The 71179-nt window shown below is 49.0% G+C and overlaps 1 protein-coding gene across 1 annotated transcript; it reads left to right on the forward strand.

Moving 5' to 3' along the window:
- Window positions 1–13181: 13181 nt before the first annotated feature.
- LOC139230634 (zinc-binding protein A33-like) lies at window positions 13182–54336 on the forward strand. The gene is made up of 6 exons (XM_070862448.1): window positions 13182–13592; window positions 13683–13778; window positions 13872–14105; window positions 15582–15604; window positions 30532–30647; window positions 49546–54336. Exons 1-6 carry the CDS (start codon window positions 13182–13184, stop codon window positions 50037–50039), a joined length of 1374 nt encoding a protein of 457 aa, XP_070718549.1. The 3' UTR covers window positions 50040–54336.
- The last annotated feature ends 16843 nt before the right edge of the window (window positions 54337–71179 follow it).

A 71179-nucleotide genomic window follows, 5' to 3' on the forward strand; every position in this document is an offset into this window, starting at 1 on the left:
GAGGCAGTGATCGGGAGAGGGAGGGCGCAGTGATCTGGAGAGGGGTGGCAGTGATGGGGAGAGGGAGGAGGCAGTGATGGGGAGAAGGAGGGGGCAGCGATCGGGAGAGGGAGGAGCAGTGATGGGGAGAGTGAGGGCGCAGTGATGGGGAGAGGGAGGGGCAGTGATGGGGAGAGGGAGGGGCAGTGATCGGGAGAGGGAGGGGGCAGTGATGGGGAAAGGGAGGGAGCAGTGATGGGGAGAGGGAGGGGGCAGTAATGAGGAGAGTGAGGGGGCAGCGATGGGGAGAGGGAGGGGCAGTGATCGGGAGAGGGCAATGATCGGGAGAGGGAGGGCGCAGTGATCTGGAGAGGGGTGGCAGTGATGGGGAGAGGGAGGAGGCAGTGATGGGGAGAGGGAGGGGCAGTGATCGGGAGAGGCAGTGATCGGGAGAGGGAGGGCGCAGTGATCTGGAGAGGGGTGGCAGTGATGGGGAGAGGGAGGAGGCAGTGATGGGGAGAAGGAGGGGGCAGCGATCGGGAGAGGGAGGAGCAGTGATGGGGAGAGTGAGGGCGCAGTGATGGGGAGAGGGAGGGGCAGTGATGGGGAGAGGGAGGGGCAGTGATCGGGAGAGGGAGGGGGCAGTGATGGGGAAAGGGAGGGAGCAGTGATGGGGAGAGGGAGGGGGCAGTAATGAGGAGAGTGAGGGGGCAGCGATGGGGAGAGGGAGGGGCAGTGATCGGGAGAGGGCAATGATCGGGAGAGGGAGGGCGCAGTGATCTGGAGAGGGGTGGCAGTGATGGGGAGAGGGAGGAGGCAGTGATGGGGAGAGGGAGGGGCAGTGATCGGGAGAGGCAGTGATCGGGAGAGGGAGGGCGCAGTGATCTGGAGAGGGGTGGCAGTGATGGGGAGAGGGAGGAGGCAGTGATGGGGAGAGGGAGGGGCAGTGATCGGGAGAGGGCAGTGATGGGGAGAGGGAGGAGGCAGTGATGGGGAGAAGGAGGGGGCAGCGATCGGGAGAGGGAGGAGCAGTGATGGGGAGAGGGAGGGGCAGTGATCGGGAGAGGGCAGTGATCGGGAGAGGGAGGGGCAGTGATCTGGAGAGGGAGGGGGCAGTGATAGGGGGAGGGAGGGGGCAGTGATGGGGAGAGGGAGGGGGCAGTGATCTGAAGAGGCAGGGGGCTGTGATTGGGAGAGGGATAGCAGTGATCGGGATAGGGAGGGGCAGTGATGGAAAGAGGGAGGGGACAGTGATGGGGAGAGCGAGAGGGCAGTGATGGAGAGAGGGAGGGGCCAGTGATGGGGGAGAGGGAGGGGCAGTGATCTGGAGAGGGAGGGGCAGTGATGGGGAAAGGGAGGGAGCAGTGATGGGGAGAGGGAGGGGCAGTGATTGGGAGATGGAGGGGCAGCGATTGGGAGATGGAGGAGGCAGCGATTGGGAGAGGGAGGGGGGCAGTGATGGGGAGAGGGAGGGGGCAGTAATGGGGAGAGGGAGGGGGGCAGTAATGGGGAGAGGGAGGGGGCAGTGATGGGGAGAGGGAGGGGGCAGTAATGAGGAGAGGGAGGGGTACTGATGGGGAGACGGATGGGGCAGTAATGGGGAGAGGGAGGGGGCAGTGATGGGGAGAGGGAGGGGCAGAGATGGGGAGACGGAGGGGGCAGTAATGAGGAGAGGGAGGGGGCAGTGATGGGGAGACAGAGGGGGCAGTGATCGGGAGAGGGAGGGACAGTGATGGGGAGAGGGAGGGGCAGTGATGGGGAGAGGGAGGAGGCAGTGATGGGGAGATGGAGGGGGCAGTGATCGGGAGAGGGAGGGACAGTGATGGGGAGAGGGAGGGGCAGTGATGGGGAGAGGGAGGGGGCAGTGAAGGGGGAGACGGAGGGGGCAGTGATGGGGAGATGGAGGGGGAAGTGATGGGGAGAGGGAGGGGGCAGTGATGGGGAGAGGGAGGGGGCAGTGATGGGGAGAGGGAGGGGCAGTGATGGTGAGATGGAGGGGCAGTGATGGTGAGACGGAGGGGCAGTGATGGGGAGACGGAGGGGCAGTGATGGGGAGAGAGAGGAGGCAGCGATTGGGAGAGGGAGGGACAATCAGTGACAGCTCGAGCTGGGCTGGTCAGGGTTTTCCAGCCCTGCACTGATGCTGGAAGGAACACTCCTGCATTTACCGATTGCACATACAGGTCGTTATTTGTTCGAAAAGCCTCATGATCCATATCGGTCTCCCTCTGAGGTAACCATCATCACAGAAGCCAGTCTTCAGCTAATTTGATTCACTCCACATGATATTAAGAAACGGCTGAATGCACTGGATACAGAAAAGGCTATGGGCTCCCACAACATCCTTTCTGCCGTGCTGAGGACTTGTGCTCCAGAACCTCTAGCTGAGCTGCATCAGTACAGCTACAACACTGGCATCTATCCGACAATGTGGAAAATTGGCCTGGTATGTCCTGTCCAAAAAAGCAGGACAAATCCAATCCGGCCAATTACCGGCCCATCAGTCTACTCTCAATTATCAGCAAAGTGATGTAAGGTGTCATCAACAGTGCTATCCAGTGACACTTGCTCACCAATAACTTGCTCACTGATGCCCAGTTTGGGTTCCGCCAGGACCACTCGACTCCAGACTTCATTACAGCCTTGGTCCAAACATGGACAAAAGAGCTGAATTCCAGAGGTAAGGTGAGAGTGACTGCCGTTGACATCAAGGCAGCATTTGACCAAGTGTGGCATCAAGGAGCCCTAGTAAAACTGGAGTCAATGGGAATCAGGGGGAAAACTTTCCACTGGCTGGAGTCATACCTAGCACAAAGGAAGATGGTAGTGGTGGTTGCAGGTCAATCATCACAGCCCCTGGACTTTGCTGCAGATGTTCCTCGGGGCAGTGTGCTAGGCTCAACCATCTTCAGTTGCTTCATCAATGATCATCCTTCCATCATAAGGTCAGAAGTGGAGATGTTCGCTGATGATTGCATAGTGGCATTCACAACTGCTCAGATAAGAACATAACAAATAGGAGCAGGAGTAGGCCATTTGACACCTCGAGCCTGCTCCGCCATTTAATAAGATCATGGCTGATCTGATTTTGGGCTCAGCTCCACTTCCCTGGCCACTCCCCATATCCCTTCACTCCCTCAGATAATGAAGTATTCCATTCCCGTATGCAGCAAGACCTGAACGACATTCAGGCTTGGGCTGATGAGTAAAGCAAATTACAGGAGGACATCAATAAACTTGCAGAATTTGCTTTGAAATTGGCAAATGAAATTCAACCCAGATAAATGTAAGGTATTACATTTTGGTAGGAAGAATAGAAAGGTCACTTATTACTTGGAGGGTGCGAGTCTGGGTGAGGAAAGTGGAACAAAAGAATCTCGGAGTACAAATACACAAATTGCTAAAAGTTGTGACACAGGTTAGCAGGGCCATAAGAAAGCAAACCAAGCACTCGAGTTTTTTTCTAGAGGTATAGAATTGAAAAGAAGGGAAGTTATGCTGAACCTGTATCGAACCTTGGTTAGACCACACGTAGAGTACTGTGTACAGGTCTGGTCGCCATATTATACAAAGGATAACAAGGCACTGGAGGGTGCAGAGAAGATTTACAAGGATTATACCAGAAATGCGAGGATATACATATCAGGAAAGGATGAACAGGCTGGGTCTCTTTTCTCTTGAAGAAAGAAGGCTAATGGGCTTTCTAATAGAGGTCTTTAAAATTATGAAAGGTTTTGTTGGAGTGGATACAGGGAGAATATTTCCACTTTGGGGAAGAGCATAACTAGAGACCAGCAATATAATATAGTCACCAAGAAATCCAATGGGGAATTCAGAAGAAAATTATTTCCCCAAAGAGTGGTGAGAATGTGGAACTCACTTCCATTGGGAATAATTGAAGTGAATACTATAAGGGGAGGTAGGACAAGCATATGAGGGAGAAGGGAATAGAGGGTTATGCTGATAGCCTTAGATGACCAAAGACGGGAGGAGGCTCGGGCGGAGCATAAACGCCCACATGGACTGGTTGGGTCGAAACGCCTGTTTCTATACCGTATATCATATGTAACCCTGTATAACATCCGCACCATACAAGTGTCAGACAATGACTGCCTCCAACTAGCGAGCATCTAACCACTGCCCCTTGACATTCAATGGCATTACCATCGGCAAATCACCCACCATCAATAGCCTGGGAGTCACCATTGACCAAAAACTTAACTGGACCAGCCACATAAATACTGTGGCTACAAGAGCAGGTTAGAGGCTGTATCTCGTGACGAGTGTCTCACCTTCTGACTCTCCAAAGTCTTTCCACCATCTACAAGGCACAAGTCAGGAGTGTGATAGAATACTCTCCACTTTCCTGGATGTGTGCAGATCCAACAACACTCAAGAAGCTCGACACCATCCAGGACAAAGCAGCCCGCTTGATCGGCACCCCACCCACCACCTTCAACATTCAGTCCCTCCACCGGCGCACCATGGCTGCAGTGTGTACCATCTACAACAGGATGGGAAATTATTTGGGCTGGAGGGCCACTTAGTAAGTTGTGGTGAGCTGTTGAGGGCCGCCCCCCCCCCCCCCCCTCAATGTTCAACCAATCACGCGATCCCCGGCTCCTGCCGCTGGAAGAGATATTGCGCATGTGCGGCTGCATCGTGGCCGGGCGTGCAGCAAATTTAAAGGGACCGTGTGCAAAATTAGAGGGAACATGGCATAACATGAACATTGCATGAACACAAACACGTATTGAATACTGCTTGTTAATGAATTAAAGATAAAAGTTGAAAGTGTTGTGGTATCTCCTGGTCTCTGTAACTCAGTGCTGTGAAATAGAACTGTTCCCTCTTTAGAGCCTGTGTCAGCATCAATTCCCCACCTCAGGCATCCTCATGTCCCGCTGCAAAGATGACTAATGCGGTCCCAATTGCTGCCAGATGAGAACTCCTCTGCCGTCGTACTCTGGATACCGGGAGAGGAAAGATGCAGCCCCGTCACTTTCTTCGATAAAAGATTTGCGGAGATGAGCAGCCATGACTCCACTCTAAATGGAATAGGGCATATTCCAGTAGGCAGTGCATTCTGGGTACGGACGTCCGCCATTTGGGCCGGAATTATGGAACGGATCTTTTTAAAATCGGACCAGGGAGAATCGCTTTTGCGAATTATTCATTTGAATCATGTATTACTATGTTTTTGCTTGGCTGCAGTTCCGTATGTATCTGACCCATGAGAAATGAATGTGACGAAATAAAAGCAGAACATGCTGAAAATCTCAGCATATGTGGAGAGAGAAACATAGTTAACGTTTTAGGTCGATGGCCCTTCGTCAGACGAATGTGCAGCTCGAGCTCTGGCTCACGTTCTATTTCTGTCCCATCAAATAGGCCGGAGAGAATGACTTGGCGGGCCGGATATGGCCAGCCCGCGGGCCATATTTTGCCCACCACTGATCGACACGATGCACTGCAGTAACTCGCCAAGGCTAGTTTGGCAGCACCCCCCAAACACACGACCTCTACCACCAAGAAGGGCAAGGGCAGCAGGCGCTCCACGTTCTCCTCCAAGTCACACACCATCCTGACTTGGAAATATATCGGAGTTCCTTCATCGTCGCTGGGTCAAAATCCTGGAACTCCCTTCCCAACAGCACTGTGGGATTACCTGCACCACACGGACTGCAGCGCTTCAAAAAGGCGGCTCACCACCTCCTTCTCAAGGACAACTGGGGATGGGCAATAAATGCTGGCATTGCCAGCCACGCCCACATCCCATGAACGAATAAAAAAACCTACTCTCTCAATATGTCCTGCCACCTTCAAAGATCTATGCACGTGAATCCCCAGATGCCTCTGTCCCTGCACACTCTTTAGAACTGTGCCACGTAGTCTATATTGCGTCTTTTTATCCCCTGTGCCAAAATGCATCAGCTCATACTTCTCTGTATTACATTCCATCTGCCACTTGTCTGCCCATTCTGCCAGTTTATGTCCTGTTGCAGTCGATTGGTATTATCCTCACTGTTGCCACACCTCCAAGTTTGGTATCATCAGCACATTTTGAAATTTTACTCCCTATTCCAATATCATAGTCATTTGTATATATATCAAAATAAGCAGCGGTCCTAGCACTAATCCCTGAGGAACACCACTGAGCACCATAACTCCACTCTGAAAAACAACCATTCACCATGTCTCGCTGTTTCCATTCCTTGAGCCAATTTCTTGTTTGTCAAAAGCCTTCCTAAAATCCATATAGACAACATCCACTGCATTCCCTTCATCAACCCTCTCTGTTACTTCATCAAAAAATCATTTGGATTAGTTAAACACGAATTGCCTTTTACAAATCCGTGCTGGCTCTCCTTAATTAACTTAAACCTATCCAAGTGCCTGCTAATTTTTCCCTGATTATTGTTTTTAAAACCATAGCCACCACTGATGTAAAACTGACCGGCCTGTAGTTACTCGGAATGTCCTTACATCCTTTCTTGAACAAGGGTGTCATATTTGTCACTTTCCAATCCCCTGGCACCTTCCCCACAACTAGGGAAGATTGGAAGATTATGGCAAGCCCTTTCACTATCTCCACCCATAGATAGATAGAAACATAGAAAATAGGTGCAGGAGTAGGCCATTCGGCCCTTCTAGCCTGCACCGCCATTCAATGAGTTCATGGCTGAACATTCAACTTCAGTACCCCATTCCTGCTTTCTCGCCATACCCCTTGATCCCCCTAGCAGTAAGGACCTCATCTAACTCCTTTTTGAATATATTTAGTGAATTGGCCTCAACAACTTTCTGTGGTAGAGAATTCCACAGGTTCACCACTCTCTGGGTGAAGAAGTTCCTCCGCATCTCGGTCCTAAATGGCTTACCCCTTATCCTTAGACTGTGACCCCTGGTTCTGGACTTCCCCAACATTGGGAACATTCTTCCTGCATCTAACCTGTCTAACCCCGTCAGAATTTTATATGTTTCTATGAGGTCCCCTCTCATTCTTCTGAACTCCAGTGAATACAAGCCCAGTTGATCCAGTCTTTCTTGATAGGTCAGTCCCGCCATCCCGGGAATCAGTCTGGTGAACCTTCGCTGCACTCCCTCAATAGCAAGAATGTCCTTCCTCAGGTTAGGAGACCAAAACTGTACACAATACTCCAGGTGTGGCCTCACCAATGCCCTGTACAACTGTAGCAACACCTCCCTGCCCCTGTACTCAAATCCCCTTGCTATGAAGGCCAACATGCCATTTGCTTTCTTAACCGCCTGCTGCACCTGCATGCCAACCTTCAATGACTGATGTACCATGACACCCAGGTCTCTTTGCACCTCCCCTTTTCCTAATCTGTCACCATTCAGATAATAGTCTGTCTCTCTGTTTTTACCACCAAAGTGGATAACCTCACATTTATCCACATTATACTTCATCTGCCATGCATTTGCCCACTCACCTAACCTATCCAAGTCGCTCTGCAGCCTCACAGCATCCTCCTCGCAGCTCACACTGCCACCCAACTTAGTGTCATCCGCAAATTTGGAGATACTACATTTAATTCCCTCATCTAAATCATTAATGTACAGTGTAAACAGCTGGGGCCCCAGCACAGAACCTTGCGGTACCCCACTAGTCACTGCCTGCCATTCTGAAAAGTACCCATTTACTCCTACTCTTTGCTTCCTGTCTGACAACCAGTTCTCAATCCATGTCAGTACACTACCCCCAATCCCATGTGCTCTAACTTTGCACATCAATCTCTTGTGTGGGACCTTGTCGAACGCCTTCTGAAAGTCCAAATATACCACATCAACTGGTTCTCCCTTATCCACTCTACTGGAAACATCCTCAAAAAATTCCAGAAGATTTGTCAAGCATGATTTCCCTTTCACAAATCCATGCTGACTTGGACCTATCATGTCACCTCTTTCCAAATGCACTGCTATGACATCCTTAATAATTGATTCCATCATTTTACCCACTACCGATGTCAGGCTGACCGGTCTATAATTCCCTGTTTTCTCTCTCCCTCCTTTTTTAAAAAGTGGGGTTACATTGGCTACCCTCCACTCCATAGGAACTGATCCAGAGTCAATGGAATGTTGGAAAATGACTGTCAACGCATCCACTATTCCCAAGGCCACCTCCTTAAGTACTCTGGGATGCAGTCCATCAGGCCCTGGGGATTTATCGGCCTTCAATCCCATCAATTTCCCCAACACAATTTCCCGGCTAATAAGGATTTCCCTCAGTTCCTCCTCCTTACTAGACCCCCCGACCCCTTTTATAACCGGAAGGTTGTTCGTGTCCTCCTTCGTGAATACCGAACCAAAGTACTTGTTCAATTGGTCCGCCATTTCTTTGTTCCCCGTTATGACTTCCCCTGATTCTGACTGCAGGGGACCTACATTTGTCTTTACTAACCTTTTTCTCTTTACATATCTATAGAAACTTTTGCAATCCGTCTTAATGTTCCCTGCAAGCTTCTTCTCATACTCCATTTTCCCTGCCCTAATCAAACCCTTTGTCCTCCTCTGCTGAGTTCTAAATTTCTCCCAGTCCCCAGGTTCGCTGCTATTTCTGGCCAATTTGTATGCCACTTCCTTGGCTTTAATACTATCCCTGATTTCCCTTGATAGCCACGGTTGAGCCACCTTCCCTTTTTTATTTCTATGCCAGACAGGAATGTACAATTGTTGTAGTTCATCCATGCGGTCTCTAAATGTCTGCCATTGCCCATCCACAGTCAACCCCTTAAGTATCATTCGCCAATCCATCTCAGCCAATTCACGCCTCATACCTTCAAAGTTAGCCTTCTTTAAGTTCTGGACCATGGTCTCTGAATTAACTGTTTCATTCTCCATCCTAATGCAGAATTCCACCATATTATGGTCACTCTTCCCCAAGGGGCCTCGCACAACGAGATTGCTAATTAATCCTTTCTCATTACATAACACCCAGTCTAAGATGGCCTCCCCCCTAGTTGGTTCCTCGACATATTGGTCTAAAAAACCATCCCTTATGCACTCCAGAAAATCCTCCTCCACCGTATTGCTTCCAGTTTGGTTAGCCCAATCTATGTGCATATTAAAGTCACCCATTATAACTGCTGCACCTTTATTGCACGCACCCCTAATTTCCTGTTTGATGCCCTCCCCAACATCACTACTACTGTTTGGAGGTCTGTACACAACTCCCACTAACGTTTTTTGCCCTTTGGTGTTCTGCAGCTCTACCCATATAGATTCCACATCATCCAAGCTAATGTCCTTCCTAACTATTGCCTTAATCTCCTCCTTAACCAGCAATGCTACCCCACCTCCTTTTCCTTTTATTCTATCCTTCCTGAATGTTGAATACCCCTGGATGTTGAGTTCCCAGCCCTGCTCATCCTGGAGCCACGTCTCCGTAATCCCAATCACATCATATTTGTTAACATCTATTTGCACAGTTAATTCATCCACCTTATTGCGGATACTCCTTGCATTAAGACACAAAGCCTTTAGGCTTGTTTTTTTAACACCCTCTGTCCTTTTAGAATTTTGCTGTACAATGGCCCTTTTTGTTCTTTGCCTTGGGTTTCTCTGCCCTCCACTTTTCCTCATCTCCTTTCTGTCTTTTGTTTTTGCCTCTATCTCCCTGCATTGGTTCCCATCCCCCTGCCATATTAGTTTAACTCCTCCCCAACAGCACTAGCAAACACTCCCCCGAGGACATTGGTTCCGATTCTGCCCAGGTGCAGACCGTCCGGATTGTACTGGTCCCACCTCCCCCAGAACCGGTTCCAATGCCCCAGGAATTTGAATCCCTCCCTGCTGCACCATTGCTCAAGCCACGTATTCATCTGAGCTATCCTGCGATTCCTACTCTGACTAGCACGTGGCACTGGTAGCAATCCCGAGATTACTACTTTTGAGGTCCTACTTTTTAATTTAGCTCCTAGCTCCTTAAATTCATTTCGTAGGAACTCATCCCTTTTTTTACCTATGTCATTGGTACCAACGTGCACCACGACAACTGGCTGTTCTCCCTCCCTTTTTAGAATGTCCTCCACCCGCTCCGAGACATCCTTGACCCTTGCACCAGGGAGGCAACATACCATCCTGGAGTCTCGGTTGCGGCCGCAGAAACGCCTATCTATTCCCCTTACAATTGAATCCCCTATCACTATCGCTCTTCCACTCTTTTTCCTGCCCTCCTGTGCAACAGAGCCAGCCACGGTGCCATGAACTTGGCTGCTGCTGCCCTCCCCTGATGAGTCATCCCCCTCAACAGTACTCAAAGCGGTGTATCTGTTTTGCAGGGGGATGACCACAGGGGACCCCTGCACTACCTTCCTTGCACTACTCTTCCTGCTGGTCTTCCATTCCCTCGCTGGCTGTGGACCCTTCTCCTGCAGTAAGACCAACTCGCTACACGTGATACTCACGTCATTCTCAGCATCGTGGATGCTCCAGAGTGAATCCACCTTCAGCTCCAACTCCGCAACGCGGACCGTCAGTAGCCGGAGGTGGACACACTTCCCGCACATGTAGTCGTCAGGGACACTGGTGTTGTCCCCGTGTTCCCACATGGTACAGGAGGAGCATATCACGTGACCGAGCTGTCCTGCCATGACTTAACCCTTAGATACACTTAAATTGCCGACAACAATGTTAAAAGTTACTGACTAATAAAGAAAAAGAAAAACTACTCACCAATCAGCAGCCAATCACTTACCACGTTGGCTGTGACGTCACCTTTTGATTTCTTTCTACTTCTTTTTTGACTTCTCTCAGCTGGAGCTGCACCGGTACCCAGACTGCTGAGCCTTTTATAGGCCGCTGCCTCTCTCAACTCCCGCCTCTCTCGACGCTCCCCGGACTGCTGAGCCTTTTATAGGCCGCTGCCTCTCTCAACTCCCGCCTCTCTCGACGCTCCCCGGACTGCTGAGCCTTTTATAAGCCGCTGCCTCTCTCGACTCCCGCCTCTCTCGATGCTCCCCGGACTTCCCTTAGCAACCTGGGATGCAAGCAATCCGGACCAGGTGATTTATCTACTCTGAGCATATCCAGCCTTTTCAATACATCCTGCCGTACACCTTTCACCCCATCCATTACCTCTACTATCTCCGCTTCTACCGATATTTTATCAGCATTCTCTTCCTTAGTAAACACCGATACAAAGTAATCATTAAGTATTTCAGGCTTGCCCTTCGCCTCTAAGCCTATATCACCTTCTTTGTCCCGAATAGGCCCCACCTCGCCTCTTAATAATCACATTATTTACATGCTGGTGGAAGATTTTTGAGTTCTCTTTTATTTTAACCGCCATTCTATTCTGATATTCTCTCTTTGTCAGTCTTATTTCCCTCTTCACTTCACCTCTCAACGTATTGTACTTGGCCTGTATCTATGTAATTAGTTTTATTTAAACTTAAGACTCTAGTTTCGAACTTAGGCAAGTCACTTTCAATTACACTAATGTGTAATTCTGTCATATTATGGTCCCTCTGCCCTAGATAATCCTTTACTGTGAGATTGCTAATTAACCCTGTCTCATTGCACTACAACATCTAAAATAGCCCGTTCCCTGGTTGGTTCCATGACGTATTGTTCTAGGAAACTGTCCTGAATGCACTCCATGAACTCATCCTCCAGACTACCTTTGCCAATTTGATTTTTCCATTCTATAAGTTTAAATCCCCCACGATTATTGCATTACCTTTGTTACAAGCTCGAACTATTTCTTGATTAATATTCTGTCCAAAGATGTAGCTACTGTTAGGGGGCTTATATACTACTCATGCCAATGTTTTCTGCCCCTTATTATTCCTTAACTCCACCCATACTGAGCCAGGATGCTTTCTCTCTACTGGCCTTATGTCATCCTTTATTATCAGGGCTACTCCTTCCTTTTCCATTCTGCTTGTCTTTTTGAAACGTCAAGTACCCTGGAACATTTAGTTCCCAATCTTGGTCACCTTGCAACCTCATCTTTGTAATGAAATTAAATCAAACCATTTACTTCTATTTCTGCCACTAGTTCGACTATCTTGTTACGAATGCTTCGTGCATCCAGCTAAAGAATCTTTCATTTTTTTACCATTATTCCCTGCTTTGACTTTATTCTATGCTGCACTGCTACAGTTAAACCCTCTGTCCCTTCCTATTGCACTCTGCTTATTTTTACCCAAATCGCTACACTGCTCTATTGCCTTAACATTTCTCTTTACATTTCCAATTTTTCCCTCACATGACCCTCCCCCCACTTTTTTTTATTTTAAAGCCCTATCTACAGCACGAGTTATTCGATTCACCAGGATGCTGGGCCCAGCCCGGTTTAAGTGGAGCCCATCCCGATGGTACAGCTCCCTTTTTCCCCAGTGCTGGGGCCAGTGCCCCATGAATTGAAACCCCTTCTTCTCACACCACTCTTTGAGCCATGCATTTAACTCAATGGTCTGCTTGATCCGATGCCATTTTACGCGTGGCTCAGGTATTAATCCAGAGATTATTACATTCGAGGTTCTGCTTATTAATTTAGATTCTAGCTCCTCAAACTCCCGCGGCAGAACTTCATTCTTAGTTCTATCTATTTCTTTGGTTCCTACGAAACCTGTGGACCACGACAACTTGATCCTCCCCCTCCAACCCAAGTTCTTTTCCAGCCGCGAGAAGATACCCTTAAGCTGGGCAGGCAGCACAGCTTTCACAGATGAGGACAAATTTCTTCACTCAGAGAGTTCCGAATCTTTTGAAATCTCTACCCCAGAGGGCTGTAGATGCTGGTTATATTGAAGGCAGAGTTCGACAGATTTTTGGATACCAAGGGAATCAAGGTGTATGAGGATAGGGCGGGAAATTGTTATTGACATAGGAGATCAGCCATGATTTTATTGAATGGGGGAGCAGGCTCGAGGGGCTGCATTGCCCACTGCTGCTCCTATTTCTTATGTTCTTAGGATTTCTCCTCTCACCTCCTCCTTTTCCCTCTTCATTTCCTCAGCCTTAGTAAATGCCCATTTAACTCTGAGTCTGGTGCTGGGTGCACCCTGAAAAGTCCGAGACTGCTTTCTCTCTTCGTAAATTCAATCACTATTTCATGCAGATGTGAAGAGCGCTGCCAGAGATACAAGAGTGATGTCAGAGGGAGAACGGCCCCTGGAACCGCCCACAGGAACACGACACCAGCAGTTTGAATCAGGAAGCGCTGAAGCGGAATCATGTCTTCCAGACAGCAAGCCCAGAGTTTGATCGAGGAGGCAATTTGTCCCATTTGTCTGGATTTCTTCACCGATCCGGTAATACTGGAGTGTGGGCACAACTTCTGCCGCTCCTGTGTCACTCGGTGCTGGGCAAAGAAGAGGAGAATCTCCTGCCCGGAATGTAGAGCGGAGTTTTCGAAAAGAAACCTCAAGGCTAATCGGGCCTTAGCGAGACTGGCTGAGAAAGTGCGAATATTAAACTTGAATCTGAAAGAGAAGGAACGTAAACTTCACTGTGAGGAACATCACGAAGAACTGAAGCTGTTTTGTGAAACTGACAAGAAACTGATCTGTTTGATCTGTAGAGATGCGCGGGAACACAGAGAGCACCGCTTCATGCCCATTAAAGAAGCTGTTGGAATCTACAAGGTAAAAGGGAACAGATTTGATCACCTGGTTATTTCAGCACATTTTCATGGTCTAACACTTTAATTCTGTGATTTTCTCTCCCAATCCCAGGATCGGCTGAAAACTTCCTTATATTCTCTCGCAGAGAAGAAATCGGCGGCTCTTGAAACGGAATTAAAACAGAAACAGCAGATTTCCGGAGTTAGGGTAAGGTCTCCCTGAGCTGATTTTCGGGGATCTCGGTTAGTTTTGTTCCCTCTATCGCGGGACATTAATTATGTTTCACATTTCATTTGGTAGGAACAGTCGAGCAGTCTGCAGACCCGCATCACATCCGAGTTCACTAAAATGCACCAGATTCTCACTGCGAAAGAGCAGCGTTTAATCCGAGATCTTAGGGAACAAGAGGGGAAGATTGTAGAAACAATGGAGAAAAACCTTCGAGAAATTCAAGAGAATTTAAATTCCATTCAGGAGAAGCTCTCAAAGTTACAGAAACAGATGGAGCAAAAAGACGGGCTGATATTTCTGAAGGTGAGGATTATATTGTGGGTCAGTTCAGTGAAACTTCACACAGTCACAAAATAACCGATGACAACTGCAATAAATGCAGCATTTGCTGAAAAATTCGGAACTGATTAAAACCGATTGTTTTGTCTCTGCCGGTGCGGTTCTGCTATCGGCACGGAAAGATACCAACCACTGCCACACTATTTGTAGAATCATGGCAATGAGTTGCCATTGATATTTTGCTTATAATTATTTCCATGCTGCGCAAGTTTGATATTTTCCTGGAGCTCACATTGGAATCCAGTTACAGTTCCATGTTGTGAGTGTGAGTGTGTCTGGTACGGTGGGGGTGACAGCCACTGTGTGTTTGAGTGGCACTGAAGTTGAGTTCCAGTATCTGACACACGAATCAGAATGTTCAACTACTTGCAATCATAGAATCCTACAGCACAGAAAGCGACGATTCAGCCATGGTGCCTGTGCTGGCTGTTTTAAAACAGCGATCAAATTAGTGCTTTCCCCCTGCTCTTTCTCCATAGCCTTGTTTTTATTCGTTTTCAAGTGTCTATTCTATTCCCTTTTGAAAGTTGCTGTTAAATGTGCTCCCACTCAATGAATGCATTGCAGATGATCCCAACTTATTGATTAAAAAAATTCCCTCTATTTTTCTGCCAATTGTCTTCAATCTGTGTCCTCTGACTGGGAACCTCCTGCCAGTGGAACAAGATTCTACTTATTTACTCTGTCAATACCACACCTAATTTTGAACACCTCTATTAAATATTCCCTTCATCCCCTCTGCTCGAAGGAGAACACTCCCAGCTTCTCCAGTCTTTCCACATAACTGAAGTCTCTCATCCCTGGTACATACTGGCAAATCTCATCTGCTCCTTCTTCAAGGCCTTGACATCCTCCCTAAAGTGTGGTGGCCAGAATTGGACATAATGCTCCAGCTGAGGCCTAACCAGTTATTTAGAAAGGTTTGGGATAATGTCCTTGCTTTTGCGCTCTACACCACCATTTACGAAGCCAAGGGTCCCCTGTTTTCTTTTAACAGCTTTATCAACTTTTCCTTCCCCCGTACACATTTCATTTTGTGATCCGTCCGGTCCCTCTGTTCCTGAACCGCATTAACACTGTATGATTTAGTTTAGATTGCCTCTCCAAATTTTTCCTTCCAAATTGCATCACTTCAGAGATCCTACATTAAACTTTATCTGCCCTTTTCACCAGTCTGTCTATGTCCTCCTGGAGTTTGATGCTATCCTCCTCACTGTTTACTATATTTCCAAATTTTGTGCCATCTGTAAATTTTAAAATGGTAATCTCCAAACCAAAGACCAAGTCATTATTACATATCAAAAAGCACAGTTATATTCTCTTTCTTTCTGTGTCGGCAGCAGTGAGTATCACACATTTGTAACAATTTGTGTAAATTCTGCTGTCTGAATATGGACGGTCAGTCTCTGGTAACTTAGATTTGTGTTTTATTTCATTCAGGAGGAAGCTCGTCGGAAGAGGAGGTAAGACACGCTCTTTACTGAAACTACACAGTTTGGGAAAATAACTCAGCACAGCTTTTTGGTCAATTTATAACATCAACTGTTTAATACTTGGGTGTATCTATTTGTAACACGAAAGTTCTGATTGGTCCCCTTGGAGGACAAGGCATGCCCAGCAGTTTCTCTGGAATGTGTAATTAGATCTTCCCCGCCTACTTAATCAGTGACTTTGCAAAGTGCAATTTGAACCCTTCTGACTGCTGACTCCAGACAGAACAGAGCTCACTTGGAGCAGAGAGGGCCCACCCTCGCAGGTAAAGACCTTCTCCCACCACCAAAATATGTTTGTGCCACTGCCGCCCAAGTTCCTGAACTCTGCCCTCCACCACACCCCCATGGATGGGGCATTGTCTGTGGGTCACAGTTTGGTAACAGGTTTATTGTGTATGAAGTGAATAGTGACAGTGTTGTGACTTCTGGATTTCGTCCAGTCCAATGATCTCACTTGCCACACACGCACCAGGCTTTCCAAAAATCAACCACGAGAAAATGACGTGGTGCGGGTGTAAAGTTGGATCACGTTCTCGCTCTCACTTCCCCCTTTAAACCGGTAACACGTTCTTCCACCGTACCCTCTGTGCTCTATGTACACTTTATCCCCCACCCCCACCCCCTCCCCGTTCCTGATATCCACTCCCCTCCTGCTCTCTCTCCTTTTCCCTCTCCTCTCTCTCCCTTCCGCCTCCAATAACTTCGCTCTGGCCCTCCTCTCTCTCCCCCAATCGTTCTCTCTCTCCCCAGTCTCTCTCTCTCTCTCTCTCTCTCTCTCCCCCATTTCTTTCCCAGTCTCTCTCTCTCTCTCTCTCGCTCTCTCTCTCTTCCAGTCTCTCTCTCTCTCCCCAGTGTCTCTATCTATCTCCCAGTTTCTCGCTCTCTCCCCGAGTCCCTCCATACTCCCCAGTCTCAAACTTTCCCTTACCCCGGTCTCTCTTTCTCCAGTCTCTCTCTCCCTCTCTCACCCCCTCCCCCCTCAGTCTATCTCTCCCCCTCCCATTTATTCTCTCCCACAGACTGTTTTACTCCAGTCTATCTCTCCACTGTCTCTTTCTACTCCAGTCTCTCTCTCTCCCTCTTTTTCCCTCTCCCCAGTATCTCTCTCTCTCAGCAGTCGCTCTGCCCCTGTCTATCTCTCCCTCTCTAATTCTTTCTCTCTCTGAACCTCTTTCACTCTCTTCCAAGTCTTTCTCTCCCCCTCTCTCCCCCAGTCTCTTTCTCCAGTCTCTCTCTCCCAATCTCTTTCTCTCACTCGCTCTCTCTCTCTCAGTCTCACTCTCCCCTGTCTTTCTCTCTCCACAGTCTCCCTCTCGCTCTCTCTCCCCCAGTCTTTCTCTCTCCACAGTCTCCCTCTCTCTCTCTCTTCCAGTCTCTCTCTCTCCCCAGTCTCTCTCTCCCCACTCTCTCCCAGTTTCTGTCTCTCCATGAGTCCCATTCCTTCTCTGCCCCAAGTCCCTCTCTCTTTCTCTTTCTCTGTGTTTCTCTCTCACTCAGCCTCGCCCTCTATCTCTCCCCGAGTCCCTCTCTCTATCTCTTCCCTCAGTCTCTGTCTATCCCCAGTCTCTCCCTCTCTCTCTTCCTCCCCAGCCTCTCGACCCAGTCTTTCTCTCTCTCTCTCTCTCTCTCTCTCTCTCTCTCTATCTATCTATCTATCTATCTATTCCCTTTTCCTGCAGTCTCTCTCTTTCCTTCTCTCACCCAGTCTCAAATATTTTGGCTGTACCTGTAAATCAAATATAAATCATATGTAAAAATGGGGCACTAAAACCGACAATTTAAACAAATTAACTTTTAACAATAATGGTTCAAATTAAAATTGGATGCACATGGAAGGCCGCGAGCGTACCGATGGACACCACGTGCTTCATCACCCGGGACACACTGGCTCGGATGTAACCGTGGAAGAGAGGCACGCAGTCGGGCTGAATGACCCTCCTCGACCTCCTGCTGACTGGACCGGTTGATGGCCACCTTGGCCATGCTCCCCCAGTCTCAACCTTTCCCTCTCTCCAGTCTCTCTTTCTCCAGTCTCCCTTTCTCCTTCTCTCACACACTCTTCTCCCCTTAGTCTATCTCTCCCCTCTGATTATTTCTCTCCCACAGACTTTCTCTCTCCAGTCTTTCTCTCCACACTATCTCTTTCTACCCCAGTCTCTCTCTTCCAAGCTTCTCTCCCCCTCTTTCTCCCTCTCCCCAGTCTCGCTCACCCCAGTCTCTCCCTCTCCACACCAATCTCTTTTTCTCTCCCGTCTCTCTCTCCAGACTCTCTCTCCAGTCTCGCTCTCTCCAGTCACTCTCCCCCTCAGCCTATCTCTCCCTCTCTGATTCTTTCTCTCCCCCAGTCTCTCCTTCCACCTCTCTCACTCTCTCTTCCAAGTCTCTCTCTCTCTCTCTCTCTCTCTCTCTCCAGTCTCTATTTCTCCAATGTCTCTTTCCAAGTCTCTTTATCTATCTCTCCCGCCGTCTCTCTCTATCCCCAGTCTCTCTCTCTCTCTCTCTTACCCAGTCTCTCTCTCTCTCCCCGAGTCCGTCTCCCTCTCTGTCCCCAGTCCATCTCTCTTTCTCTTTCATCCTGCTTCTTTCACTCACTCAGGCTCACCCTCTATCTCTCCCCGAGTCCCTCTACCTGTCTCTTTCTCCTTCGTCTCTCTCTCTCTATCCCCAGTCTATATTTCTCTCTTCCTCCCAAGTCTCTTCCTCTCGACCCAGTCACTCTCTCTCCCTTCCTCTCTCTCTCTATTCATTCTCTTTTTCTGTACACTCACTCTTTCACTCTCCCTCAGTCTCAATCATTCCCTTTCTCCAGTCTCTCTCTATTTCCCTCTTTCGCCCCCCTCAGTCTATCTCTTCCCCTCTGATTCTTTCTCTGCAACAGACTGTCTGTCTCGCCACACTTTCTTTTCTACCCCAGTCGCTCTCTTCCAAGTCTCTCTCTCACCCTTTCTCTCGTTCTCCCCAGTATTTCCCTCTCCCTAGTCTCCCCCTCCACCCCAGTCTCTTTCTCTCCAGTCTCTCTTTCTCCAGTCTCTCTCTCCAGTCTCGCTTTCTCCAGTCTTGCTCTCTCCTAGTCTATATCTCTCCCTCTTATTCTTTCTCTCCACCAGACACTCTCCACCAGTCTCTCTCCCTATCTCACTCTCCCTCTCTCTCCCCAGTCACTTTCTCCAGTCTCCTCTCTCTCCCAGTCTCTTTCTCTCTCTCTCTCCCTCCCAGTCTCTCTGTCTCTCTCTATCCATTCCTTTTTCCTGCAATCTCTCTATTTCCCTCTCTCCCCCAGTCTCAACCTTTCCCTCTCTCCAGTATTTCTTTCTCCAGTCTCTCTCTCCCTCTCCCCCCCTCCCCCCCTCCCCCCACCCCTAGTCTATATCTCCCCCTCAGATTATTTCTCTCCCACAGATGAGCTTTCTCCAATCTCTCTCTCCACACTGTCTCTTTCTACCCCCATCTCTCTCTTTCCCTCTCTCTTCCAAGTCTCTCCCTCCCTCGCCCCAGTCTCTCCCTCTCCACCCCGATCTCTCTCTCTCTTGCTCCAGTCTGTCATTCTCCAATCTCTCTCTCCAGTCGTTCTGCCCCTCAGTCTATCTCTCCCTCTCTGATTGTTTCTCTCCCCCAGTCTCTCTCTCCACCTCTCTCACGATCTCTTCCAAGTCTCTCTCTATCCCCAGTCTCTCTTTTGCTAGTCTCTCTCCCAGTCTCTTTATCTCTCTCTCTCCCAGTCTCTCTCTCCCAGTCTCTCTCTCTCCCCAGTCTCTCTCTCTCTCCCTAGTCTTTCTTTCTCTCTCTCTCCCAGTCTCTCTCTCCCCAGTCCCTCTCTCTCTCTCTATCACTCTCTCCTCCAGTCTCTCTCCCCCCTAGTCTCTCTCTCCCAGTTTCTCTCTCTCTCCCCTAGTCCCTCTCCCTCTCTGTCCCCCAATCCATCTCGCTTTCTCTTTCTCCCTATTTCTCTTTCTCACTCAGCCTCGCCCTCTCCCTCTCTGTCCCACCTCAGTCGCTCTTTCGATCCAGTCTTTCTCTCTTTCACTCACTCTCTCTCTCTCTCTCTCTCTCTTTATCCATTCCCTTCTCCTGCAGTCTGTCTCTTTCCCTCTCTCCCCCAGTCTCCACCTTTCCCTCGCTCCAGTCTCTCTTTCTCCAGTCTGTCTCTCTCCCTCTCTCACCCCCTCTGCCCCCTCAGTCTGTCTCTCCCCCGCAGATTATTTCTCTCGCATAAACTGTCTCTCTCCAGTCTATGTCTCCACACTGTCTCTTTCTACCCCAGTCTCTCTCTTTCACTCTCTCTTCTGTCTCTCTCTCTCCCTCTTTCACCCTCTCCCCACTTTCTCCCTCTACACACCAATCTCTTTTTATCTCCAGTCTTTCATTCTCCAGTTTCTCTCTCTCTCCAGTCGCTCTGTCCCTCAGTCTATCTCTCCCTCTCTGATTCGTTCTCTCCCCCAGTCTCTCTCTCTCCACCTCTCTCGCTCTCTCTTCAAAGTCTATCTCTCTCTCTCTCTCTCTCTCTCCCTCTCTCTCTCCAGTCTCTCTTTCTCCAATCCTTCTCTCTCTCCCAGTCTCCTTCACTCTCTCTCTCCCAGTCTCTCTCCCTCCCAGTTTCTCTCTCTCTCCCCGAGTCCTTCTCCCTCTCTGTCCCCCAGTCCATCTCTCTTTCTCTTTCTCCGTGTTTCTCTCTCTCACTCAGCCTCGCCCTCCATCTCTCCCCGAGTCCCTCTTTCTATCTCTCTCCTCAGTCTCTCTCTATCCCCAGTTACTCTCTCGCGCTTTTCCGTCCCAGTCTCTCCCCCTTGGCCCAATCTTTCTCCCAATCTCACTCTCTCTCTCTCTCTCTATCCATTCCCTTTTCTGCAGTCTCTCTCTTTCACTCTCTACTCCAGTCTCAACCTCTCCCTCTCTCCAGTCTCTATTTCTCCAGTCTCTCTCTCTCTCTCTCTCTCCCTCTCCCTCTCTCACCCCATCTCTCCCCATCAGTCTATTTCTCCCCCTCCAATTCTTTCTCTTCCACAGACTGTCTCTCTCCAGTCTGTCTCTCCATTGTCTCTTTCGACTCCAGTCTCTCTCTATTCCTATTTCTCCCTCTCTCCAGTCTCTCTCTCTCACCAGTCTCTCGCTCTCCCCTGTCTTTCCCTCTACACCCCAATCTCTTGCTTTCTCCAGTCGCTCTGCCGTTCAGTCTCTCTCCCTCTCTGATTCTTTCTCTGCCCCAGTCTCTCTACCTCTCTCACTCTCTCTTCCAAGTCTCTCTCTCTTTCTCTCTCTCTCCCCAGTCTCTCTTTCTCTCTCTCTCTCTCTCTCTCCACAGTCTCTCTTCAGTCTCTCTCTCTCTCTCTCTCCACAGTCTCTCTCTCTCCCCAGTCTCTCTTTTGCCAGTCTCTCTCACATCTCTTTCTCTCTCTCTCTCCCAGTCTCTCTCTCCCCAGTCTCTCTCTCTCTCTCACTCACTCTCTGACTCTCCCAGTCTCTCTCTTTCTCCCCTCAGTCTCTCTCTCCCAGTTTCTCTCCCTCGCCCTCTCTGTCCCCCAGTTCATCTCGCTTTCTCTTTCTCCCTGTTTCTCTCTCTCACTCAGCCTCGCGCTCTACCTCTCCCTGAGTCCCTCACTCGCATTCCTCAGACTCTCTCTATCCCCAGTCTTTCTCTCTATCACTCTCTCTCTCTTTATCTATCTATTCCCTTTTCCTGCAGTCTCTCTCTTTCCCTCTCTCCCCCAGTCTCAACCTTTCCCTCGCTCCAGTCTCTCTTTCTCCAGTCTCTCTCTCTCACCCTCCCTCCCCCCCACCCCGCCCGTTAGTCTACCTCTCCTCCTCCGATTCTTTCTCTCCCAGAGATTGTCTCTCGCCAGTCTTTATTTCCACACTGTTTCCTTCTACCCAATCTCTCTCTTTCACTCTCTTCCAAGTCTCTCTCTCCCTCTCACCAGTCTCTCGCTCTCCACACCAATCTCTTTCTCTCTCCAGTCTCTCTTTCTTGAGTCTCACTCTCTCTCTCTCTCTCTCTCTCTCTCTCTCCAGTCTCACTCTCTTCAGTCGCTCTTCCCCTCAGTCTATCTCTCTCTGATTATTTCTCTCCCCCAGTCTCTCTCTCTCTACCTCTCTCACTCTCTCTCTCCCAGTCTCTTTCACTCTCTCTTTCCCCTCTCTCTCTCTCTTTCTTACCCAGTCTCTCTCTCTCCCCAAATCCGTCTCCCTCTCTGTCCCCAATCCCTCTGTATTTCTCTTTCACCCTGCTTCTTTTGCTCACTCAGCCTCGCCCTCTATCTCTCCCCGAGTCCCTTTCTCTATCTCTCTCTTCAGTCTCTCTCTCTCTATCCCCAGTCTGTCACTCTCTCTCTCTCTCTGTTCCACCCTAGTCTCTCTCAATCCAGTATTTCTCTCTCTCTCACTCTCTCGCTCTCTCTCTTTATCCATTCCCTTCTCCTGCAGTCTGTCTCTTTCCCTCTCCCCCAGTCTCAACCTTTCCCTCTCTCCAGTCTCTCTCTCCCTCTCTCAAACCCTCCCCCTCTCCGTCTCTCTATCTCTCTCCTCAGTCTCTCTCTATCCCCAGTTTCCCTCTTTCTCTCTTCCTCCCCAATCGTTCCCCCTCGACCCAATCTTTCTTCCACTCTCACTCTCTATCCATTCCCTTTTCTGCAGTCTCTCTCTTTCGCTTTCTCCTCCAGTCTCAACCTCTCGCTCTCTCTTTCTCCAGTCTCCCTCGCTCTCCCTCTCTCACCCCCTCTTGCCCCCTCAGACTATTTCTCCCCCTCCAATTCTTTCTCTCCCACAGACTGTCTCTCTCCAGTCTATCTCTCCACTGTCTCTTTCTACTCCAGTCTCTCTCTCCCTCTTTCACCCTCTCTCCAGTCTCACTCTCTCACCAGTGTCTTGCTCCCCCCTGTCTTTCCCTCTACACCCCAATCTCTTGCTCTCTCCAGTTGCTCTGCCGCTCATTCTCTCTTCCTCTCTGATTCTTTCTCTGCCACAGTCTCTCCACCTCTCTCACTCTCTCTTCCAAGTCTCTCTCCCTCCCTCTCTCCCCAGTCTCTCTTTCTTCAATCTCTCTCTCTGTCTCTCTCTCCCATTCTCTTTCACTCTCTTTCTCCCAGTCTCTATCTCCAATCTCTCTCCTCATCTCTCTCCACAGTCTCTCTCCATAGTCGCTTTCTCTATCGCTCTCCAGTCTTTCTCTCTCTCTCTCTCTCTCTCTCCCTCTCTCTCCCCCCAGTCTCTCTCTCTCTCCCCGAGTCCCTCTTGCTCTCTGTCCCCCAGTCCTCCTTTCTTTCTCTTTCTCCGTGTTTCTCTCACACACTCAGCCTCGCCCTCTATCTCCCCCGAGTCCCTCTCGCTATCTCTCTCCTCAGTCTCTCTCTATCCCCAGTTTCTCTCTCTCTCTTCCTCCCCAGTCTCTCCCCCTCGACCCAATCTTTCTCTCTCTCTCTCACTCTCTCTCTCGCTCTCTATCCATTCCCTTTTCTGCAGTTAATCCCTTTCCCTCTCTCCCCCAGTCTGAACCTTACCCTCTCTCCAGTCTCTCTCTCTCCCTCTCTCACCCCCTCTCCTCCCTCAGTCTATTTCTCCCCCTTCGATTCTTGATCTCCCACAGACTGTCTCTCTCCAGTCTTTCTCTCTGCACTGTCTCTTTCTACCCCAGTCTCTCTTTTTCACTCTTCCTCTCTTTCTCCCTCTCTTCAGACTCTCCCTATCCACCCCAATCTCTTTCTCGCTCCAGTCTCTCTTTCTCCAGTCTCTCTCTCTCCCTCCCCCACCCTCCCGCTCAGTCTATCTCTCCCCTTCCGATACTTTCTCTCCCACAGACTGTCTCTCTCCAGTCTGTCTCTCCACACTGTCTCTTTCTAACCCAATCTATCTCTTCCAAGTTTCTCTCTCCCTCTCCCCAGTCTCTCGCTCTCCCCAATCTCTCCCTCTCCACCCCAATCTCTTTCTCTCTCCAGTCTCTCTCTCTCTCCAGTCGCTCTGCCCCTCAGTCTATCGCGACCTCTCTGATTATTTATGTCCCTCAGTCCCTCTCTCTGTCTCTATGCATTCCCTCTTTCCTCCAGTCTCTCTCGCTCTCTCCTCCGGCTCTCACTCTCCCCAGTCTCTCTTCCTCCAGTCTATCTCTCTCTCCCAGTCTCTTTCTCACTTCCCAGTCTCCCTCTCTCCCCAATCGCCCTCTCACTCCCCAGTTTCTCTCCCCAGTCTCTCTCTCTCCCCCTCTCTCTCCCCAGTCACTCCCTCTCTCCTCCTCGCTCTCCAAACTCTTCTTCCACAGTCTCTCTCCCCCAGTCTCTCCCCCAGTCTCTTTATCTTCCTCCCCGGTCTCTCTCTCTCCCCCCTTTCAGTTTTCTTCCGTCTCTTCCCTCTCTCCCGCTCTCTCTCTTCCCCCAACCTACCTCTCTGATTCTTTCGCCCTCTCCTCAATCTCTCTCTCCCTTCTCTATTTCATCATTCTTCTCTCTCCCTCTTGCCTCCAGTCTCCCTCTCTCTCCCCAGTCTCCCTCTCTCCCCCCAGTCTCCCTCTCTCTCCCCAGTCTCCCTCTCTCTCCCCAGTCTCTCGCTCTCTCCCCAGTCTCCCTCTCTCTCTCCAGTCACTCCCTCTCGCCTCCTCTCTCTCCAAACTCTTCTTCCACAGTCTCTCTCCCCCAGTCTCTCTTTCTCCCTCTGCACAGTCTCTCCCTCTCCACAGTCCCTCCCTCTCCACAGTCTCTTACTCTCCAATCTCCAACTCCCCAGTCTCTCTCTCCCGTCTCTCTTCCCCCAGTCGCTCTCCCCCCAGTTTCTCTCCCCCAGTCTCTTGCCCCCCAATCTCTCGCCCCCAGACTCGCTTCCCTCCCAGTCTCTCTTGCCCCAGTCTCTCTTCCCCCCCAGTCTCTCTCCCCCCCCAGTGTCTCTCTTCCCTCCAGTGTCTCTCTCCCCAGTCTCCCTCTCTCCCCAGTCTCCCTCTCGCCCCAGTCTCCCTCTCTCTACCCAGTCTCCCTCTCTCTCCCCAGTCTCCCTCTCTCTCCCCAGTCTCCCTCACTCTCCCCAGTCTCCCTCTCTCGCCCCAGTCTCCCCCTCTCTCCCCAGTCTCCCCCTCTCTCCCTATCTCTCCCCAGTCTCTCTCTCTCGCCCCAGTTTCTCTCTCTCTCCCCAGTCTCTCTCTCTCTCCTCCTCTCTCTCCAAACTCTTCTTCCACAGTCTCTCTCCGCCAGTCTCTTTATCTCCCTCCCCCGGTCTCTTTTTCTCCCCCCTTTCAGTTTTCTTCAGTCTCTTCCCTCTCTCCCGCTCTCTCTCTTCCCTCAATCTCCCTCTCTGATTCTCTCGCCCTCTCCTCAATCTCTCTCTCCCTCTCTCCCTTCTCTATTTCACCATTCCTCTCTCTCGCTCTTGCCCCCAGTCTCTCCCTCTCTCCCCCAGTCTCTCCCTCCCTATCCCCAGTCTCTCTCTCTCCCAGTCTCTCTCACTCTCCCAGTCTCTCTCACTCTCCCAGTCTCTCTCTCTCCCAGTCTCTCTCTCTCTCTCCCAGTTTCTCTCTCTCTCTCTCCCCAGTCTCTCGCTCTCCCCAGTCTCTCTCTCCCCAGTCTCTCTCTCCCCTGTCTCCCTCGCTCCAGTCTCTCTCTCCCAAAAGTGTCTCTCTCCCCAGTCTATCTCTCCACAATCTCTCTCTCTTCAGTCTCTCTCTTTCTCCCTCTCCAAAGTCTCTCCCTCTCCACAGTCTCTGACTCCCCAATCTCCAACTCCCCAGTCTCTCTCTCCCGTCTCTCTCTCTCCCCCAGTCTCTCTCCCATCAGTCTCTCTCCCCCCAGTCTCTCTCCCACCAGTCTCTCTCCCCCCAGACCCTCGCCCCGCAGTCTCTCGCCCCCAGTCTCTCTTCCCCCCAGTCTCTATCCCCCCCAGTCACTCTTCCCCCAGTCTCTCTTCCCCCAGTCTCTCTTCCCCCCGTCTCTCTCCCCCAGTCTCTCTCCCCACAGTCTCTCGCCTCCCAGTCTCTCTCTCCTCACTCTCTCTCTCCCCAGTCTCTCTCTCTCCCCAGTCTCTCTTTCTCCCCAGTGTCTCTCACTCCCCAGTCTCTCTTTCTCCCCAGTGTCTCTCGCTCCCAAGTCTCTCTCGCTCCCTAGTCTCTCTCGCTCCCCAGTCTCTCTTGCTCCTGTCTCACGTTCCCCAGTCTCTCACTTCGCAGTCTTTCTCTCTCCCTCTCCCGAGTCTCTCTCCCCCACTCCTGAATCTCTCTCATTTCTCTCTCTCACCCTCTCTCCAATCTCTATTGCTGCAACCTCCCTCTTTCCCCAATCTCTCCCTCTCTCCCACACTCTCTCTCCCCCTCTCCATTGTCTCTCTGTCTCCCTCTCCCCAGCCTCTCCCTCCCCTCCCCATTCTCTCCCTCTCCTAGTCAACTCTTACCCAGAATTTCTCTCACATAGTCTCTCTCTCCCAGTCTCACTCCCTCACCCCAGTCTCTACCTCTTAACCACCAGTCTCTCTCTCCCCTGTCTGTGTCTCCCTCTCCATAGTGTCTCTTTCTCCCCGGTCTCTCCCTCTCTCCCCCAGTCACTTTGTCTCCCTTTCTCCAGTCTGTCTTTCTCCAGTGTCTCTCTTTCCCTCTCTTCCTATCCCCCACTCTCTCTCTCTATCTCCCTCTTTCTCTCTCTCTCTCTCGCTCTCCACTCTCTCTTTCTCCAGTCTCTTTCGCTCCCGCTCTCCACCAGCCTCAAGCTCTCCGTCTCTCAGAATGGCAGGCAGTAACTAGTGGGGTATCACAAGGTTTAAGGCTGGGACCCCAGCTATTTACAATATACATTAATGATTTAGATGAAGGAATTGAATGTAATATCTCCGAGTTTGCAGATGACACTAAGCTGTGTGGCAGTGTGAGCTGTGAGGAGGATGCTCAGAGGCTGCAGGGTGACTTGGATAGGTTAGGTGAGTGGGCAAATGCATGGCAGATGCAGTATAATGTAGATAAATGTGAGGTTATCCACTTTGTTGGCAAAAAGAAGGCAGAATATTATCTGAATGCTGACAGATTAGGAAAAGGGAAGGTGCAATGAGACCTAGGTGGCATGGTTCATCAGTCATTAAAAGTTGGCATGCAGGTACAGCAGGTGGTGAAGAAGGCAAATGACATGTTGGCCTTCATAGCGAGATGAATTGAGTATGGGAGCATGAAGGTCTTACTGCAGTTGTACAGGGCCTTGGTGAGGCCACACCTCGAATATGGTGTAGAGTTTTAGTCTCCTAATCTGAGGGAGTGCAGCGAAGTAGCGAACCAGACTGATTCCCGGGTTGGCAGGACTGACATATGAAGACATTAGCTTAGATGGTGTGGAACCGGTATGGGTGGAGCTACGGAATACCAAAGGGCTGAAAAAGCTAGTGGGAGTTGTGTACAGACCACCAAACAGTAGTAGTGAGGTTGGGGACAGCATCAAACAAGAAATTATGGATGCGTGCAATAAAGGTACAGCAGTTATCATGGGCGACTTTAATCTACATATTGATTGGGCTAACCAAACTGCTAGCAATGCAGTGAAGGAGGATTTCCTGTAATGTATTAGGGATGGTTTTCTAGACCAATATGTCGAGGAACCAATTAGAGGGCTGGCCATCCTAGACTGGATGATGTGTAATGAGAAAGGACGAATCTTGTTGTGCGAGGGCCCTTGAGGAAGAATGACCATAATACGGAGAGTGACACAGTTAATTCAGAGACTCAGGTCCCGAACTTAAGGAAAGGTAACTTCAAGGGTATGAGACATGAATTGGCTAGAATAGACGGGCGAGTGCTACTTAAAGGATTAACGGTGGATAGGCAATGGCAAACATTTAAAGATCACATGGGTGAACTTCAACAATTGTACATCCCTGTGTAGAGTAAAAATAAAATGGGGAAGGTGGCTCAACCGTGGCTAACAAGGGAAATTAAGGATAGTGTTAAATCCAAGGAAGAGGCATATAAATTGGCCAGAAAAAGCAGCAAACCTCAGGTCTGGGAGAATTTTATAATACAGCAGAGGAGGACAAAGGATTTAATTAGGAGGGGGAAAATAGCGTATGAGAGGTAGCTTGCTGGGAACATAAAAACTGACTGCAAAGGCTTTTTTGATATGTGAAGAGAAAACGATTAGTGAAGACAAGCGTAGGTCCCTTGCAGTCAAATTCAGGTGAATTTATAATGGGGAACAAAGAAATGGCAGACCAGTTAAACAAATACTTTGGTTCTATCTTCACGAAGGAAGACACATATAACCTTCCGGAAATACTAGGGGACTGAGGGTCTAGAGAGAAGGAGGAACTGAAGGAAATCCTTATTAAGTGGGAAATTGTGTTAGGGAAATTGATGTGATTGAAGGCCGACAAATCCTCAGGGCCTGATAGTCTGCATCCCAGAGTACTTAAGAAAGTAGCCCTAGAAATAGTGGATGCACTGGTAATTATTTTCCAACAGTCTATCGAATCTGATCAGTTCCTATGGATTGGAGGGTAGCTAATGTAACGCCACTTTTTAAGAAAGGAGGGAGAGAGAAAGCAGGTAATTATAGACCGATTAGCCTGATATCAGTAGTGGGGAAAATGTTGGAATCAACTATTAAAAATGAAATAGCAGCGCATTTGGAAAGCAATGACGGGATCGGTCCAAGTCAGCATGGATTTATGAAAGGGAAATCATGCTTGACAAATCTTCTAGAATTTTTTGAGGATATAACTGGCAGAGTGGACAAGGGAGAACCAGTGGATGTGATGTATTTGGACTTTCAAAAGGCTTTTGACAAGGTCCCACGCAAGAGATTGGTGTGCAGAATCAAAGCACATGGTATTGGGGGTAATGTACTGACGTGGATAGAGAACTGGTTGGCAGACAGGAAGCAGAGAGTCGGGATAAACGGGCTCTTTTCAGAATGGCAGACAGTGACTACTGGGGTACCGCAAGGTTCAGTGCTGGGACCCCAGCTATTTCAGTATAAATTAATGATTTAGATGAAGGAATTGAGTGCAATATCTCCAAATTTGCAGATGACACTAAGCTGGGTGGCGGTGTGAGCTGTGAGGAGGACGCTAAATGGCTGCAGGGTGACTTGGACAGGTTAGGTGAGTGGGCAAACGCATGGCAGATGCAGTATAATGTGGATAAATGTGAGGTTATCGAAGGCAGAATATTATCTGAATGGCGGCAGATTAGAAAAAAGGGAGGTGCAACGAGACCTGGGTATCATGGTACATCATGGTACAAAGTTGGCATGCAGGTACAGCAGGCAGTGAAGAAAGCAAATAGTATGTTCATAGCAGTGGGATTTAAGTATAGGAGCAGGGAAGTCTTACTGCAGTTGTACAGGGCCTTAGTGAGGCCTCACCTGGAATATTGTGTTCAGTTTTGGTCTCCTAATCTGAGGAAAGACGTTCTTGCTATTGAGGGAGTGCAGCGAAGGTTCAGCAGACTGATTCCAGGAATGGCAGGACTGACATATGAGGAGAGACTGGATCGACTGGGCCTGTATTCACTGGAGTTTAGAAGGATAAGAGTGATCTCATAGAAACATATACAATTCTGACGGGACTGGACAGGTTAGATGCAGGAAGAATGTTCCCGATGTTGGGGAAGTCCAGAACCAGTGGACATAGTTTAGGGATGGGGGTAAGCCATTTGGGACTGAGATGGGGGGAGACTTCTTCACTCGGGGAGTTGTTGACCTGTGGAGTTCCCTGCCGCAGAGAATTGTTGATGCCAGTTCATTGGATATATTCAAGAGGGAGTTAGATATGACCCTTACGGCTAAAGGGATCAGGGGGTATGGAAAGAAAGCAGGAAAGGGGTACTGAGGTGAATGTTCAGCCATGATCTTATTGAATGGTGGTGCAGGCTCAAAGGGCCGAATGGCCTACTCCTGCACCTATTTTCTATGTTTCTATGTAAAACTGGATCGACTAAGCTTATATTCACTGGAATTTAGGGGATCTCATAGAAACATATAAAATTCTGAAGGGATTGGACAGGTTAGATGCAGGAAGAATGTTCCCGATGCTGGGGTAGTCCAGAACTAGGGGTCACAGTCTAAGGATAAGGGGTAAGGCATTCAGGACCAAGATGAGGAGAAACTTCTTCACTCAGAGAATTGTGAACCTGTGGAATTCTCTACCACAGAAATTTGTTGAAGCCATTTCGTTAGATATATTCAAAAGAGAGTTAGATGTGGCCTTTACGGCTAAAGGGATCAAGGGGTAAGGAAAGAAAGCAGGAATGGGGTACTGAAGTTGCATGATCAGCCATAATCATATTGAATGGCGGTGCAGGCTCGAAGAGCCGAATGGCCTACTCCTGCACCTATTTTCTATGTTCTATATCCCTATCTCCAGTCACTCTCTCCCTGTCTCCCCCACTCCCTCTCTTTCGCATTCTTTCTCTCCTAATTCTCTCTCCCTCTCCCCGGCCCCTCTGCTTCATTCTATTCCCCAGTCTCTCTCTCTCCACACTGTCGCTTTCTCCCAGTCTCTCTCTCGCACTCTCTCCCAGGGCTCTCTCTTTCCCCTCTCTCCCCCTCTGATTCTTTCTCTGCCCCAGTCTCTCTTTCTCATTCTCTCTCCCAAATCTCTCTCTCTCTCCCTCTCTCCCCAGTCTCTCTTCCCCTCTCTCCCTCTTCCCAATCTCTCCCTCTCCACCCCAGTCTCTCCGTCTCTACCCCAGTCCCTCCCTCGCTCCCAGTCTCGCCCTCTCTCCCCAGTTTCTCCAATCTCACTCTCCCTCTCCGATTGCTCCTGTCTCTCCCTTCTTTCTATCCTCTTCCTTCTCCCCCAAGCAAGCACGGATCCAGTAATGGGTCTTCTCCTGGAATTGAAACGTGGCCTACAATGGCCGCAACTATGCGCAGAAAGGATCAGTTACGCACCTGCAGATGGCTGTGCTGAATTTACGTGCAAAGAGTCATTCCGTTAATCCTGTTTAATAATTACAGGAATAGTGAGGAATATAAAGTACCATCAGTAGCAGATGCCGGCCAGTCTATCAGATCATTCAACGGCCCTTTACAGTACGCAGCGTGGAGAGAACTGTTTGACGCCATTAATCCTGGTAAATCGCTTATATTCCTTTTCCTGCTTTATGATTCAAGATGAGAAGAACCTAAACTGGCTCCCAGACCCCCGACTAAATAATCACATTGTCTGTTGTTAATCCCCGGGAGCCTCTCCATTTTCATATTTTGCTTTCTTGTGGGTCCCTCTGAGTAAGTGTCTGAAACCATCAGCACTGTGAGCCAGAGCAGTAAAGGGGTGTGTATAACCAGAGGGATAGAGCACGGGTCTCAGGATCTATGTAACCAGAGGGATAGAGCCCGGATCTCAGGATCTGTGTAACCAGTGGATAGAGCACGGGTCTCAGGATCTGTGTAACCAGAGGGATAGAGCACAGGTCTCAGGATCTGTGTAACCAGAGGGATAGAGCACGGGTCTCAGGATCTGTGTAACCAGAGGGATAGAGCCCGAGTCTCAGGATCTGTGTAACCAGAGGGATAGAGCACGTGTCTCAGGATGTGAGACTGAATTTGTAGAGGAGACCGGTCTGGCCCCGACTGAAGTCCTGGATAAAATTTTGATCAACATATTATCAGGAAGGCATGCAGGCATTGGAGAGCATGTGTTTAAAGGCAACTTATCTGATAGGTGGGATTAGGGACTTCGGTCAAGAGGAGAGGCTGCAGAATCTGGGAGTCTTTGCCCTGGATTAGGGTGATATAGCCCAAACCTAACAAAGGGAGGTTGAAATGTCAGGTTAGATTGAATGAGGTTTTGATTTTTTGAGGACCCCATTGAGCGTGCAGAACATAAGAACATAAGAACATAAGAAATACGAGCAGGAATAGGTAATTCGTCCTCTCAAGCCTGCACCGCCATTCAATAATATCATAGCTGATTTTCTACCACAACTCCACTTTCCTGAACTATCCCCACATCCCTTGATTGCCTTAATATCCACAAATCTACCGATCTCTGTCTTGAATATACTCAAAAATTGAACCTCCACAGCCCTCTGGGGAGAGAATTCCAGCGATTCACCACCCTCTGAGTGAAAACATTTCTCCTCATCTCAGTTCTAAATGGCCGACACCTGATTCTGAGACTGTGACCCCTGGTTCTAGACTCCCCAATCAGGGTAAACATCCTCCCTGCATCTACTCTGTCAAGCCCTGGAAGAACTTTGCACATTTCAATGAGCTCACCTCTCATTCTTCTAAACTCCAGAGAAGAAATGCTGAGTCTACTCAATCTCTCCTCATAAAACAATCCCCCCATCCTAGGAATCTGTCTGGCGAAGCTTGGTTGCACTCCCTCAATGGCAAATATATCTTTGCTTAGGTAAGGAGGCCAATAGCACTCTACGTGTGGTCTCAGAACAGCTCCGCAGGTCGGGCCATAAAAGAGCTGGAGCGGCATACCACTTCAACCTCCAGCACGAGCTGCTCCAAGTAGGTGATGATTTTGAGGTGGGTGACTGGGTGATGTCATCAAAACTCTGGTCACCATTTTGGAGCGTGAGCAGGAACATCATCAGAGGAGTGGGAAGGTCGGGGCAGATGAGCAGCAAGTGTTTGTGGCAAGATGCGATGAATGTTTATGGCGGAGGAGCGGTGGGAGATAGTGGCGGAGGTGCGGCGAAGTTTTTGTGGCGGAGGAGCGGTGAGAGATCGTGGCGGAGGTGCGGCGACTGAGGGTACGGGGCCCAGAAGAGCCGAGGGCCCAGGGGCAGCACGGGTCAGCCCACACTGCGATATGTGAGCGCACTGGGTCCGTGCAGCAGAGCAGGTCTCCAGCCGTCCTGGTTAACCCTTGCCACTGGATAAAGGCCGAGCTCTGTCAAGCCCGTGTGGTGGCTGATGTGTGACGGTCACCACACGTTAAAACAATCCAGGCTCAGGCATCTTCCACCCTTCAATTGGAGTTCAGGCCTGGAATATCGGGCCCTCCATTGAAACATCGGTGAACCCATGTGGGAGCAAGTCCTCCTGGTTCCAGGGACCGCCCATGATGGTGATATAAGGGACTCACTGTCGGCCCTCTGTCAAGCCCCGCCCCCCACTGCACTTTTTTGACCGACATGCGCCAAGCCCCGCCCCCTCCTTGCCGGAATCATTTCATGTGGTGCGAGCAGTAGGACCTGAGGCTCTGACTCTTCCCCCCGGCCGCCCTGGGCCCGATGGTGAGAGAGAGGCTCGGGGGAGAAAGAGAAGTGCGACCCCGAACCGAAAGTGAGATTCTGCGACCGACCGCACCTCCCGCTGAGCCCCGAGCCCCGAGCGGCTGCGGCGAAGAGAGAGACCTGAGGGGCGGGGGGAGGGAGGGAGAGAGAGAGAGCTGGGGAGAGATACCTGAGGGGCGGGGGGAAGAGAGAGCTTGGCGGGGGGAGGGAGAGAGAGAGAGAGCTTTGGGAGGGGGGAGGAGGGAGGAGAGAGCTGGGGAGAGAGAGAGCTGGGGAGGGAGGGAGTGGGGGGGAGAGAGAGAGCTGGGGAGGGAGGGAGAGAGAGAGCTGGGGGGGGAGGGGGAGAGAGAGCTGGGGGGGGAGGGAGTGGGGGGGAGAGAGAGAGCTGGGGGGGGGGGGGAGGAGAGAGAGAGAGCTGGGGAGAGAGAGAGCTGGGGAGGGAGGGAGTGGGGGGGAGAGAGAGAGGTGGGGGGGGGGAGGAGAGAGAGAGAGAGAGAGAGAGCTTGCAGGGGGGATAGGGAGCTTGGGGGGGAAGAGAGAGCCTGGGGGGCGGGGGGAGAGAGAGCTTGGGGTTGGGGGTGAGAGAGAGAGAGAGCTTGCGGGGGGCAGAGGGGGTGAGAGAGAGCTTGGGGGGGGGAGAGAGAGCTTAGGAAGGGGGGAGAATTTGGGGTTGGGGGGTGAGAGAGAGAGCTTGCGGCGGGGAGAGGGGCTGAGAGAGAGAGGTTGGGGGGAAAGAGAGAGCCTGGGGGGCGGTGAGAGAGAGAGAGAGCTTGGGTTGGCGGGGGGAGAGAGAGAGAGAGCTTGTGGGGGGGCATAGAGAGAACGAGCTTGTGGTGGGGTGGGTGGAGAGTGAGAGAGCTTGGAGTGGAGGGAGATAGAGAGAGCTTCTGGTGTGTGGGGAGGGGTGGGAGAGAGAGAGAGAGAGAGCGGGGGGAGAGAGAGCGAGCTTGTGGGGGTGGGGGGGAAGAGTGAGAGCGCTTCGGGGGCGGGGAGAGAGAGAAATCTTGGGGTTTGGGGGGGGGAAGAGAGAGAGAGAGCTTGGGGAGGGGATGGGAAGGAGAGAGCGAGCGAGAGAGAGAGAGTGAGCTGGTGGGAGAGAGAGAGAGAGAGAGAGAGCGAGAGTGAGCTGGTGGGAGAGAGAGCGAGAGAGAGAGAGAGCTGAGGGCTGAGGGGGTGGGAGAGAGCGCTTGGGGGGGGGGGGGAGAGAGAGAGAGCTTGGTGGGGGGGTGGAGAGAGAGAGAGCGAGAGAGATTGGGTGGGGGGGGAGACAGAGAGAGCTTGGGGGGGGGAGAGAGAGAGCTTGGGGGGAAGAGAGAGAGCTTGGGGAGAGAGAGAGAGAGAGAGAGCTTGGGGGGGGGGGGGGAAGAGAGAGCCTGGGGGTGGTGAAAGAGAGAGAGCGCTTGGGTTGGCGGGGGGGAGAGAGAGAGAGAGAGAGAGAGAGCTTGCGGGGGGGGGGAATAGAGAGAATGAGCTTGTGGGGGGGGGTGCTGGAGAGTGAGAGAGCTTGGAGCGGAGGGAGATAGAGAGAGCTTCTGGTGTGTGGGGAGTGGTGGGAGAGAGAGAGCTTGGGGGGGGGGGAGAGAGAGAGAGAGAGCTTGGGGGGGGGAAGAGAGAGAGCTTGGGGGGGGGGGAGAGAGAGAGCTTGGGGGGGGGGGAATAGAGAGAACGAGCTTGTGGTGGGGGGGGTGGAGAGTGAGAGAGCTTGGAGCGGAGGGAGATAGAGAGAGCTTCTGGTGTGTGGGGAGGGGTGGGAGAGAGAGAGAGAGAGCTTGGGTGGGGGAAGAGAGAGAGCGGGGGGAGAGAGAGCGAGCTTGTGGGGTGGGGGGCAGGGAGAGAGAGAGAGAGAGCTTGGGGCAGGGAGAGAGAAAGATTGGGGTTTGGGGGGGGAAGAGAGAGCTTGGGGAGGGGATGGGAGCGCGAGAGAGAGAGAGAGAGAGTGAGAGTGAGCTGGTGGGGGAGAGAGAGAGAGAGAGAGAGAGAGAGAGCGCGCGAGCTGGTGGGAGAGAGAGAGAGAGAGAGAGAGAGCTGAGGGGGCGGGAGAGAGAGCTTGGGTGGGGGAGAGAGAGAGAGAGAGAGAGAGCTTGGGGAGAGAGAGAGAGAGAGATAGATAGATAGTGTGGGTGGGGGGGGGAGAGAGAGATAGCATGGGGGGGAGAGATAGCGTGGGGGGGGGGAGAGAGAGAGAGTGAGAGTGAGCTGGTGGGAGAGAGAGAGAGAGAGAGAGAGAGAGAGCGCGAGCTGGTGGGAGAGAGAGAGAGAGAGAGAGAGAGAGAGAGCTGAGGGGGCGGGAGAGAGAGCTTGGGTGGGGGAGAGAGAGAGAGAGAGCTTGGGGAGAGAGAGAGAGAGAGAGAGAGAGAGAGATAGTGTGGGTGGTGGGGGAGAGAGATAGCGTGGGGGGGGGAGAGATAGCGTGGGGGGGGAGAGAGAGAGAGAGAGAGAGAGAGAGAGCTGGAGCGGGGAGAGAGCGAGCGAGCTGGGAGGGGGCGGGTAAAGAGAGAGCTTGGAGGGGGAGAGAGAAAGAGCTTGGGGGGGGGAGGGAAGAGTGAGAGAGCTTGGGGCAGGGTGGCAGAGAGAGAGAGAGAGAGAGAGAGAGTGTCTGCCTGGGGCTGAGCGGGGGGGTGTGAAGGGGGGAAAAAAGAGAGAACCTGGGAGGTGGAAAGAGTGAGAGAACCTGGGTGGGGGGGAGAGCGAGAGAGCCTGGGGGCGGGGGAGAGCGAGAGAGCTTGTTGGGGGGAGGGGGAATGAGAGAGCTTGTGGGGGGGGAGGGGAGAGAGCGAGAGAGCCTGGGTGGGGGAAGGAGAGAGAGCTTGGGTGGGGGGGCAAAGAGGCTAGGGGGAGAAAAAGAAGTGCGACCCTGAACCGGAAGTGAGATTCTGCGACCGACCACGCCTCCGGCTGAGCTGTGAGCCCCGAGCCTCCGACCGGGCCCCAGGTCCTGAGCAGCAGTGGGGGTGGTGGGAGAGAGACCTGGGGAGTGGGGTGGGGGGAGTGGAAGAGAGGGTGAGAGAGCTCGGGGGGGGGAAGAGAGAGTGAGCTTGCGGGGGAAAGAGAGAGAGCTTGGGGGCATGGGGGGGATAGGGCGAGCTGGGGGGGGGGAGTGAAAGAGCTTGGGTGGGAGAGAGCGAGCTTGGGGAGAGGGGGAGAGAGAGAGCGAGCGAACTTGACGGGGGGGCGGAAAAGCGAGAGAGCTTGGGCAGGGAAGAGCGTGGGGGCGGGGGTTGGAGATATACGGGAAGAGACAGGGCAGTACAAATAAACGTGTTCCCTATATAATTGCAGGAAGACGGATTTACTCTTGTACTTAAATCATCTTGTAATAAAACCTAACATACCATTGTGTTCTTAATTACTTGCTGTTCCTGCATGTTAACTTTCAGTGATTTGTGTACAAGGACACCCAGGTCCCTCTGAACAGCAATATTTCCCGATCTCTCACCATTTAAAGAATACTCTGCTTCTCTATTTTTCCTACCAAAGTGTATAACTTCACATTTCTCCACATTATATTCCATTTTTCATGTTCTTATCCACTCACGTGTGCTGTCAATATCCCCTTGAAGCTTACTTGCATGCTCCTCACAACTTACATTCCCTCCTAGCTTTGTATCATCAACAAACCTGGATATATTACATTTGGTCCCATCCAATCATCGATATAGATTGTGAATAGCTGAGGCCCAAGCACTGAACCTTGCAGTACCCCACTAGTTACAGCCTGCTAACCCAAAAATGACCCATTTATTCCTGCTCTCTATATTCTGTTCGTTAATCAATCTTCAATCTATGCTAGTATATTACCCCCACTCCTGTGAGCCCTAATTTTGTTTAATAACCTCTGGAGCAAAGTTGAAAATCACTTGGGCCAGCGCTAAAAATCTCCGCTCATTAAGTGCAGCGCATTATCTATTTTAGAACATAAGAAATAGGAGCAGGAGTAGGCCATTTGACCCCTCGAGACTACTCCGCCATCCAATACGAACATGGCTGATCTGATCGTGGCCTCAGCCATGCTTCCCTGCCTGCTCCCCATAACCCTTCACTCCCTTATTCAAAAATCTGGCTATCTCCACCTTAAATATATTCAAAGACCCAGCCTCCACAGCTCTCGTGAGTACAGAATTCCAAAGATTCACCACACTTTGAGAGAAGAAATTCCTCCTCATCTCACTTTTATGAAATATAAATCATGTTTGACATATTTGCTGAAGTTCTTTGAGGATGTAACGAGCAGGGTGGATGAGGGGGAACCAGAGGATCTGCAGTATTTGGATTTCCAGAAGGCATTCGATCAGATGCCACATTACTGCACAAGGTGAAAGTTCACGGGGTTGTGGGTAATATTTTAGCATGGATAGGGGATTGGCTAACTAACAGAAAACCGAATCGGGATAAATGCGTCATTTTCCAGTTAGCAAACAGTGACTAGTGGGGTGCCACAGGTATCGGTGCTGGGTCCTCAACTATTTACAATCGATATTAATGACTTGGATGAAAAGACCGAGTGTGGTCATTTTCCATTTAGCAAGCAGTGACTAGTGGGGTGCCGCAGGGCTCAGTGATGGGAAGCCAGCTATTTATTTACAATATCCATTAATGATTTAGATGAAGAAATTGATATTTATCATATCTCCAAGTTTGCAGATGACACTAAGCTGGGTGGCGGTGTGAGCTGTGAGGAGGACGCTAAATGGCTGCAGGGTGACTTGGACAGATTAGGTGAGTGGGCAAATGCAAGGCAGATGTAGTATAATGTGGATAAAAGTGAGGTTATCCACTTTGGTGGCAAAAACACGAAAGCAGAATATTATCTGAATGGCGGCAGATTAGGAAAAGGGGAGGTGCAACGAGACCTGGGGGGTGTCATGGTACATCAGTCATTGAAAGTTGGCATGCAGGTGCAGCAGGCGGTGAAGAAGGCAAATGGCATGTTGGCCTTCATAGTTAGGGGATTTGAGTATAGCAGCAGGGAGGTCTTACTTTAGTTGTACAGGGCTTTGGTGAGGCCTCACCTGGAATATTGTGTTCAGTTTTGGTCTCCTAATCTGAGGAAGGACGTTCTTGCTATTGAGGGAGTGCAGCGAAGGTTCACCAGACTGATTCCCGGGATGGCAGGACTGACATATGAGGAGAGACTGGATCGACTGGGCCTGTATTCATTGGAGTTTAGAAGGATGAGAAGAGATCTCATAGAAACATATAAAATTCTGACGGGACTGGACAAGTTAGATACAGGAAGAATGTTCCCGATGTTGGGGAAGTCCAGAGCCAGGGGACACAGTCTATGGATAAGGGTTAACCATTTAGGACTGAGATGAGGAGAAATTTCTTCACTCAGAGAGTTGTTAACCTGTGGAATTCTCTACCACAGAGAGTTGTTGATGCCAGTTCATTGGATATATTTAAGAGAGAGTTAGATATGGCCCTTACGGCTAAAGGGATCAAGGGGTATGGACAGAAAGCAGGAAACGGTACTGAGGTGAATGATCAGCCATGATCTTATTGAATGGTGATGCAGGCTCGAATGGCCTACCCCTGCACCTATTTTCTATGTAATGTCGCGAAGTTTGCTGATGATACAATGATTGTTGGGAAAGCAAATTGTGAGGAGGACACAAAAAATCTGCAAAGGGATATAGACATGCCACGTGAGTGGGCAAAAAATTGGCAGATGGAGTATAATGTGAGAAAATGTGAGGTTATCCCCTTTGGCAGAAATAATAGAAAAACAAATTATAATTTAAATGGAGAAAAATTACAAAGTGCTACAATACAGAGAGACCTGGGGGTCCTTGTGCATGAGTCACAAACAGTTGGTATGCAAGTACAGCAAGTAATCAGGAAGGCAAATGGCCGTTATTGCAAGGGGGAATAGCATATAAAAGCAGAGTACTGTACAGGGCGTTGGTAAGACCACACCTAGAGTACTGCGTATAGTTTTGGTTTCCGTACTTAAGGAAGTATATACTTGCATTGGAGGCTGTTCAGAGAAGGTTCACTACATTGATTCCGGAGATGAGGGGGTTGACTTATGAGGATAGGTTGAGCAGGTTGGGCCTATACACATTGGAGTTCACAAGAATGAGAGGAGATCTTATTGAAACTTATAAGATAATTAGGGGGCTTGACAAGGTGGATGCAGAGAGGATATTTCCACTCATAGGGGAAACTAACACCAGGGGACACAGTCTTAGAATAAGGGGCCGCCCATTTAAAACTGAGATGAGGAGAAATTTCTTCTCTCAGAGGGTTGTAAATCTATGGAATTCTCTGCCCCAGAGAACTGTGGATGCTGGGTCATTAAATATACTTAAGGCGGAGATAGACAGATTTTTCAGCGATAAGGGAGTAAAGGGTTATGGGGAGCAGGCTGAGAAGTGGAGCTGAGTCCATGATCAGATCAGTCGTGATCTTATTACATGGTGGAGCAGGCTCAAGGGGCCAAATGGCCTATTCCTGTTGCTATTTCCTACGTTCTTATTTCTGTTTTAAATGTGCGACCCCTTATTCTGAAACTATGCCCCCTAGTTCTAGATTACCCCATGGGGGGAAACATCCTCTCTGCATCTACCCTGTCAAGCCCACCTCAGAATCTTATATGTTTCAATAAGATAACCTCTCATTCTTCTAAACTCCAAGGAGTATTGGCCCAACCTGCTCAACCTTTCTTCAGAAGACAACCTTTCATCTCAGGAATCAACCTCGTAAACCTTCTCTGAACTGCCTCCAATGCAAATATATCCCTCTTTAAATAAGGTACTCCAGGTGTGGTCTTATCAATGCCCTGTACAGTTGGAGCAGGACATCCTTACTTTTATACTCCATCCCCCTTGCAATAAAGGACATCATTCCATTTGCCTTCCTGCTTACTTTCTCTACCTGTATGCTAACTTTTTGTAGTTCATGTACAAGATCTCCCAGATCTCTCTGTACTACCACATTTTATAATCGCTCGCCATTTATATAATAATTTGCTTTTTTATTTTTGCTACCTCAAATTTTACCACATTATGGTCCATCTGGCAAATTTTTGCCCAGTCACTGAGTCTATCTATATCCCTTTGTAGATTATTTGCGTCCTCCTCACAACTTACTTTCCCACCTATCTTTGTATCATCAGCAAATTTGGTCATGTTACACTCGGTCCCTTCATCCAAGTCATTAATATGAATTGTAAATAGTTGAGGCCCCAGCATTGATCCCTGAGGCACTCCACAGTTTGCCAGCCTGAAAATGACCCATTTATCCTGACTCTATTCTCTGTTAGTTAGCCAATCTTCGATCCACGTTAATATATTACCCGAATCCCATGAGCTCTTATTTTGTGCAGTAACATTTTGTTTGGCACCTTATCGAATGCTTTCTGAAAATCCAAATAGACGACATCAACGTGTTCTCCTTTATCCACTTTGCTCCTTACATCCTCAAAGAACTCCAGCAAATTTGTCCAACATGATTTCCCTTTCATAAAACCATGCTGACTCTGCTTGACTCTGCATTATGATTTTCTTTAATGATGGACTCCATCATTTTCCCAATGGCAGATGTTGGGCTAACTGATCTATAGTTTACTAATTTCTGTCTTCCTCCTTTCTTAAATAGGGGTGTTACATCTGCTGTTTTCCAGTCCGCTGGGACCTCTCCAGATTTCAGCCATGGATGGTTCATACTTCTCTTAGCATCTTTATTTTTCACTGGAATAAATCTTTGCTGAGAGTTATGAAATATCTCCTTAAATGTTTGCCACTGCGTTTCTACAGTCTTGCCCTTTAATATATTTTCCCAGTCCACTTTAACCTACTTTGCCTTCATACCTTTGTAATTACCTTTATTTAAGTTCAGGACACTAGCTTGAGAATTAGCTTTTTCACCCTCTTACTGAATTTGAAATTCTTCCATGCTATGATCACTCTTCCCAAGAGGATTCTTCACTACGAGATCATTAATTAATCCAAACTCGTTACACATTACCAGATCTAAAATAGTTTGCGCCCTGGTTGTTTCCACAACGTATTGTTCCAAGAAACCATTCCATATATACTCTATGAACTCTTCCTCAAGGTTACCTTTGCCAATTTGATTTGTCCAATCAATATGAAGATTAAATACACCCATGATTATTGCTGTAACTTTCTTACAAGCCTCCATTATGTTTTGAATTATATTCTGTGCCACAGAGTGATTACTGTTTGGGGGCCTGTAGACCACTCCCACCAGTGACTTATTTCCCTTATTATTTCTTGTCTCCACCCAAACTGATTCGATATCTTGATCTTCTGAGCCAATATCATTTCTTACTACTGCACTGATCTCATCAATTATTAACAAAGCTTTCCCACCTCCTTTTCGTCCTGCCTATCCTTATAAAATGGAAAATATCCCTGAATATTTAGTTCAATTTTAGCACCATAAGAGACCCGTTTTTGAATTTTTAGTGCCTTGATTGTTCTGTTGGTAGGCTCCTTATAGGGCCACTGATCCCGCTCCTCTCGCTGTTTGTAGCACCGCTCAACCTGTTCCTCGCTTTGATAGCGCCGCTCCTCTCGCCACTGATCCTGTTTCTCTCACTGCTCCTCACAACACTGATCTTGTTCTTTATAGTGCCGCTAATCCTGCTCCTCTCTCTGCTCCCGCTAAATGTGGATAAATCCCCTGGACCTGATTGCCTGCATCCTAGGATCATAAAAGAAGTGGCTGCAGAGATAGTGGATGCATTGGTTCTAATTACCAACATTCCCTGGATTCTGAAAAGGTCCCAGTGGATTGGAAAACAGTAAATTTAACACCCCTGTTTGAGAAAGGAGGGAGACAGAAACCAGAAAACTATAGACCATTTAGCCTGACATCTGTCATTGGGAAAATGCTGGAGTCCATTATTAAGGGAGCAGTAGCAGGTCATTTAGAAAATCATAATACAGTCAAGCACAGTCAGCATGGTTTTATGAAAGTGAAATAATATTTGACAATTTTGCTGGCATTCTTTGAGGATGTAACAAGCAGGATGGTTAAAGGGGAACCAGTAAATATAGTGTATTTGGATTTCCAGAAGGCATTCGATAAGGTGCCATATAAAAGGTCACTGAACAAGATAAGATCTCACAGGGTTATGGGTAATATATTTGCATGGATAGAGGATTGGCTAACCAACAGAAAACAGAGAGTCAGGATAAATGGGTCATTTTCAGGTTGGCAAACGGTAACTAGTGCGGTGCCTCAGGGATCGGTGCTGGGGCCTCAACTACTTACAATCTATGTTAATGCATTGAATGAAGGGACTGAGTGTAATGTAGCCAAATTTGCTGATGATACAAAGTTCTCTCAGAGGGTTGTAAATCTGTGGAATTGGATGCCTCAGAGAGCTGAGGAAGCTGGGACATTGAATAAATTTAAGACAGAAATAGACAGTTTCTTAAACGATAAGGGGATAAGGGGTTATGGGGAGCGGGCAGGGAAGTGGAGCTGAGTCCCTGATCAGATCAGCCATGATCTTATTGAATGGTGGAGCAGGCTCAAGGGGCAGTATGGCCTACTCCTGTTCCTATTTCTTATGTTCGTTTGTGAGGAGGATGCCAAAAATCTGCTATAGATAGGCTAAGTGAGTGGGCAAAAATTTGGCAGATGGAATATAATGTGGGAAAATATGAGGTTATCCATTTTGGTAGGAAAAATAAAAAAGCAAATTGTTATTTAAATGGGGTGAGATTACAAAATGCTGAGGTACAGAAGGATCTGTGGGTCCTTGTACATGAAACACAAACAGGTAGCTTGCAGTTACGGCAAGTAATTAGGAAGGCAAATCGAATGTTGGCCTTTATTGCAAGAGGGATGGAACATAAAGTAGGGAAGTCTTGCTACAACTGCACAGGACTTTCGTGAGACCACACCTGGAGTATGGCGTACAATTTTGGTCTCCTTATTTAAGAAGGGATATACTTGCATTGGAGGCAGTTCAGAGAAGGTTCACGAGCTTGATTCCTGAGATGAAGAGGTTGTCTTATGAACAAAGATTGAGCAGGTTGAGCCTATGATTATTGGAGTTCAGAAAAATGAGAAGTGATCGTGTTGAAATATCTAAGATTCTGAGGGGGCTTGATAGGGTAGATACAGAGAGGATATTTCCCCTTGTGGGGGAATCTAGAACTAGGCAGCATCATTTTAGAATAAGGAGTTTTCCATTTAAAATGGAAATGAAAAGGAATTTCTTCTCAGAGAGTCATAAATCTGTGGAATTCTCTATCCCAGAGAGCTCTGGAGGCTGTGTCATTGAATATATTTAACGTGGCGATGAACAGATTTTTGAGCGATAAGGGAGTCAAGGGTTATGAGGAGTGGACAAATAAATGGAGTTGAGACCAAGATCAGATCAGCCATGATCTTATTGAATGGCAGAGCAGGCTCAAGGGGTCAAATGGCTTACTCCTGCTCCTATTTCTTATGTTCTAATATTATCAAATGTTTAGAAGAATGAGAGATGATCTCATTGAAATATACAAAATTCTTGCAGGGCTTGACAGGGTAGATGCAGGGAGGGTGTTTCCTCTGGCTGAGGACTCGAGCACCAGGGGTCACAGTCTCAGAATAAGGAGTCGGCCATTTTGGGACTGAGATGAGGAGAAACTTCTTCACTCAGAGGGTGGTGAATCTTTGGAATTCTCTGCCCCAAAGGGCTGTGGAGGCTCAGTCGTTGAATATATTCAAGACAGAGATCGATAGAGTTTTGTACATTAAGGGAATCAAGCGATATGGGGATAGTGCAGGAAAGTGGAGTTGAGGTAGAAGATCAGCCATTATCTTATTGAATGGCGAAGCAGGGTCAAGGGCCCGAATAGCCTACTCCTGCTCCTAATTCTTATGCTCTTATGCTCCTCACGCCACTGATCTCGCTCTTTATGGCACCATTGACCCCGCTCCTCTCATCGCTCCTCTCGCAGGCAGTGAGGCAGTGAGTCCACTGCTCGCTCCATACAATTGGTCAGAGACCCAATCCATTCTCAGGTTTGGGCTTCAGTACAATATTGCTGGCGAGTTGGCTACGGATTTGGAGCGTGGGAAGGCACTCGGTGGTCTTTCAGTGTGAAGTGGGAGACAGGAAATACGGTGAGTTCTCCTTGGAAGCTGTTTAAAGGTGCGGGGGAGGGGGGGCGGTGGGGGAGGGGGGGTGGGCAGGGGGCGGTGGCAGGCGGTTTTGGTGGTGCAGAACAATGCAGTGGTGGCTGGAAGTCCTCGGTGCGGCCAGCGACAGGCAAGACAATTCATTCACTTCCCGGGCACTGATAAATTCTTACACAAGAAAAAAAGACTACTTGCATTTCTACAACGTTTTAAACGATGTCATGACGTCCCAAAGCGCTTTTCAGTCGTGTAGTATTTTGAAGTGTAGTCACTATTGTAATGTAATTTGTAACCTGTCACAATCTTTGCACCGTGTCACCAACTCCATTCCCTCCTTCACCACTGTCTCCAGCTGAACCAGACACCAGCTGCACTTCTGACCCCAGATTGCAGCAAAGACAGAGGCTGCCTGCTTCTACCTCTGATACATTGTCTATCTTCAACAGTACCTTAGCCCATCTCATGCTGAAACTCTCATCCGTGATTGTCACCTCCTGTCTCGCTGGTTCCAATGATCTCCGAGAACCCATCCTCCACCCTCGCCTAACATCATCATCATAGGCAGCCCCTCGGAATCGAGGTAGACTTGCTTCCACTCTTAGCATGAGTTCTTAGGTGGCTGGACAGTCCAATACGAGAACTACAGTCTCTGTCATAGGTGGGTCAGATAGTCGTTGAGGGAAGGGGAGGGTGGGACTGGTTTGCCGCACGCTCCTTCCACTGCCTGCGCTTGGTTTCTGCACGCTCTCAGCGACGAGACTCAAGATGCTCAGCGCCTTCCCGGATGCACTTCCTCCACTTAGGATGGTCTTTGGCCAGTGACTCCCAGGTGTCGGGGGGGATGTTGCCCTTTATCAGGGAGGCTTTGAGGGTGTCCTTGTAGCGTTTTCGCTGCCCACCTTTGGCTCGTTTGCCGTGAAGGAGTTCCGAGTAGAGCGCTTGCTTTGGGAGTCTCGTGTTTGACATGCAAACTATGCGGCTGGTCAAGTGTGCTCAGTGCTTCGATGCTGGGGATGTTGGCCTGGTCGAGGACGCTAATGTTGGTGCATATGTCCTCCCAGGGGATTTGTCGGATCTTGCGGAGACATCATTGGTGGTATTTCTCCAGCGACTTGAGGTGTCTACTGTACATGGTCCATGTCTCTGAGCCATACAGGAGGGCAGGTATTACTACAGCCCTGTTGACCATGAGCTTGGTGGCAGTTTTGAGGGCCTAGTCTTCAAACACTCTTTTCCTCTGGCGGCCGAAGGCTGCACTGGTGCACTGGAGGCGGTGTTGGATCTCGTCGTCACTGCCTGCTCTTGTTGATTTGGGAAGTGGTCCACGTTGTCCAGGGCCGCGCTGAGGTTGTTGATGACTGGGGGACAGTGCTGTGCAGTAAGGACAGGCTGGTGGAGGACCTTTGTCTTGCTGATGTTTAGCACAAGGCCCATGCTTTCGTATGCCTCAGTAAATACGTCAACTCTGTCCTGGAATTCAGCCGCTGTATGTGCACAGATGCTGGCGTCGTCCACATACTGTAGCTCGACGACATGCAGGCCATGATCCTTACCAACAGATCCATTACAGACTCAATCCACACCCGGACCGGGGTCAAATAGGGCTGCGTCATCGCCCAACCCTTTTCTCAGTCTTCCTCGCTGCCATGTTCCACCTCACAGTCGACAAGCTCCCCGCTGGAGTGGAACTAAACTACAGAACCAGCGGGAATCTGTTCAACCTTTGCCGACTGTAGGCCAGGTCTCCTAACATCACCAATACAGGTATCTTCAGGTGAATCATTTTCTTCCCTGCAATGGTTTTCAGACTTCAGCTAGAGAACACATGCTGAGAGCCTTTCCTCCTCGACAGTACAACCTCCTGTAGATGCATCTCCACCGTGTATACCATGATTATGGTCATGACCAAAGTCAGTTTACAAAACCTGAGGAAACATGAGACGACGCTTAATCTCACTGTTAATGCCAGAAGATTGGCACGAGTTATGGGGATAGCTGGTGCACACAGGATTGAGTCCACTTCCTGACTGTGTCACCGAATCCTATTTTCAGGCGATTAAGATCCCGGACAGTAATTATAGTCAGCTTGAAGAGTTTGTAGGATGAACACTTGGTGGCGTTCTTACTTTCCTTCTGTAGTAAAATGACTGTGAGAAATCTAAGAGTTCCTGGGTCCTTTGCCTCGAGTACATGACGTGGGAATGTCAGTCGGAGGGGAGAAAACTTTGGGATTATGGGCACTGATATTTGTGGATTTGCCAGATTGGATGCAATCTCTTTTTTGGAAAAACTGTCTGCGGGTCCACACCACTGGCAGGGTCTCACACACCGTAACATAGAAACATAGAAAATAGGTGCAAGAGTCGGCCATTCGGCCCTTCGAGCCTGCACCACCATTCAATAAGATCATGGCTGATCGTTCACCTCAGTACCCCTTTCCTGCTTTCTCTCCATGCCTCTTCATCGTTTTATCCGTAAGGGTCATATCTAACTCCCTCTTGAATATATCCACGAACTGGCATCAACAACTCTCTGCGGTAGAGAATTCCACAGGTTAACAACTCTCTCAGTGAAGAAGTTTTTCCTCATCTCGGTCCTAAATGGCTTACCCCTTATCCTTAGACTGTGATCCCTGATTCTGGACTTCTCCAACATTGGGAACCTTCTTCCTGCATCTAACCTGTCCAATCCCGTCAGAGTTTTATATGTTTCTATGAGATCCCCCCTCATCCTTCTAAACCCCAGTGAATACAGACACAGTTGATCCAGTCTCTTCTCATATGTCAGTCCTGTCATCCCTGGAATCAGTCTGGTGAACCTTTGCTGCACTCCCTCAATAGCAAGAACGTCCTACCTCAGAATGGAGACCAAAACCGAACACAATATTCCAGGTGAGGCCTCACCAAGGCCCTGTACAACTGCAGTAAGACCTCCCAGCTCCTGAACTCAAATCCCCTAGCTGTGAAGGCCAACATGCCATTTGCCTTATTCACCACCTGCTGTACCTGCATGCCAACTTTCAATGACTGATGTACCATGACACCCAGGTCTCGTTGCACCTCTCCTTTTCCTAATCTGCCGCCATTCAGATAATATTCTGCCTTCATGTCTTTGCCACCAAAGTGGATAATCTCACATTGATCCACATTATAGTGCATCTGCCATGCCTTTGCCCACTCACCTAACCTTCCCAAGTCATCTTGCAGCCTCTTAGCATCCTCCTCACAGCTCACACCGCCACCCAGCTCAGTGTCATCTGCAAACTTGGAGATATTACACTCAATTCCTTCATATAAATCATAGATGTATTTTGTAAATAGCTGGGGTCCCAGCACTGAGCATTGCATCACTGCCTGCCATTCTGAAAAGGACTCATTTATCCCGACTCTCGGCTTCCTGTCTGCCAACCAGTTCTCTATCCATGTCAGTACATTACCCTCAATACCATGTGCTTTAATTTTGTATACCAATCTCTTGTGTGGGACCTTTTCAAAAGCCTTTTGAAAGTCCAAATACACCACATCCACTGGTCCTCCCTTTTCTAGTTACATCCTCAAAAAATTCCAGAAGATTTGTCAAGCATGATTTCCCTTTCATAAGTCCATGCTGACTTGGACTGATCCTGTCACTGCCTTCCAAATGCGCTGCTATTTCATCTTTAATAATTGATTCCAACATTTTCCCCACTACTGATGTCAGGCTAACCAGTCTATAATTACCCGTTTTCTCTCTCCCTCCTTTTAAAAAAATGGTTTTACATCAGCTACCCTCCAGTCCATAGAAACCGATCCAGAGTCGATAGACTGTTGGAAAATGATCACCAATGGATCCACTATTTCTAGGGCCACTTCCTTAAGTAATCTGGGATGCAGTCTATCAGGCCCTAGAGATTTATCGGCGTTCAATCCCATCAATTTCCCTAACACAATTTCCTGTCTAATAAGGATTTCCTTCAGTTCGTCCTTCTCGCTGGACGCTCGGTCCCCTAGTATTTCCGGAAGCTTATTTGTGTCTTCCTTCATGAAGACAGAACCAAAATATTTGTTCAATTGGTCTGCCATTTCTATGTTCCCCATTATAAATTCACCTGAACCTGACTGCAAGGGACCTACTTTTGTCTTCACTAATCTTTTTCTCTTCACATATCTATCGAAGCTTTTGCAGTCAGTTTTTATGTTCCCAGCAAGCTTCCTCTCATACTCTCTTTTCCCCCTCCTAATTAAACCCTTTGTCCTCCTCTGCTGAATTCTAAATTTCTCCCAGTCCTCAGGTTTGCTGCTTTTTCTGGCCAATTTATATGCTTCTTCCTTGGATTTAACACTATCCCTAATTTCCCTTGTTAGCTATGAATGAGCCATCTTCCCCGTTTTATTTTTACTCCAGAGAGGGATGGACAATTGTTGAAGTTCATCCATGTGATCTTTAAATGTTTGCATTGCCTATCCACTGTCAACCCTTTAAGTATCATTCACCAGTCTATTCTAGCCAATTCATGTCTCATACCATCAAAGTTACCTTTCCTTATGTTCAGGACCCCAGTCTCTGAATTTACTGTGTCACTCTCCATCTTAATAAAGAATTTTACTATATTATGGTCACTCTTACCCCAGGGGCCTCGCACAACAAGATTGCTAATTAGTCCTTTCTCATTACACATCACCCAGTCTAGGATGGCCAGCCTTCTAGTTGGTTTCTCGACATATTGGCCTAGAAAACCATCCCCAATACACTCCAGGAAATCCTTCTCCACCGTATTGCTACCAGTTTGGTTAGCCCAATCTATATGTAGACTAAAGTTTCCCATGATAACTGCTGTACCTTTATTGCACGCATCCCTAATTTCTTGTTTGATGCTGTCCCCAACCTCACCACTACTGTTTGGTGGTCTGTACACAACTCCCACTAGCGTTTTCTGCCCTTTGGTGTTTCGTAGCTCTACCCATACAGATTCCACATCATCCAAGCTAATGTCCTTCCTTACTATTGTGTTAATTTCCTCTTTAACCAGCGATGCTACCCCACATCCTTTTTCTTTCTGTCTATCCTTCATGAATGTTGAATAGCCCTGCATGTTGAGTTCCCCGCCTTGTTCACCCTGGAGCCATGTCTCCATAAAACCAATTATATCATATTCGTTAATAGCTGCCTGCGCAGTTAATTCATCCACCTTATTACGAATACTCCTCGCACTGAGGCACAGAGCCTTCAGCTTGTCTTTTTAGCACACTTTATCCCTTTAGAATTTTGCTGTAATGTGGCCCTTTTTGATTTTTGCCTTGGGTTTCTCTGCCCTCCAATTTTACTTTTACTCTTTCTATCTTTTGCTTCTGCCGCCATATTACTTCCCATCCCCCTGCCATATTAGTTTAACCACTCCCCAACAGCACAAGCAAACACTTCCCCTAGGACATTGATTCCGGTCCTGCCCAGGTGCGGCCCGTTCAGTTTGTACTGCTCCCACGTCGCCCAGAACCAGTTCCAATGTCCCAGGAATTTGAATCCCTCCCTCCTGCACCACTCCTCAAGCCACGTATTCATCTGCGCTATCCTGCAATTACTACTCTGACTAGCATGTGGCACTGGTAGTATTACTACTGTTGAGGTGCTGCTTTTTAATTTGACTCCTAGCGGCTAATGTGAATGTGTTATTTTAACTTTCCCCCAGCTCCAGCCTCTCTGACTCTGGATCCGAACACAGCCCATTCTGCGCTCATCCTGTCAAAGGACCGAACCAGTGTGAGACTCGGTAACAAACGGCAGCGGCTGCATGATACACCGGAGAGGTTCGATTGGTGGCCGTGTGTCCTGGGATCAGAGGGATTCACATCAGGGAGACACTACTGGGAAGTGGAGGTAGAGATGGGGGACAAGGCACGGTGGGTTGTTGGAGTGGCCCGAGAATCTGCCGGGAGAAAAGGGAAAATTGAACCTGAGACCGGATACTGCACTGTGTGGCTGAGACCCGGAAGAGGCTATTTTGCCCTCAACCCCCCATCATTGACCCCCCTCACCCCGAGTGTGGAGCCCTGGAAGATCGGGGTGTACCTGGACTATGAGGATGGACAGGTGTCATTTTACAATGCGGACAACATGTCCCATCTCCGCACTTTCACCCACACTTTCACTGAGAGAATCTTTCCCATCTTCAATCCCGGATGAAATAACGACGGGAAAAACTCTGCATCACTGACAATCTGCGGGGTTAAAGGTCACTAACAGGCCCATTCCATAATTTCACCCTGCCTCCTGCCAGCTGAAAACTGATGGACATCGGTCTCAGTCACAGGTGGTACGGATGGTCCAAATGTCCCAAATGTAACCTGAGGTTAGGGTGGCTACAACCGAGTGACAATGTGTTGTTGGTGAGATTTGTTTGTTTTATCGGTGCAGTGGAACAAACTCTTGGCAACTGTTATGTCTTTAATACTCCTATGAATGACTCCACGAGGTCCAGTATTGTACTTGAGCTGTTGTGACCTTAGTTCCATTTATTATAACTCCAGAGTGAGGCACAAGCATAGTGGGCAGCCTTTTATACTGGGCCCTGCACAGCTATGCTGGTGGCCCTCAGGTCTCCCACCGCAGTGCCCTCTGTTGGCACACCTTTTGTGACTATATAGTTGGTATACATCGTCTACATACATGACATCACTTCCCCCCTTTAATGCAAATTGACTCGTACATTGACAGTGACCTGGACCTGCTCTTCCTGGTTGACCATTAGAGGTTCGCTTCTAGCTTGGGTGGGTTGGTAGTGAGATTTGTTGCCAGTGGAGGTCCTAATGGTTTCTGGTTGTGAGTCCATGACTACTCTATTCTCCCCCCAACACAGAGATCATGCTAATGGCTCGTTACATGCAAGATGCCTTCAAGTTCATCACATGGGTTTTACATTTACATCTTGGTACATTTGTTGGGTGGATTACAGTTGTGTTTCTTTTTATGTGGTACATTTACATGATCAGTACAGGTATATCAGTACAGGTACACAAGGACAGTCTAGTTCCAGCACAGCCGGATGAGATCTAGGTCGTCTGGTGGCGGCGCAGTGCCCCATGCTAGTGGGTCTGTGGGCGAGGTGAGCTCATTTTGCTCGAGTTGCCAAAGCTCAGGCCCGAAGACAGCTGATGTGTCTGTGACCTCCCTGTCTTTTTCGTTTGCACAGTGTCGCTGCTGCTCCCTGGGAAGCGGTCTGAGCGAGTGAGCGATTCATCTAAGCGACAGTGGGGCTGCCTCGTCTTATCTTGCAGTTCGCAGGGGACAGATGACTCCCTTTCCTTGAGGGCACCGTTGTGAGCACTCTCTAGTTTGGCATCCTGGCTGGTCCAGGTCCCGTTCAGAGGAGCCATTGCGGGTGACCCTTCGCTCTTGGGCATTTCAATGGTGGCGAGTGGGTTTGTGGGCTGCGCCTTTTCCACCCGAGTGGTAGACAACGGTAGCCGACTGTGAGCATAGGCGCAGTTTATTGTTTCTGGCCCATGGCGGTTCATGCCATCGGGTGCCTGCAATGTTAAACCGATCCGAGGCAGGGTATCACTGTCGGGGCCTCTGCTCTCCGGGGATCATTTACTCTGTGGCTTGTCTACTTCTGTCAGCTGTGGGGACACTTTATGATACATCGTTCTGGTCCTGGGGACACAGGCTATAGCATTAGGTAGCTCGCTGGACCTGTATACGACTGTTAGGTGTTTGCCCGCTACATTGGCTGATTGCAATTTGAACCCGACGTCGCTCAACAACATTTTGCTCATTACAGCTGGATTTTTACATTGGTTACCAATTTCAAGCAGCTCATTCAAAAATGGGGGGTTGCTGGCCTCCTTTAAATGGCCTTACTACTTTTACCCTAATCATCTTCCTTGCATGGAACCACGTGTCATTGCTCCATTAGCGCTGCACCTCATGGTTTGGACGCCATCTTTTCCCTGTCCATGATGTCGATTGCCGTGATCTTCTTTCCCAGGGATTCTGCCACTGAAGCTGGGAAGGCGCGCTCAGATCCAATCTTCCTCCCCAGGAGTTCTGCCACTGAAAGCGGGAAGGCGCGCTCAGATCCAACCTTCCTCCCCAGGAGTTCTGCCACTGAAGCTGGGAAGGCGCGCTCGGATCCAACCTTCCTCCCCAGGAGTTCTGCCACTGAAAGCGGGAAGGTGCGTTCTGGTCGTCTTGGCCGGATAATCACCACGCAGTCGTGATGAGCAGTCTGTGTCTGCGTCGGGGACTGCGCGGATCTGCTCTCTGGTGTCTGGTCCAACAGAAGGTGGGGGCTTGCTCTGCCTCTGAGCACGGGGGACATCGATTGCTGGAGGGATGAAGTCTTCCCAGTTCCAATGAATCTTCCCCATCCATCTTCTTCCAAGTAGCATTAGTCCATCACCTGAAACAATCCACAATGGTAAATTCTGCACCGCCCCATGACAGGATATCGTTACATCCACACTACCAACAACTGATATCAGTTCCTTGGTGTAGGTGCACAGCTTTACCTAGCTTGGGTCGTTCAGCTTGATCGTTCCATAGCCTCTCAAAGGCTTCCTGGCTCATTAGTGACTGACTCGTCCCCGTGTCCACTTCCATGAAGACTGGAACGCCATTTATCTCAACTGCCATTATCACTGGAGGACAATCTGTGGTGCAGGTATATATGCCATACACTTTGTACTGTGACTGAGCTGCCTCAGTAGCCATCTCCTCGTAATCTGTGCTGGATTCACAGATATCTGCTGACTCCTCTTCCATGTGGTGAGTCACAGCTCTGTTGCACATTCGCTGAAGGTGGCCCTTTGTGCTGCAGCCTTTGCACACATAGTCTCTGAACCAACACTGATGAGCCCTGTGATTACCTCCGCAAAGCCAGCATGGTGCTACTCGACTTACATTCTATTTACAGTACTTGCCAGGTGTGAGTCCTGAGAGTGAGTCATCATATGCTTGGAGCTGCAGCTTGAGGTCATGAACGCCTGGTTGATGCTGATGGCCTTCTGCAGAGTGACGGTGGTTTCGGCAGACAGTAGACTGTGAAGAAGGGCCTCATGACCGATGCCAATTACGAAGACATCCCACAATGCAGCGGCGAGAGATGCGCCGAATTCACACAGTCCTGCCAGCCTCCTGAGTCGGCAGCGTGCTTCACGATTTCCTCGCCCTCGGGGCGGTGGTGTGTATAAAATTGATGCCTGGCCGTGAGGATGCTCTCCTTCAGTTTGAGTTGGTACCGAATTAGCACTTTCAGCTCCTCGTATGACTTGGTCATTGTTTTCTCTGGTGCAAGCAAGTCCCTGACGAAGCCGTAGACCGTGGGCCCACAACTGGTCAACAGGATAGCCCTGCGCTTATCTGCCAGCGTGGCCAGATCATTGCCTACCAGGTCGTTTGCTACAAAATATTGGTTGAGCCGCTCCGTAAAGACTTCCCAATCTTCACCCTCTGAGACCTTTTTTAATGCACCAACGTTAGTCATTTTTGTATGAAAGTTCGTAATCTCGTCGCCATTTGTTATGTCTTTTATACTCTTATGAATGAATCCACGAGGTCTAGTATTGTTCTTGAGTTGTTGTGACCTTAGTCTTATTTATTGTAACTCCAGAGTGAGGCATAAGCATGGTGGGCAGCCTTTTATACTGGACCCTGCACACCTATGTAGGTGACCCTCAGGTCTCCCAACGCAGTGCCCTCTGGTGGCACACGTTATGTGACTATACAGTTAGTATACATGGTCTACATACATGACAGCAACTGCTCCAAACAACCCTGTCAAATTAAATAAAAACCTCAAGAATATCGAGATTCATGTGGGGGCATTGGAAACAGTTTCTGTTAATTTACTCTATCATGATTTTAAAATACCTCTATCAAATCTCCTCTTAACCTTCTCTGCTCTAACGAGAACAGCCCCAGCTTTGCCAGTCTATCCACATAACTCTAACCCCCCACCCCCACCCCTACCCCTGGAATCATTTTAGTAAATCTCTTCTCTACCTTCTCCAAAGCCTTCAAGGCCTTCGTAAAGTCTGGTGCACAGAATTGGACACAATGCTCCAGCTGGGGCCGAAATAATGGTTATACAGGTTTTATATTTATCCCTCAACCAGCATTAGTACAACAATGTCAGTTTGCTGTTTGTGGGAGCTTGCTGTACAAGAATCGGCTGTCGCGTTTCCTGCATTACAACAGTGACTACACTTCAAAAGTACTTCATTGGCTATAAAGCACTTTGGGCACCCTGAGGCTGTGAAAGGCGCTATATAAATGCAAGTCTTTCTTTCATATTCACAACAATATTTTAAAATTGCAACTGTGTTTGAGTGATTGTTGAGCTGGCATTAAATGTTGTATCTTGCAGAGCTTAATAGGAAGCAAAGTATATCATTGTAACCAAGTATTGAAACTGTTTGATAAATTGTAAAGTGCTGTCTCCTTGTACCCTGCACACAGAAATAAAAGTATCTGCTCCACCTGTCTGCACCATGTCTAAATCAGAAGGTAGTGTCAGAATTGCCAAGCACTGCTTGGTGTGTTCACTGAGACACACAGACCAGGAAGGTTCCAGGCTGGATTGCTGGTGAGACACACTATCTGAACCAGAGTGACAGTGGAGGGGCAAGATGGGCCTGAGCATACCCGGGTTCGGGGTGGGCAAGGATCTGCCAGGGGTTTGTTTCTTCCGCTGTCTGGTGACGTGACATTGGGTGGATCTTTGCTAAGAATTGGGTCCGGTTTGTTTTCCAGAGTTCATTACACTCACTTTCTCGGCTGACACAGGAACAGGAGGAGACCATTCAGCCCTTCGAGCCTCTTCCACCATTCAGTTAGATATTGGTTGATCTGCATCTTAACTCCATTTGACTTAGGTATAAAGGGCAACATTTCAAAGTTTGCAGATGACACAAAACTCAGCCATGTAGTAAACAGTGAGGAGGATAGTAACAGACTTCAGGAGGACTTAGACAGACTGATACAATGGGCAGACACATGACAGATATAATTCAACAGAGTGTAATGTGGTGCATTTCGGTAGGAAGAATGGGGAGAGGAAATATAAAATAAATGGTACAATTGTAAAGTGGGTGCAGGAAGAGAGAGAACCGGGGGTTTCGGTACACAAAGCTTTGAAGATGGGAGGACAAGTTGAGACGGCTGCTAAATTATATACAGAATCCTTAGCTTTATAAAGTACACAAGCAAGCAAGTTATGCTGAACCTTCCTAAATGACATTAAATGGGATTACATAGGATATATGGCATAGAAACAGGCCATTCTGGGGTGATTTCATAGAGTTATTCAAAATCATGAAGGTTTTGATACAGTAAATAAGGAGAAAGTGTTCCAATGGCAGAAGTGTCGACAACCAGAGAACAAAATTTCAAGGTAATTGTCAAAATAACCAGAGGCGACATGTGGATCAATCTATTAAACATGAGGTTAGCGTTTGGAATGCACTGCCTGATAGGGTGGTGGATACAGATTCGATAGTAGCCCTCAAAAGTGAATTGGTAATACTTGAAGGCATTTTACCGCCTTAAAACCAGGACAACCAGGTCCAATTTCCAGCCCATTCACAAGCATAGGGTCAATTTCCACATCAACCATATAAAACCCTCCACCAACACCATCAATTCTTTCCTGCAGTACTGATAGTCTACCACGAGGAGGCAGGGGTGCACTTTGTAACAATTAAAGACTTGCGCTCATATAGTGCCTCAACCCAGTCCGGAAACTTACTGCACCCACAATGCGTTACTCACAAGTCGTCATTATGCCACTTGAGGCAGATGCGGCCCTGGTTTAACATCTCACCTCTGCCGGTTAGCAGACTGAGCTAGTAGTGGTAAACTGGAAATTGGAGCGGGTTATTCAGCGCCACGAGTCTTTTCCACCTTTCAATTAGACCATGGCCGATCTGTAGCTGAACTCCAGTTACCCACCTTATCTCCATATCACTTGATACCCTAGAAAGCTCCAATTGCCCCAGCATCCACAGCATTTGAGGAGAGTTCCAGATTCCTACTACCCTTTGTGTGAAAAAGTGTTTCCTGCTGTAATTTTGAAGATGATGCTTATTCTAGATGCAGCCTCTGTTACTGACTACTGTCCAGGAAGAGGTAGAGTGGGGCGTTGGTGAATATCTCTTCAAGTTTGCATCTCTCCAGGTCAGAGTTTTGGATCAAAGATAATGGTGGGGATGGAGGATAAATTTGCGAGTTGCCACGCTCAGCTGCCGGTAAAGGATGATAGCATCGAGAGTGAGGTCCAGCAATGTCGCCCCAATATTTTGACCCATACCCACTACCAGTGAGACTGTGCTCCAGGACAGGGATATATCGCAATATATCGCCTTTGGTCTGTCTGCATATTTCTCTCGAGTTGCCTCTCCATCTTTCACACACAAGCTGCACCCTGATATATTTCAGAGTAAATTATAGAATCATACGACACAGAAGGGGACCATTCGGCCCATCCTGCCTGTGGTAGCTCTTTGAAAGAGCTATTCAATTTTACCGACTCTCCTGTCAGTGGTGATGTTAAAACATGACTCGCCACTGGAGAAAGGCAGTGGCTCTGTCCTGGCTGCAAAGCATCCTACATAAATTCACTGTAAAATCCAAACAGGATTACCAGCAGCTTCCTCCTGCTCCTGCCAGACAACACTGAAACATGGAATTCTGCCCATTATCACATCGCCTTTTGTGGGATCTTGCTGTGCGCAGATTGCTTGCTGTATTTCCTACTGTGTAACAGTGACTGCACTTAAAAGCGCCTGGGGGCGTCCTGCGATCGGGAAAGGCGTTGTATATCAATGCAGGTTCTTTCGTTCTTGTTTTTCAATTCACTGGGAAACTTTGGGGGAAAGTCCTGGACTACAACTCCCAGAACACACTGCGAATGCGGCGCCTGCGCAGTTCCACCGAACCACCTCTTCCCATCACAACCGAGTAAATTACTGTCTCCCTGATGCGCACGCACGCGGTGATCCAGCAGGCTACAAACATCAGTAACAGGAACTTTAGGCCGATTCCCCTCTCTCACGCAGGGACAGTGAAGTCACTTGTAGCAGCCACACCACTAACCCGGCTGATAACAGCGAGCAGCGGAGACCAGGGATTGAACCTGGGGCTTGCCTGGTCCATATGGATCTGAACCTCAGTGGACAAACTTGCCGAGTCTTTGTGGTTAAGAGTAGTTTAACACGCTTGTAAAAGTAAAGTACGACAATATAATAACATTTAATGTCAATTACAAATAACTGTTTTCTGGTTTACATGTACAGTTAAGGCATAAAACAACCGGACTCAGTAACAGATGGCTTCTGGCTGCTTATGTCTGAAAGCTTTAATACTCTGTTACAACTTTATGTTTTAGGTGTTCTCTTCCGGTTGGTTAACTGTAGTTCCCGAAAGAAAATGTTTCTCCTGACTATCTAGAATCTGTCACTGTTGTTCCATTTTCTCCTCATAGCAATACACGTCTGGAGCAAAAACAGCTACCTGACTTGCAGTGATATACAGACTCAATTAAATGTATTCTCGTCCTTCGCTACTGAACTAATGTTTACTCGCAAATGAACACACCACAGGTTTACAGACTGAAATAACTGATAAATTTTTGTTCAAAATAAATAGTGGTATAAGACACCTGTGAAGTGGCTTGGGACGTTTTACTATTTTAAAGACGCTATATAAATACAAGTTTTTGTTATTGTTGAGGCCCTCAATGTGACAAAGACTAACGGTGTGATTTATATAAACATATTTGTCACGATAAAGTTACTAATGGCTCAGTAGCATTTGGTAAGATTACCTGTAGATGCCATATGTAAACCAGTGTAGGTTAGCTTCAAATCCCTGAGCTGGGACCTCCCACCCTCCCTCTGGCAATTAATGGGCAGAGCTTGGCCTGACCTCACACTTTCCAACATTATACTCCATCTGCCAATTTTTTGGCCACTCACTTAGCCTGTCTATGTCCTTTTGCAGATGTTTTGTGTCCTCCTCACACATTGCTTTTCCTCCCACCATTGTGTCGTCAGCAAACGTGGCTACGTTACACTCGATCCCTTCATCCAAGTCGTTAATATAGATTGTAAATAGTTAGGGTCCCAGCACTGATCCCTGTGGCACCCCACTAGTTACTGATTGCCAACCTGAGAATGAACCATTTATCCTGACTCTCTGTTTTCTGTTAGTTAGCCAATCCTCTATTTAGGCTAATATATTATCCCCAACCCCGTGAAATTTTCTCTTCTGCAGTAACCTTTTATGTGGTATCTGGTCAAATGCCTTCTGGAAGTCCAAATACACCACATCCACTGGCTCCCCTTTATCCAACCTGTTCGTTACATCCTCAAAGAATTCCAGCAAATTTGTCAAACATGACTTCCCCTTCATAAATCCATGCTGACTCTGCCTGACCGAATTTTGCTTTTCCAAATGTCCTGCTACTGCTTCTTTAATAATGGACTCCAACATTTTCCCAACCACAGATGTTAGGCTAACTAGTCTATAGTTGACTGCTTTTTGACTGCCTCCTTTTTTAAATAGGGCCGTTACATTTGTAGTTTTCCAATCGGCTGGGACCTCCTCAGAATCCAATGAGTTTTGGTAAATTACAACCAATGCATCCACTTTCCCTACCGCTACTTCTCTTAAGACCCGAGGATGCAAGCTATCAGGTTCAGGGGATTTATCCGCCTTTAATCCCATTATCTTAACCACCCCCCTTAACCCCTTGAACATCCACTGTTGGATATTTTTATTGTCCTTTACCATAAAAACTAATACAAAATATTTGTTCAGACTTTCTGCCATCTCCAAGTTCCCCATCAATTCCATGTTCTCGTCCTCTAAGGTACCAACGTTTACTTTTTGGTAAAGAAAGACCCAATGTGCATTTATAGAGCAGCATAAGAACATAATAAGAACATAAGAAATAGGAACAGGAGTAGGTCATACGGCCCCTCGAGTCTGCTCCACCATTCAATAAGATCATGTCTGATCTGATCATGGATTCAGCTCCACTTCCCTGCCCGCTCCCCATAACCCCTTATCCACTATCGTTTAAGAAACTGTCTATTTCTGTCTTAAATGTATTCAATGTCCCAACTTGCACAGCTCTCTGAGGCAGTGAATTCCATAGATTTACAATGATCTGAGAGAAGAAATTTCTCCTCATCTCAGTTTTAAAAGGGCGGCCTCTTATTCTGAGATCATGCCCTCTAGTTCTAGTCTCCCCCATCAGTGGAAACATCCTCTCTGCTTCCACCTTGTCAAAACCCCTATACATTTCGATAAGATCACCTCTCATTCTTCAGAATTCCAATGAATAGAGGCCGACGTACTCAACATTTCCTCATAAGTCAACCCCCTCAGAGAAACATAGAAACATAGAAAATAGTGCAGGAGTAGGCCATTCAGCCCTTCAAGCCTGCACCACCATTCAATAAGATCGTGGCTGATCATTCACCTCAGTACCCCTTTCCTGCTTTCTCTCCATATCCATTGATCCCTTTAGCCGTAAGGGCCATATCTAACTCTCCCTTGAATATATCCAATGAACTGCCATCAACAACTCTGTGCGGTAGAGAATTCCACAGGTTAGGAAATCTCTGAGTGAAGAAATTTCTCCACATCTCAGTCCTAAATGGCTTACCCCTTATCCTTCGACTGTGTCTCGATTGAGGAGATCTTCAAAGTGCTCCTTCCATCGGGACCTGACTGCCTCCGTGTCCTTTATGAGTGTTTCCCCATTCTTGGCCAGGAGTGGGGTGGGGCCTTGGGAGTTTGGACAGTCGGTAGCCTTGACTGCAGCGAAGCAACCTCGCATATCGTGGCTGTTGGCTAGTTGTTGTATCTTCTGTGCTTTCTCCATCCACCAGCCCGTCACTGTCGCACAGCACTGCCCTCCAATCATCAAGACCCACGGCGCAGCCCTGGACAACGTGCATCATTTCCCATATCTCGGGAGCCTCTTGTCAACAGGGGCAGACATTGATGTGGCGACTCAGCATCGCCTCCAGTGCACCAGCGCAGCCTTCGACCGTCTGAGGAAAAGAGTGTTTGAAGACCAGGCCCTCAAATCTACCACCAAACTCATGGTCTACAAGGCTGTAGCAATACCCGCCCTCCTGTATGAATCTGAGACATGGACGATTTATAGAAGGCACCTCAAGTTGCTGGAGATATATCACCAACGATGTCTCCGCAAGATCCTGCAAATCCCCTGAGAGAATAGGCGCACCAATATCAGTGTCCGCGACTAGGCTAACGTCCCCAGTACTGAAGCACTGACCACACATGATCAGTTTCGCTGGGCAGGCCACATAGTATGCATGCCAGATACGAGATTCCCTAAGCAAATGCTTTATGCGGGGCTCCTTCATGGTAAACGAACCAAAGGAGGACAGTGGAAACGTCATAAGGACACCCTCAAAGCCTCCCTGGTAAAGTGCGACATCACCACTGACACCTGGGAGACCTTGGCCGCAGACCGCCCGAGGTGGACAAAGTGCATCCGAGAGGCCGTTGAGCTCTTCCAGTCTCAACGCAAAGAGCATGAAGAGGCAAAGCGCAGGCAGCGGATGGAGTGCATGGCAAACCAACCCCACCGACCCCTTCCCTCGACGAATGTCTGTCCCACCTGTAACAGGGTCTGTGACTCTCGTATCGGACTGTTCGCCATCAAAGAACTCAGTTTGGGAGTGGAAGGAAGTCCTCCTCGATTCCAAGAGACTGCCTATGATGATGAGACTGTGTCCCCTGGTTCTGGACTTCCCCAACATCGGGAACATTCTTCCTGCATCTAACATGTCCAGTCCCGTCAGAATTTTATATGTTGCTATGAGATCCGCTCTCATCCTTCTAAACTCCAGTGAATACAAGCCCCGTCGATCCAGTCTCTCCTCATATGTCAGTCCTGCCATCCCGGGAATCAGTCTGGTGAACCTTCGCTGCACTCCCCCAATAGCAAGATCGTCCTTCCTCAGATTAGGAGACCAAAACTGAACACAATATTCCAGATGAGGCCTCACCAAGGCCCTGTACAACTGCAGTAAGACCTCCCTGCTCCTATACTCAAATCCCCTAGCTCTGAAGTCCAACATACCATTTGCCTTCTTCACCACTTGCTGCACCTGCATGACAACTTTCAATGACTGATGTCATCTCCGGAATCAACCGAGTGAACCTTCTCTGAACTCCCTCCAAAACAAGTATATCCTTTCGTAAATATGGAAACCAAAACCGCACGCAGTATTCCAGGAGTGGCCTCACTATTACCCTGTATAGCTGTAGCAAGACTTCCCTGCTTTTATACTTGATCCCCTTTGCAATAAAGGCCAAGATGCCATTGGCCTTGCTGATCATTTGCTGTTCCTGCATACTATCCTGTTGTGTTTCATGCACAAGTACCCCCAGGTCCCGCTGTATTGCAGCACTTTGCTATCTTTCTCCATTTAAATAATACCTTGCTCTTTAATTTTTTTCTGCCAAAGTGCATGATATTATACTCCATCTGCCAAATGTTTGCCCACTCACTTAGCCTGTGTATGTCCTTTTGCAGATTTTTTGTGTCCTCACACTTTGCTTTTCCTGCCATCTTTGTATCATCAGCAAACTTGGCGACGTTACACTCAGTCCCTTCTTACAAGTCGTTAATATAGATTGTAAATAGTTGGGGTCCCATCACTGATCCCTGTGGTACCCCATTAGTTACTGGTTGCCAACCAGAGAATGAACCATTTATCCTGACTCTCTGTTTTCTGTTAGTTAGCCAATTCTCTATCCATGCAAATATATTAACCCCATCTCCGTGAACTTTTATCTTGTGCAGTAACCTTTTATCTGCCCGCTGTCTGCTCATTTTACCAGCCTGTCTGTATCCTGCTGAAGTCTTTTACTGTCCTCACTGTTTGTGTTTCAGGAGGAAGCTTGTCGGAAGAGGAAGTAGGAAAGGCTTTGGGGAGTCAGCAGATGAGACACTCGGCGAGGAATACCCAGCCTCTTACCTGCTCTTGTCTCCACAGTATTTATGTGGCTGGTCCAGTGAAGTTTCTGGTCATTGGTGAACTCCAGGATGTTGGTGGGGATTTGGTGATGGTAAAGCCATTGAATATGAAGGAGAGGTGGTTAGATTCTCGCTTGTTGGAGATAGTCATTGCCTGGCGCGAATGCTACTTGCCATTTATCAGCCCAAGCCTGAATGTTGTTCAGGTCTTGTTGTGTGCAGGCATGGACTGCTCCATTATCTGAGGAGTTGGGAATGGAACTGAACACTGTGCAGTCATCAGCGAACATTCCCACTTCTGACCTTATGATGGAGGGACGGTCATTGATGAAGCAACTGAAGATGGTTGGGCCTAGGACACTGTCCTGAGGAATTCCTGCAGTGATGTCTGGTCTGTGATGAGTGACCTCCACCACCACTACCATCTTCCTTCGTGCTAGTTATAACTCCTGCCAGTGGCGAGTTTTATCTCTGATTCCCATTGACTTCAGTTTTACTAGGACTCTTCGATGCCACACTCGGTTAAATGCTGCCTTGATATTGATGGCAGTCATTCTCTCCTCACCTCTGTAATTCTGCTCTTTTGTCCATCTTTGGACCAAGGCTGTAATGAAATCTGGAGTACTGTGTACAGTTTTGGGCTCCTTATTTAAGGAAGGATATACTTGCATTGGGGCAGCTTAGAGAAGGTTCACTAGGTTGATTCCAGAGATGAAGGGGTTTAATTATGGAGAAAGGATGAGCAGGTTTGGCCTATACTTGTTTGAGTTTAGAGGAATGATGTAATGTTATTGAAACATATAGATACTGATGGGGCTCGACAAGGTAGATACAGAGAGGATGTTTCCCCTCCTGGGGGAATCTAGAAGTAGTGGGCATAGTTTCAAAGGGGTCACCTATTTAGAACGGAGATGAGGAGGAATTTCTTCTCCCAGAGGGTCATAAATCTGTGTAATTCTCTGCCCCAGAGCTGTGGAGGCTGGATCATTGAATATATTTAAGGTGAAGATAGACAGATGTTTGAGCGATAAGGGAATAAAGAGTTATGGGGAGCGGGCGGGGAAGTGGAGCTGAGTCCATGATCAGATCAGCTATGATCTTATTAAGTGGCGGAGCAGGCTCGAGGGGCCAAATGGCCTACTCCTGCTCCTATTTCTTATATTCTCATGACCTGCAGAGCACACTGTGAGGCGCCACTGTGGGGCTCAGGCATCAGTGAATGTGCCTTTGGGGCTGCTGCTTGGGGCAGGAGCCTGGGGAAAGGAGCCTGTCCCCTCCTCCCAGCTTTCACGCCGCCCCCGGAAGAGCATCATCATCATCATTATCATCATGTTGAATCTCTGCATCAATGTCTGCCTTTGTTGATGAGAGGTTCTCTAGATATGGGAAATGGTCCTCGTTGTCAAAAGCCGCACTGTGAATCTTGATGACTGCGAGGCACTGCTGTGCGGCAGTGATAGGCTGGTGGAGGATCTTTGTCTTACAGATGTTAAGCATCAGGTCCATGCTTTCATATGCCTCAGTGAATACATTGATTATATCTCGGAGGTCAGCCTCGGAATGTGCGCAGCTCAACGACAGAGGTTGGGGTGATCTTGGGCCTAGCCTGGAGGTTAAACAGCTTCCCACTGGTTCTGTACAGCAAAATTCTAAAGGGGCAAAGTGTGTTAAAAAGACAAGCCTGAAGGCTCTGTGCCTCAATGCGAATAGTATTTGTAATAAGGTGGACGAATTAACTGCGCAGATAGCTGTTAACGGATATGATGTAATTGGCATCGCGGAGACATGGCTCCAGGGTGACCAAGCCTGGGTACTCAACATCCAGAGGTATTCAATATTCAGGAAGGACAGACAGAATGGAAAAGTAGGTGGGTTGGCGTTGCTGGTTAAAGAGGAAATTAATGCAATAGTAATGAAGGACATTAGCGTGGATGATGTGGAATCGGTATGGGTGGAGCTACGGAATACCAAAGAACAGAAAACGCTAGTGGGAGTTGTGTACAGACCATCAAACAGTAGTAGTGAGGTTGGGGACAGCATCAAACAAGAAATTAGAGATGCGTGCAATAAAGGTACAGCAGTTATCCTGGGCGACGTTAATCTACATATTGATTGGGCTAACCAAACTGTTAGCAATGCGGTGGAGTAGGATTTCCTGGAATGTATTAGGGATCGTTTTCTAGACCAATATGTCGAGGAACCAACTAGAGGGCTGGCCATCCTAGATTGGGTGATATGGAATGAGAAAGGACTAATTAGAAAGAGTGACCATAATATGGTAGAATTCTTTATTAAGATGGAGAGTGAAACAGTTAATTCAGACACTAGGGTCCTGAACTTAAGGAAAGCTACTTCGATGGTATGAGACATGAATTTTCTAGAATAGACTGGCAAATGACACTTAAAGGGTTGACGGTGGATAGGCAATGGCAAACATTTAAAGATCACATGGATGAACTTCAACAATTGTACATCCCTGTCTGGAGTAAAAATAAAATGGGGAAGGTGGCTCAACCGTGGATAACAAGGGAAATTAAGGATAGTGTTAAATCCAAGGAAGAGCCATATAAATAGGCCAGAAAAAGCAGCAAACCTGAGGACTGGGAGAATTTTGTAATACAGTAGAGGAGGACAAATGGTTTAATTAGGAGGGGAAAAATAGAGTATAAGAGGAAGCTTGCTGAGAAGATAAAAACTAACTGCAAAAGCTTCTATAGATAGGTGAAAAGAAAAAGATTAGTGAAAACAAACGTAGGTCCCTTGCAGTCAGATTCAGGTGAATTTATAATGGGGAACAAAGAAATGGCGGACTAGTTAAACAAATACTTTGGTTCTGCCTTCACGAAGGAAGACACAAATAATCTTCCGGAAATACGAGGGGACCGAGGGTCTAGTGAGCAGGAGGAACTGAAGAAAATCCTTATTAGGCAGGAAATTGTGTTAGGGAAATTGATGGGATTGAAGGCCGATAAATCCCCAGGGCCTGATAGTCTGCAACCCGGAGAACTTAAGGAAGTAGCCTCAGAAATAGTGGATGCATTGGTGATCATTTTCCAACAGTCTATCGACTCTGGATCAGTTCCTATGGACTGGAGGGTAGCTAATGTAACACCACTTTTTAAGAAAGGAGGGAGGAGAAAACGGGTAATTATAGATTGGTTAGCCTGACATCGGTAGTGGGAAAAATGTTGGAATCAATTACTAAAGATGAAATAGCAGCGCATTTGGAAAGCAGTGACGGGATTGGCCAAAGTCAGCATGGATTTATGAAAGGGAAATCCTGCTTGACAAATCTTCTAGAATTTTTTGAGTATGTAACTTGTAGACTGGACAAGGGAGAACCAGTGGATGTGCTGTATTTGGACTTTCAAAAGGGTTTTGCCAGCGTCCAACACAAGAGATTGGTGTGCAAAATTAAAGCACATGGTATTGGGGGTAATGTACTGACGAGAACAGAAAACTGGTTGGCAGACAGGAAGCAGAGAGTCAAGATAAATGGGTCCTTTTCAGAATGGCAGGCAGTGAATAGTGGCGTGCCGCAGGGTTCAGTGCTGGGACCCCAGCTATTTACAATATACATCAATGATTTAAATGAAGGAATTGAGTGTAATATCTCCACGTTTGCAGCTGACACTAAGCTGGGTTGCAGTGTGAGCTGTGAGGAGTACGCTAAGAGGCTGCAGGGTGACTTGGACAGATTAGGTGAGTGGGCAAACGCATGGCAGATGCAGTATAATGTCGATAAATGTGAGGTTATCCACTTTGGTGGGAAAATCACAAAGGCAGAATATTATCTGAATGGCGGCAGGTTAGGAAAAGGGGAGGTGCAACGAGACCTGGGTGTACATCAGTCATTGAAAGTTGGCATGCAGGTACAGTAGGTGGTGAAGAAGGCAAATGGTATATTGGCCTTCATAGCGAGGGGATTTGAGAATAGGAGCAGGGGGGTCTTACTGCAGTTGTACAGGGCCTTAGTGAGGCCTCATCTGGAATATTGTGTTCAGTTTTGGTCTCCTAATCTGAGGAAGGACATTCTTGCTATTGAGGGAGTGCAGCGAAGGTTCATCAGACTGATTCCTGGGATGGCAGGACTGACATATGAGGAGAGACTGGATCGACTGGGCCTGTATTCACTGGAGTATAGAAGGATGAGAGGGGATCTCATAGAAATATATAAAATTCTGACCGGACTGGCCAAGTTAGATGCAGGAAGAATGTTCCCGATGTTGGGGAAGTTTCAAAACCAGGGGACATATACTTTAAGGATAAGGGGTAAGCCATTTTGGACTGAGATGAGGAGAAACTTCTTCAATCAGAGAGTTGTTAACCTGTGGAATTCCCTATCACAGAGAGTTGTTGATGCCAGTTCTTTGGATATATTCAAGAGGGAGTTAGATATGGCCCTTACGGCTAAAGGGATCAAGGGGTATGGAGAGAAAGCAGGAAAGGGGTACTTAGGTGAATGATCAGCCATGATCTTATTGAATGGTGGTGCAGGCTCAAAGGACCGAATGGCCTACTCCTGCACCTATTTTCTATGTTCCTATGTTTCTAGTTTAGTTCCAATCCAGCTGGGAGCCTGTTGACTGAGAGGTGAAGCATGGTGGGAGGAGGATGAGAAGAGGGTTGGAGCGATGACGCAGCGCTCTTTGACCCCGGTCTGGACGTGAATTGGGTCTGTAATGAATCTATTGGTAAGGATCACAGCCTGCATGTCATCGTGGAGCAGGCAGAGAATGTTGACAAACCTTTGGGGGCATCCGAAATGGAGGAGGACGCTCCATAGACCCTCACGGTTGACAGTGTCAAAGGCCTTTGTAAGATCGAAAAAGACCATGTCGATGGACTGGCGCTGCCAGACTGAAGGGCTCTCACCACGTGCCGCTGTGCTGAGTACAGCCCCGCTCGCTGATCCTCCAATCAGAGCCGCACCTCTCCCTCCCCGCGCTCTGGGGATGGGCCCGCGCTCTGGGGGCGGGGCTTTGAGCGGAGTATGCCCCGCTGCTCGCAGTCGGGCGGAACTTTCCCCCCGGAGCGGCCGCTTTCGCCCTCAGCCGCCCGGCCTCGCTCTCCTCCGCCCTGCCGGGGAAAGCTGCTTGACATCAGACAAAAGCTGCTCCTGTCTGGCGGGAGCGCCAGACCCAATCCGCCCCAATTCCGCCTGAATGTGCGGAATGTGCGCTGCTCGCCGGGCGGGCCCGGGGCTGAAGGATTCTCTCTCCCCGGGGCTGAAGGATTCTCTCTCCCCGGGGCTGAAGGATTCTCTCTCCCCGGGGCTGAAGGTTCTCTCTCCCCGGGGCTGAAGGATTCTCTCTCCCCGGGGCTGAAGGGCTCTCTCTCCCCGGGGCTGAAGGATTCTCTCTCCCCGGGGCTGAAGGATTCTCTCTCCCCGGGGCTGAAGGTTCTCTCTCCCCGGGGCTGAAGGGTTCTCTCTCCCCGGGGCTGAAGTGTTCTCTCTCCCCGGGCCTGAAGGGTTCTCTCTCCCCGGGGCTGAAGGATTCTCTCTCCCTGGGGCTGAAGTGTTCTCTCTCCCCGGGGCTGAAGGGTTCTCTCTCCCTGGGGCTGAAGGGTTCTCTCTCCCCGGGGCTGAAGGGTTCTCTCTCCCTGGGGCTGAAGTGTTCTCTCTCCCTGGGGCTGAAGGGTTCTCTCTCCCCGGGGCTGAAGGGTTCTCTCTCCCCGGGGCTGAAGTGTTCTCTCTCCCTGGGGCTGAAGGGTTCTCTCTCCCCAGGGCTGAAGGGTTCTCTCTCCCCAGGGCTGAAGGATTCTCTCTCCCCGGGGCTGAAGGATACTCTCTCCCCGGGGCTGAAGGTTCTCTCTCCCCGGGGCTGAAGGATTCTCTCTCCCCGGGGCTGAAGTGTTCTCTCTCCCCGGGGCTGAAGGGTTCTCTCTCCCCGGGCCTGAAGGGTTCTCTCTCCCCGGGCCTGAAGGTTCTCTCTCCCTGGGGCTGAAGGGTTCTCTCTCCCCGGGGCTGAAGGATTCTCTCTCCCCGGGGCTGAAGGATTCTCTCTCCCCGGGGCTGAAGGGTTCTCTCTCCCTGGGGCTGAAGGGTTCTCTCTCCCCGGGGCTGAAGGGTTCTCTCTCCCTGGGGCTGAAGGATTCTCTCTCCCCGGGGCTGAAGGGTTCTCTCTCCCCAGGGCTGAAGGGTTCTCACTCCCCGGGGCTGAAGGATTCTCTCTCCCCGGGGCTGAAGGGTTCTCTCTCCCCGGGGCTGAAGGGTTCTCTCTCCCCGGAGCTGAAGGGTTCTCTCTCCCCGGGGCTGAAGGGTTCTCTCTCCCCGGGACTGAAGGGTTCTCTCTCCCTGGGGCTGAAGGGTTCTCTCTCCCCGGGGCTGAAGGGTTCTCTCTCCTCGGGGCTGAAGGGTTCTCTCTCCCCGGGACTGAAGGGTTCTCTCTCCCCGGGGCTGAAGGGTTCTCTCTCCCCGGGGCTGAAGGGTTCTCTCTCCCCGGGGCTGAAGGATTCTCTCTCCCTGGGGCTGAAGTGTTCTCTCTCCCCGGGGCTGAAGGGTTCTCTCTCCCTGGGGCTGAAGGGTTCTCTCTCCCCGGGGCTGAAGGGTTCTCTCTCCCTGGGGCTGAAGTGTTCTCTCTCCCTGGGGCTGAAGGGTTCTCTCTCCCCGGGGCTGAAGGGTTCTCTCTCCCCGGGGCTGAAGTGTTCTCTCTCCCTGGGGCTGAAGGGTTCTCTCTCCCCGGGGCTGAAGGGTTCTCTCTCCCCAGGGCTGAAGGATTCTCTCTCCCCGGGGCTGAAGGATACTCTCTCCCCGGGGCTGAAGGTTCTCTCTCCCCGGGGCTGAAGGATTCTCTCTCCCCGGGGCTGAAGTGTTCTCTCTCCCCGGGGCTGAAGGGTTCTCTCTCCCCGGGCCTGAAGGGTTCTCTCTCCCCGGGCCTGAAGGTTCTCTCTCCCTGGGGCTGAAGGGTTCTCTCTCCCCGGGGCTGAAGGATTCTCTCTCCCCGGGGCTGAAGGATTCTCTCTCCCCGGGGCTGAAGGGTTCTCTCTCCCTGGGGCTGAAGGGTTCTCTCTCCCCGGGGCTGAAGGGTTCTCTCTCCCTGGGGCTGAAGGATTCTCTCTCCCCGGGGCTGAAGGGTTCTCTCTCCCCAGGGCTGAAGGGTTCTCACTCCCCGGGGCTGAAGGATTCTCTCTCCCCGGGGCTGAAGGGTTCTCTCTCCCCGGGGCTGAAGGGTTCTCTCTCCCCGGAGCTGAAGGGTTCTCTCTCCCCGGGGCTGAAGGGTTCTCTCTCCCCGGGACTGAAGGGTTCTCTCTCCCTGGGGCTGAAGGGTTCTCTCTCCCCGGGGCTGAAGGGTTCTCTCTCCTCGGGGCTGAAGGGTTCTCTCTCCCCGGGACTGAAGGGTTCTCTCTCCCCGGGGCTGAAGGGTTCTCTCTCCCCGGGGCTGAAGGGTTCTCTCTCCTCGGGGCTGAAGGGTTCCCTCTCCCCGGGACTGAAGGGTTCTCTCTCCCCGGGGCTGAAGGGTTCTCTCTCCCCGGGGCTGAAGGGTTCTCTCTCCTCGGGGCTGAAGGGTTCTCTCTCCCCGGGGCTGAAGCTTCTGACAGCAAGAAACAGACACAAACAGCAGCTTCTCCCCGCGTTCAAAGTTGTTCCAAAAGAACCAAAGCTGAGAAAATGATCAAACGCTCGTTGGGGCTTATTTTAATTCGGGCGATGGCGTAAAACGGGCGATATCGAAGTGAATTGAACACTGGGACCCAGAATCCCAAAGTGCTGCAGACTACACCAAGCTGACACTGGGATTGACATTCAATGCCTCTTCTGTATTTTCATCCGATTTATTTATTGATAATTAACATTCAATATATAGAGAGGTTTTCTCATTGACATTATCCAGTGATGTGGACAATTTAGCGCAGATAAAAAGGCTGGTGGTTCAACACTGGGCCAGTGATCAGGCCCTGACACTGCCACTTTCCCGCAGGGCTGTCCACATGCTGACACCGAGGAGTAGCGGCACTCTCCTTAAAGCACACAGTCGGACAGTTTCTGTGGCAGATCAGAGAGCCGGCCCTGCAGACTGCCCCAGTGCACAATGTCCATTCTCAGTCCCAACATTCAGATTGAAGAGAATGGTCTCTCTGATCATCTTAAAATGGTGAAGTTCCCAATCTTTTCACTTCAATTGTTGCATGAAATGTTTTTAACTTCAGGTCAGTGACGCCATCGGTACCCGTGCTAACCTGCAGCAACACAGAGGGTGAAATTGGTCTTGGCAGGTTGCGCAAACAGGCGCATCATAGAAACATAGAAAATAGGTGCAGGAGTAGGCCATTCGGCCCTTCTAGCCTGCACCACCATTCAATGAGTTCATGGCTGAACATGCAACTTCAGTACCCCATTCCTGCTTTCTCGCCATACCCCTTGATCCCCCTAGTAGTAAGGACTTCATCTAACTCCTTTTTGAATATATTTAGTGAATTGGCCTCAACAACTTTCTGTGGTAGAGAATTCCACAGGTTCACCACTCTCTAGGTGAAGAAGTTTCTCCTCATCTCGGTCCTAAATGGCTTACCCCTTATCCTTAGACTGTGACCCCTGGTTCTGGACTTCCCCAACATTGGGAACATTCTTCCTGCATCTAACCTGTCTGAACCCATCAGAATTTTAAACGTTTCTATGAGGTCCCCTCTCATTCTTCTGAACTCCAGTGAATACAAGCCCAGCTGATCCAGTCTTTCTTGATAGGTCAGTCCCGCCATCCCGGGAATCAGTCTGGTGAACCTTCGCTGCACTCCCTCAATAGCAAGAATGTACTTCCTCAAATTAGGAGACCAAAACTGTACACAATACTCCAGGTGTGGCCTCACCAAGGCCCTGTACAACTGTAGCAACACCTCCCTGCCCCTGTACTCAAATCCCCTCGCTATGAAGGCCAACATGCCATTTGCTTTCTTAACCACCTGCTGTACCTGCATGCCAACCTTCAATGACTGATGTACCATGACACCCAGGTCTCATTGCACCTCCCCTTTTCCTAATCTGTCACCATCAGATAATAGTCTGTCTCTCTGTTTTTACCACCAAAGTGGATAACCTCACATTTATCCACATTATACTTCATCTGCCATGCATTTGCCCACTCACCTAACCTATCCAAGTCACTCTGCAGCCTCATAGCATCCTCCTCGCAGCTCACACTGCCACCCAACTTAGTGTCATCTGAAAATTTGGAGATACTACATTTAATCGCCTCGTCTAAATCATTAATGTACAGTGTAAACAGCTGGGGCTCCAGCACAGAACCTTGCGGTACCCCACTAGTCACTGCCTGCCATTCTGAAAAGTACCCATTTACTCCTA

This window comes from Pristiophorus japonicus, chromosome 19 (genome assembly GCF_044704955.1).
Source record: "Pristiophorus japonicus isolate sPriJap1 chromosome 19, sPriJap1.hap1, whole genome shotgun sequence".
NCBI lineage: Eukaryota > Metazoa > Chordata > Chondrichthyes > Pristiophoridae > Pristiophorus > Pristiophorus japonicus.

What these genes read in the sequence shown, in the direction of transcription:
- LOC139230634 (XM_070862448.1), top strand. Translation starts at nt 13,182, where the DNA reads ATGTCTTCCAGACAGCAAGCCCAGAGTTTGATCGAGGAGGCAATTTGT. An exon ending in AGCAGATTTCCGGAGTTAGG is followed by an intron (nt 13,779 to 13,871) that starts GTAAGGTCTCCC and finishes TTCATTTGGTAG; the next exon opens with GAACAGTCGAGCAGTCTGCA. An exon ending in GAAGCTCGTCGGAAGAGGAG is followed by an intron (nt 15,605 to 30,531) that starts GTAAGACACGCT and finishes TAATAATTACAG; the next exon opens with GAATAGTGAGGAATATAAAG.